At 38.3% G+C, this 72,089-nt stretch overlaps 1 protein-coding gene across 2 annotated transcripts; it reads left to right on the plus strand.

Moving 5' to 3' along the window:
* The first annotated feature begins 38,655 nt into the window (after nucleotides 1-38,655).
* On the plus strand, nucleotides 38,656-55,013 carry AADAT (aminoadipate aminotransferase). Of its 2 annotated transcripts, XM_084285713.1 has the most exons (14): nucleotides 38,656-38,717; nucleotides 39,722-39,790; nucleotides 41,420-41,588; nucleotides 42,549-42,681; nucleotides 43,282-43,356; nucleotides 44,526-44,735; nucleotides 45,239-45,304; nucleotides 46,057-46,139; nucleotides 47,340-47,436; nucleotides 48,248-48,309; nucleotides 50,629-50,693; nucleotides 52,165-52,271; nucleotides 52,962-53,063; nucleotides 54,252-55,012. In XM_084285713.1, exons 2-14 carry the CDS (start codon nucleotides 39,724-39,726, stop codon nucleotides 54,288-54,290), a joined length of 1,275 nt encoding a protein of 424 aa, XP_084141839.1. In that variant the 5' UTR covers nucleotides 38,656-38,717; nucleotides 39,722-39,723; the 3' UTR covers nucleotides 54,291-55,012. The 2 variants fall into 2 exon arrangements, with proteins under 2 accessions (XP_084141839.1, XP_084141840.1); XM_084285714.1 differs by lacking the exon at nucleotides 38,656-38,717 and having other exon boundaries at nucleotides 39,731-39,854; nucleotides 54,252-55,013.
* The last annotated feature ends 17,076 nt before the right edge of the window (nucleotides 55,014-72,089 follow it).

Here is a 72,089-nt window from a genome sequence, read left to right on the forward strand (position 1 = left end):
CTAAGAAGGGATGTTGCACAGTGAAGTCCATTTTACACAATGCTTTTCAACAAACGGTTGCAGCTTTACGGCACAGAGCTGCATTTCAAATGTAGGTCAACAGAAGGTAAGACTGCACAAAAGGATCATTGCTAAGAAATGAAAGCCAACCAGATATTATTCATTAGGATTTTTGAATTTTAGGTAACTGTAAATACAACGCAAAATTATAGAAAATGATGAAAGGAGCATTGAAAGGTTGTGGACTTTCAGCAATAGAATTGCTTATACAGGAGTGTTTCATCATGGAAATATCCACTCTAAAATGCGTAGATAGCTACTTTCTTAATCCTCCTTAATAGTCCACTGTCATTCAGACACCGTTTTTTGCTGATCTCAAAGAGCTTTATTCATCCAATTAAACAACACCAGAGAAAAGACAGTATGCTCTGCCTCTGAAATACAAAAATCTTTTCAGAAATATGAAAAATGTCCTTTTCACCAGTAAAAATTTCAAAATGAGAATTCTCATCAGCTTCACCTAAAATGCCCTGAAATGGAGCCCTGCTGAAAGAAACCCAGTGCTTCCTCACTTTCTAAGCACAGAATCTTTTTTTTTTTTTTTTTTTTTTTAAAGTATTAAAAGTTAAATGCTTGAAGGGATAGTATGTTCCATATCTCTAAAACAGTGAAATTACTCTGATATATTCCTGGATGCCCACGCATTTCACTGCTACCAAGGACACACAGCTAAGCAAACACTGCTAATGGTCAATGACTAACAACATTGGTTTATATTCAAGGATCACTTGAGGCTCACGGAGTAACTCCAAGCCTCATTATGAACCAGCTATTTATGTGTTAAAAGAAGGCCACAGTACCTTCCTCCCAGATTGTTTTGTTTGTCCAGGTGAAGCTTATAATCAAAGTACAACCTCTTATTATGTACCTACAACAGTAGAAAGTTTAAAAAGAACATGGATTTTCTACCTCTAAAGTACAAAGCAAATAAATATATTGACCAATTTAAGCATGTTCTATTATTTAACTTCTCTTCTTTGTTATATTACATCACCTATACTAATGCACTGTTAGGTATAACATAGCTAAGTCAGAACACTATTAGGTATAATGTAGCTAAGTCAGAAAATAGTATTGGCAGGGCTTTATAGGGTTGTGGCCTAGATATTCCCTATTCTAATCCAGGATCAAGAAAGCCTGAACTAATCTGAGATGTATGAAATGCATGTCTAACCTCTTTTTACATCCCTTGATTGAGGGTCCAGAACTTCCCCAGACAGTCTATCCATTTGCTTCAAGCCTAAAACCAGAAAACTCACCCTGTTGTCTAACAACGTGTCTAATTCTCCTTACTGCAGCATCAGTCACAATGAGGAAAAAGAGTGCAACATTAAATGATAAAGTGGATGAAGTTCTGAGTGCTTGGCTTAGAATTTCTCACTTAAGTCAAAATGAAAAGTCCTTTCAATGTAGTTTAAGGGCCTTTAGTCGCTGCATCCAAGTCACACACGACCGGCTTCAGCATGCAATACTGCAGCAGATTTGTAGACTGCTTATATATTTAACAGCCTGCACTTACCTGACCAAAATAAAACTGAACCAACCAAACAAAAAACAGGTCATGAAGAGAATTTACTCCTGAGAACCTATAAGAGAAATCACTACAATTGTTGAATGGTAATACAAATTCAAGGTCCGGAGAGACTTTCCTCTGAGTTGAGCTATGACCTTCAACACATCGATCAAATTGAAAATAGGTTGTGAAAAAAAATTATTCACTTTCATTTTTTTTTTTTTTTTTTTTTTTTTTTTTTTTACTGGGGAAGCTCAGAATCAGAAGGAATACACTCAGACTTCAAACACTGCTAGACAGATGCAGCAAGAGACATCTTATCAGTGTTCCTGGAAAGTAGAGTGCTGTCAACTGCAAGGGGTTTTAACTTGTGAGGAGGAAAAAACATGCAATCAAATTCAGCAGGTGTTTATTGGTTCCCTTAAGGAATAACTAAATTTAAGTCACACCATGGGCAGTGAAAACTGGCAGTCCAAAAAGAACTTGAGATACAGAATTTTAGTTAAAGAATTGAGATACAGTCAGAATTCAGATTCTGCCTTGAAAAAGTAACTAACCTTGATTTTGACAGTTCTACAACTGCTTTATACTAAAGTCAGTGAAATTCTGCTGGCAACAGACATCTGTGTACTTAGTTGTTGTACAGTTTTTAGTATGTTGTTGTTTTTTTTAAGCAGAATCAGATTTACCACCATTTCCACCTCAGTTCTTGTATGGGCTATATGACAACTGGGTTTACCAGGTGTGAAAGTAAAAATCCCACAACTGTGGATCTAGCAGCTTTAATCCACATGAAGCCAAAAATCAAATTGTAATTAGTGAAATAGCTTAAGAAATCATGTTCCCATACTATGTTTCTGATCCTGTGAAATTTCATAGCAAAGCTACCATAGACTTTAAAGCAAACAGTTAAATTTAGCATCCTCAGACCTTTTTCCAACTCATTTCTCGAGGGCTGGGTCTCAAAATGAGCAAAAAATTGATGTGTTTTTCAGCCATGTTTACTCAACTGAATGAGCTCAATATGACTGAAAAGTTCAGTTTAGGAGCTGGCTATAAAATCTAAAGCCATGATAACCGACCAATTTAAAGATATGTTATTCACATTAAGTTAATTCAACTGAGCAAACAAGATTGAAAGACACCTATTTGCTTATGAAGACATACCCTAACTATTTTAGCAGTGGCACATCATATTGATTTGCTAGCAGAAAAAGTAACAGAAACATTGCGTGCAAAGCTATGACTTATATACTGTATCCAGAAAACTAGGCTTTTATAGAGCCATACATTTTCTATCAGCATTTCACAATTCACAGCAAAATGCAAGCTGTGATAAATAGTCTATGGACTATTTATGATTTTGGTTTGAAACTGTATTCCCTGCACTTTTAAAACTACAAATACTACTTCAGTCACTAATGTTGTGGACTGTCTTTTCTATTTCCACTTTTAATCGGGAATTTGAAGGTTCAGAAAACAGTGAATAAGTAATATAATAACATACAAATAAGTAATATTGTAAAATTAGTTGTAATACACCCCAGCAGGTAACTTAGACTCAGTGTTGTTCTATTTACTTTCAAATACCCTGCAATTTTAGCAGAAAAGCTACCTGACTCAAATAAAGCAAATATAAGGGGAAAAAAAAAAAAAAAAAAAAAAAAAAAAAAAAACCACTAGGAAATATTCTGGGTAATTCAGAATGAAAAAAAAAAAAAAAAAGTGAAGAATCAAAGCATACAGAGACTTCTATCATTTGTCAGGATCTACATGTATCTTCTACCAACTGTACTTGTTCAGGGTATCTTTTTGCAAAAAGTAATCACAAATAGTTATGTTCAATTTTCTCTAGTCCACCAAGTAGTATATAAAATAGCAAGCAAAAGCTCTGGAAAGCTCTGGAGAACAGCCTGCTTTAGAAACAGAGACACTGAAGCATCAGCACTGGTCCTAGAAGCCTGAGCAGTTATACATGTATATGACACTCCATTTCCTTACTGATGTAGGAGGCAAAGTGCCTCCTACAAGAAGCTTACAACGTGGACATTCAAGTTCAAGACTGGTAAATACCTTGGGTGGGGAAAAAAAAAAAAAAAAAAAAAACCACCACCAACAACAAAAATAGACCAGTTCACTTAAAGATTTTGAACTTAAAGTTTAGGTGGAAAAGACAACACTCATGAAAAATCATAGAAAATAGTCTCTTCTTTATTTCTAAGACTGAAATTGAAGGACACATGTTTGGAAGGAAAATGTTTTAGAAAAATCTGGCTCATTAAGAAGTAAAGGGAAGCAACTCTTTTCCCTAGTGTCAAGAAACACCATGGTCAGGGCACACAGTGAGAGCTGAACCACATAAGGCTTTATCTGTGACTTTGCTCTTGACATTTGCGCACTAATGCCAAGGCACTTACTTCATCTATCAATTCTTATTTATAATTCAAACTATTCAATAATCTTGTACAGTGAAGTTTCAGGCCCTATATTACAATAAGGAACTTTCAACAGTGGAAGAGTTAGACCATGAGATAAATGTGGGTTGGTGTTTAGAGGGCACAACAAAAGACAGAAAGGAAAGCATACCTCATTCAGAAACCCGTATGTCATTCCACTGCACTCAAAACAGTGAGCAGGAGAATTATTTAAATAAGTCATTTCTGCATTAAAAAAATAAAATAATAATAAAAATTCTTTGTTCAGAATCCCAGAATGGTTGAGGTTGGCAGGAAGCTCAGGAGGCCATCTGGTCCAACCCCTGCTCAAGCAGGGCCACCCAGAGCAGGCTGCCCGGGACTGTGTCCAGGCAACTTCTGAAGATCAAGGAGGAGACCCCACAGCCTCTCTGGACAGCCCACGCAATAAATACGTGCTTCCTGATGTTTAGATGGAACCTCGTGTGTTCCAGTTTGTGCCCTCTGCCTCTTGTCCTAGCACTGACCACCACTTGAAATAGCCTGGCTACACCTTTATTATACCCTCCCTTCAGGTGTTTATAGACATTGCTGGGATCCCCTCTGGGCCTCCTCCCCAGGCTGAACGTGCCCAGCTTTCAGCCTCTCCTCACAGGAGAGCTGCTGCAGTCCCTTGATCATCTTGGTCACCTTCCCCTGCACTCTTCACAGCATGTCCATGTCTCTCTCCTTCTGGAAGACCCAGTACTGGACAAAGTACTCCAGGTGAAGCCTCACAGGTTATGAAGAGAATGGAAGGACCACCTCTCTTGACCTGCTGGTGATACTTCACCTAATGCAAGGAAGAACACAATTAGCCTTTTTAGGGGCAAGGGCACATTGATGACTCATCTTCAAATTGGTGTCTAACAGGCCTGCCTTGCTTCACAATGTATTTCTGGACTTGTCATTTTTATGTGGGCTTTTGTACAAGGATGCATTTCATTGTGTTTTGTTAGAATGACAAGACAATGCTGCAATTACTCCAGTTTTATCAGTGCTTGTTGTGTTAACTGCTCTGATATATCAGCAGATCCTACCAGACATACCTTGAGATTACTTGTTATACATCTAACAAAAAAAATGTGTCAACTCGCATACTGCCAGTACAGTCATCTCCACCTCCCTGACAAGTATTTGTTGTTTGATAAGACAAATATTTTTGGACCACTACTCACTGTAAGGAAGACAAACAGCCTTCCAAATTTCAGTGCTGTACTGGGTCTGGCTGGGATATTAACTTTCCCTGCAGCAGCCCATACAGTGCTGTGCTCTGCACTTGTAGCTGGAACAGTGGTATCACACCAGTGTTGTGTCTACTGCTGAGCAGCAGTGGCACAGCATCGGGACTTTCTCTAACCCTCCTAGGGGGTGGGCAAAATAGTGAGAAGAGAAACATCACCAGGGTAGCTGACCTAAACCAACCAATGGGATATTCCATACCATGTGGTGTCACACTCAGCAATAAAAGGTGGAAACAGGAAGAAGAGGGGAGAAGTGGGCTCTCATTGTGAAAACATCAGTCCTTCTCCCAAACACCAGCTATGTGCATTGATGCCGTGCTTCAAGGATGTGGTCAAGCATCAGTCATTTGTGGGAAATATAGAGTAATTTCTTTCCTCTGCATTTCCACATAGTCTTTGTTTTTTCTTTTTTCCCTTTCCCCCTTAGTTAAATTGTTTAGGTCTTAATAACCTTTCCTTAATAACCTTTTTCCCTTTAATTAAATTATCCTTATCTCAGCCCATGAGTTGTTCTTTACTTCTTCCCTTCCTCATCTAAGGAGGGGGAGTGAGAGAATAGTTGTGGTGTTTAGCTGCCTAGCATGGTTAAAATCACCAGAAGTGCTTCCTCACAATCCAGTCACAACTGAATGTTTTAAGGGAAACTGTTTTTACAGAAACAGTTACAGAAGTCTGATTTCAGAAAGCATCATATAGAGCCCATAACTAAAACAATAAAGTATTCTTTAATCTTTGTTACTATGAAAGTAAAAACAAGAAGATAGTTAAATTCATGCTTGTACCAGAACATGTGACACATGTGACCACTTCCAGAGAGTGGCTTTCATCAGAGTCCTCACACTACCAGCAGACATGAAAGCCTAACAGTGTTCTTTATTGCATATGTTATCACACTTCTCCACTTTATTTAGCAAGGCAGATTAAGACAGCAGGGGAGATGCAAAGCTAGGAAAACATGTACCTGTAGCAGTGTGAATGTATTATATCAGATTTTAATGTGACAGTTGCTATTGTACTGTTCCTTGAACTGCTAGTAACATTTTATAGTTCAGTCTATTCCGCATTACGTTCTTCCTACAGCATACTGTATTCTTAAGGTAAGAAGCCACTGTCCTTGAGCTTTAAATCTGTTCCTAAGTTCCATGCTTAGTGGTTCAATTCCCCTTTTGGATCTGCATCTCTTCAACAGTACTGAAAACAAGAAAGTAATTCATTTATAATCTTTTAAAGTTAAATATATTTGAGTTGAAGTAGTTAAGACTGTATGACATGCATGCTGTGTACTATGTAATTTATCAGCATGAAATGCATTTTACTTCCACAGCTTTGAAGATTGCTGAGTCCATCATCTTCTCTTCTACTGCTGGTTAAATACTCTCCAGTGCTGTATCTGTGAAAGATACAGTAGTACTGTACCAGATCAGAAAAATTTGAGATATTCCCTTCAAAATTAGCTGAAGATGCATGAGGTAAACAACTTTTCAAAATCTATAAATAGACATCAGGCTAATAGTTATTACATTCAATAATTTAGCGTGATATGCATGACAGCTTCGACCTCCAAAATAATTTAGCGCCTAGAGCTGAGACTAAATGCAGAACATTAATTTTTCCCTCTGGTTGTCAAGCCAACCAAGAGGCCCGTCAAATCCATTTAAATAAAGCCTGCATCATGTAATAATATTAAAGGGGATAAAATATTAATATGGGACTGTGATAGAACAGTGGACAAAATAGCTGCAGTAAGGCAGCTTTAATTTACTACATCAACAATCTGTCTTTGTGCTGAAAGCAGGATTTAAAGGTCCAAAGGAACACACATTTGAGTTTATATGCTCATTTGTAAAACATTACTGATTTTCAATTGCTGAGAATATTTACCATTATCATGTAGAAAAAATGATGCTTCCTAATCTCATTGAACTGATGTAGGAAAAAATATTGGACCAAAGTTTGCCCCACATAAGCAGGTGTTATTTCAGTGACAGCAGTACAGCTGTATCCGTTTAATACCAGTAATGAATTTTCTTCCTTCTGGAGCATGTGCCATGCAAAGCTTCAATTGTTCATAATAAAGAAATGGATTGAAAGGGTAGATAGACTCATGGACCAAAGGCAAGCAACTCTAAATATTAGGCTAGAGGTGCTTTACCAGAACATAGGTTCTGTTATCAGTACAGAGCTATTTAGAAAATGAAAACCAGATATCCAGAATAATTTCTGCACAGAAAGAGTGGTTAGGCATTAGAACAGGCTACCTAGGGAAGTGATGGGGCTGCCAGCCCCAGAGGTACTTCAGAGACTTGTGGATGTAGCACTGAGGGAAATGATTGAGTTATGTACAGAGTCGTATTTACATGTAGGTTGTTGGTTGGACTAGATGATCTTTCTTTTGGAAGTGCTGAAATAGCTCTGGGGTTGCTTTATATCCTGGATGATTTCCATGCATTTTGTGTTTTGCCTGTTCAGGTATGGCGCCAGGTTCATCAGTATGCACCTCCACACAGTAGTAATGTTGACATGTTGCTGTTCCCTTGCTTATAGGTAAGACAGGAGCACATCTAGAATTTCTCTTTATTTTATACTATGACTTTGGAAAAAAAAATTAGAAGAGGCAAGTTTTGTACTAGATCCTGAAGGCAGTTATATCTGCAGCTGTCCTAAACCATGTCAGCCCTAAAACACATTCACTGTCCTTTTAAAAGATTCCATGCTTTTGACAAAGTTGCACAATAGATCATGACAGTTGGATCCTACAGCAAAGAAGTGCCTCTTGGATTCGTTTCTATTAGGTTCTTTGAAGAGAAGAATCAGAATCTTGAATAAGAACTCATGTCAGAGGTACCCAAGACAGTATCTTCAGGTAAAGAGTTCACACCATTATATGGCACCAAAGGAAACAGCTACTGCAATTCAAACGGCCGAAACTTTTCTGAGCATACCTGAAAGCAGCAGCCATCATAAAGCATGACAGATTATCATTACCCTGTCTTCTATTCTTTTCTTCACTACAAAATTAAATCCTCAAAAGACCTGAAACTGGCAGAAAGCCAAGAGCAACTTCAATTGTAGTAGCTTGGAGCCACAGCACTTGGATTCATATAAGGCCAGCACAGATCATCTGTTCATCCTGTGGAGAAGATGAGCAGGAAATCAGAAAATGCCTCTATTCTTAAGGCAGAAAGTAAAACCTTTATCTGTAATTTTAATTATTATTGCCAGATGCAATAGACATGACCATCTAATTCTGCAATACATGTAACTCTAGCTACAGAAACAATACAACATATGTGAGTCACAGTCTTGTGGCCAATGTGAATGAACAATTGTGTCCTTTTTTCTTTAAATAAATTGTTACTACTTAATTAGCATAGAACATCAAATTTTACTAAATACAGTTCAGGTCAGTGGAGCAAAGTCTCTACTTTGGGGAACTAAAAGGATCTGAAGCATTGAAGAATTAGAATGGCAACAATGGATAGAAGCAGACAAGCAAAGCAAAACAGCACTCTACATGGAGATGTGTCTTCTTTTAACTAATCCTCTATTTTTCGAGTAGTAATCTAAACTGAACTTATTCAGGCTTACACGCACCTGCTGATCAGTTTCTAAACATCTCCCTTAGGCCCTGATTCATCAATTTAAATATCTGCATGACATTAATCAAGGAATTACTCCAGTAGTCATACACTTTAAATACCTTTGGAAAAGGTCAGCAACAGATATAAAATTATCCTAGATGTCAATTACATAATGCCACCAATACAAAGCTGTAGTCAGTCACTTACAATCCTCAAATGAGCGCTTTCCTCAAATACACTACAGAAAGAAATGATAGCATACGTGACAGTAGAATTTAAAGGACAGCTAACTGCCCTCTTTCCATAAAGTGGAAGAGGACATCTATGGAATACAGGGACTTTTAGAGCACTGAACCCTTTGGACATTTAAGTGAGCCAAGAAGTTCTGCCTACTTAGAAAAGCTCAGAAAAAGTCTCTTGCAATCCACTCCAACCTTCAAATACTAGGACAACATGAACCATTTCTGTAATGTCATAGTTTACTAAGTTACTACTGTAAACTTTGAGAACCCCCCTTTTTTTTGTGCTGTAACTTAAGAGTTTTTTGAACCAGTGTCCTGATCTTGAGTTTTTCAGTATTACAACTGTTGGACCAAATACACTTCCTTGAATGTTACACTTCCTGATGTTACAGGCTCTTACAGTCTAAGCAATTAACTGTTATCAGACATGCAGTCTTGGGCAGGAGATTGACATTGCTTCATGCTAATTTATTCAAGCTGAACAGCTACATTGATTAGACTGCCCTGAAGCATTAAGACTTTTGGTTCTTTTACCAAAACGTAAAAACAAAATTTGCTCTGCTTCAATAGATATTTTTTTCAGTGGAAAAAATGGTGCGCTTCCAAACTGCCCCTAGATACAAGGCTTCTCTCAGAGACATGTCACAAAGCCTTCATAAGAAGGCCTCCTTTTTGCACCTTAGGCATAGATTCAGCATTACTGTGCCCAGCAATTATGTTATCAAAATTGTATTCAGTACAACAGACTGGATATATGTGGATAATTTCGGTCATGAGGTGTTTTCCCATTGTTCACCACTTGCCAATTGAAACCACCTAATACAGATTCCACTCTACAGAGTCAGTAGACAACACTTTCAGTTTCTCAGTTTTAACTCTTCAGTTCAGTTGTAACTATTAAGTTAGGGGAAAATTATAATGCCCTGTGAATATTATGAGTCATCAGCTTGTCCCAAAACTACACAAAGATCAAAGATACTACAGAATTGTAAGCAAAAAAGCACAACCCCTAGTCCCTTCAGTCACTATATATAGATTCTGCTAGACTAATTTCATAGCCAGCAACCGCCTAAGCCATAAAAACTGACTCAATACTGTGTCCTAAATATTTTTAAAACAAAAGGAAAGCTAATAAGGAATAAGCAAACACATCCCTATGTCTTGCATGGGTTTAAGGTTCACCTGGAATGTAGGAAATACAGTGGAAGTCAGTTTCACATACTACATAGCTGTTTTTGGCCCTCAAATGACAGGATCACACATCAAATGTGGATGTTACAATCTTTACACTCCCCTATGGTTGGGCATTCAGCCAAAATATACTGAGTTCAGTAATCCAATTTCATGAAAGACCAGGCTTCAGTCTCAACTATAGTGGTACATAGCTTTGAGGCCTGAGGAGTTTAATCAGCCCTTCAGACATGACTGACTGTAGAAACAAGACCCAGCAGAGCAAGATGGCAGCTAAGCAATAGTACCTCTGTGATGGTCTCTTGATAACCAAGTACATTTGCAGATCTGGCTGTTCCAATTAATTTCAACAAGATATTCAGTCATACACGAGTCTGATTTCCATGAGATATTCAGAAGACTCCTTTCAGAAGGGACCATCCTGGAAGCTGTCTGGTTTGTGCACCCCAAAACCATTGTGCAAACCTAACCCACAACTGTGAGAATAGCCAGGAGATTCACTTCCAAAATCACTTTCTCCAAACAAAAGTGATGTTGTAAATACAACCTGCCAGATTTTGCTTTTTTTTGCACTCTCCATTACACTAATATACAAAATGTCAGTGATCATTTTTTCCAACCTATGAGGAAAGATTAAATTAATGCTTGTGAGTGGAAAACAAACTCAGAAGAGACATGGATTTTATCCATCAACATGGGGGTATTTCCTACATTCTCATACCTTATTTCATTATAAAGGAAGCTATAAGCTGCAGTACCTAATGACAAGTATGACTTTTTGTCATAACAGTTTTAATAGCTACTAAGTTATAGCTCTTCTAAGATGTGTTTTTCATTGTTGTTTTTGTTTTAAAGAGAAGCAGTCATTCTTCTCCCTAAGGAAGCCAGTCTTGACCATAAAACAAACAAATTTGAACAGAAACAAATGACACCTGTTTCTTCTGTAAATATCTCGCAGCTAATTGATGTTTTTACCTGCATTACAAGACAAGACAAAGTTTGTATAGAGAAGTAATACCTTATTAGATCAACTGACACCACTTGAAGCAGAAGAGTTTTGAGCACATAAACTTTTTAAAATTATGGAGATCTCAAAAAAGGCTTAAGTTCACTCCTTATTAGACATTGGAGAACAGAAAGAGAAAAGCATGCTTAATAGGGCATTATATTATCTGGCTTCTAACACAGCACAGTATCTAACAATCTTAGGTCATTATCACAATTCTCAAAAGGAGATTGTTAAACAGGTTTGAATTTGCACTGCAAACTATCGGTTTGCTTGGACATAAAATGTTTTCTCTACTTAGCTACCTTCTTTCATGAAATCTGAAGGCAATCATCTTCTAGCTCCTTACCCTGCTGTCAAATTTGGTTGAATCAGACAATGTAGTCAGAGTTCTGATTACGTTAGCCTGCAGGTTGAAAAATCCTATACAAACCTGAATAAACAGAAAAAAGTAGACAAGTCTGGATTCATTACCACAAATATAAATCAGAATTGTTATTCCTGAAGTCAGTTGTGTAATTAAAATCTGCACCTAAACAATTTCACATCTCATATTACCATTTAGATACTTATAAGCATACAAAAAAAAGATCTACAAGGCAATGCAATTTGTTTTTAATATTGGCAGAAAATAGTAAACTAAAATTAGTTGTAGTCTTTGGAAACAAATAATTTTATGGACAGTTGAGTCTGATTCTGTATCATTAAATTGGCAAACAAGTGTGGTTTTTTTGTCTGAATAAGGACTACAGGATACAGTTCTTTGCCACCTGAAGTGGCATTTTGAAAAATGATGTTAGTTTCATTTGCAACCTCAGCTGACATCAGGAAAATGCTAAGATGAATTGCTAACATTTCTGCATGAGCTCTGGACAGGATGATGTAATGTGCTGAAACAACCCAAACAACAAGAAATGGCACAGGTGCAAACAAAGAGCAAAAGAAGCCCCTGTAGTCCATGACTGATTAACTGCCTGCTCTGATAAAATGGTCAAACCCTTTCAGTCCCAGTAGTTATTGGCTCTAGAAATAAAATACAAAACTTAATATTCTTGAGTAGAGTAACTAATATCCTAATAATAATAAAAAACTAATAATCTCCCATCTATAAATGTAGGTGTGTCCCTAAATCACAATGCTAGATAGAGAAGCTGCAACATGATTGACCCTTCAAGAAAAAGTACGTGAAACATGTCCACGACTTCCAAAGCTACCACCTGAATCAAGCAAGCGATTCAGATAAGCAAACAGGTGGATTTCTCACCTTTTATTTATCTTTCCATGTTATAGATTTCACTACCATCAGTAGACACTCAGATAAATGCAGCAGCCTTCGTACCAAAGCACAAACAAGGAGAATGGTCTTGAAACCGAAGGGTATCAGTAGGGCATAAAACAACGCATAAAGGCAAAAATACCAGTGAACACATTTATACTTAGGACTGAAAGAAAAACGGAAGCTCTGGTACAGACCAAGTCTGCATATCCAGACTAGAGACAAGTTAGATTTACAGAGAAATAGATTGACCAGCAGAAACTTGAGAAGCTGTGAATGTGAATCCCTGGAGGTGTTCAAGGCCAGGTTGTATGGGGCTTTAAACAATCTGGTCTAGAGGGAGGTGTCCTTGCCCATGGCAGGGGGGTTGGAACTGGATCATCATTAAGGTCCTTTCCAACCTAAGCCAGTCAATGATTCTGCAAAACTAAGAAACAATCAGCTAATGTTTACCCAGTATTTTTAGTGTTCTGATCACTTCCACCTAATCCTGGTGAGTGAAAACAGTTATCCAAGTTTCTCAAACAGGACTAAAAATCTAAGGTATGATACATTGCTCCTAAAAACATTCCAAAAACAAGACCTGTTCTGAAGTGCAGTGGAACTTCTATTGTCTGCATTTTCTCAGTACTTTAACTACCCTTCAGTGAATAAAGGACTTTCATTTGCCTCACTGGTTTCACAGCAATTAAATAGACAATTCAGATTTGCTATTAGATGCTAAGCAAAATTAAAACAAGAACAAAACTATACCTTATTAATTACATGAATTATGAGCTGCAGTTCTTGGATTTATAATTCAGCTATAAAAAACAAATTGCTATAGTATTATTATACCAAGCATTCTTCTGCCACCAGATTATTTTTTTTAATGTCTCCATGTATTGCAATAGGATTAAGTTGTACCTCCAGTGGTCTCAAAAAAAAAAAAAGCATCAAAATTGTTAATTCTAGACAAGAGACCATTTAGGCCAAGAGACCTTCACTATTCAGAGTGTCACTTAAGCCTTTCTATGTTACATCTTACAGTTCAATGCAAGTGACAATGTAAAGATGCTCATCCCGCTCCCCCCCAACATGGCAAAGATAAGCAAGCAGACAGAAAAGGATGAGTGAAAATAGGTTTCTGTTCTTCCACGTTTCAGGACTAGAGATTTCATGCCACTTTTTAGTGTAACATTGAGAGTTGACAATGGCACATAAGAGAAATTAGGCCTCCTCTCCATATTGGAGATCAGCTGCATTCAAGTAGATCAGTAGACAAGTACCTCATGCTGTCATAAAATAATGTTTCAGCTGAATGAACTGGTAAATGCATACAGACCAAAGCAGCTCTGCTAAATGATGAACCAAAAGCTCTGACACATTGAGGCCTGGCTGGACCTGTATCAGTCTAAGAGCAACACATTGCTACCAGTCAGTTGTCTAAATAAAAACTAATAAGGAGCAGTGCTTCACAGTCATGGTGGTTTGACACCAATGGGCAGCTCAGCACCACCATACTGCTCTCATTCCCCTCATACAGCTGCTATGAGGCTGCCCAGCCCCATAATCACTCGGGCATTTTCAGGATACAGCTTTAGAAATCCAGTATTATTTGTGTTGCATGTGCCCAAGCATTCCCAAAGTGTCACTTATCAGTTCATTATGATGCACGACAAAGAAACGGGCTTGAAGAGAGATCCTCTTAACTAGATCCATGATAACTGAAGAATGTCAGAAGCACAAAGGATGGAATCTTCTCTGGTAAAGCTGAGGATGGGAATACTTATCTGAAGAATCTTCAGCATTAATTTTAGAAAGACACACCTAAGGACCAAGCTTGTTTAGGGGGTGGTACCTCAGCTTTGGAGAAACATGGGAGACAACCTGGAAGGAGCTTGGTTTAGCAGCCTGCAGGATGAAACAAAAGGAATATTTTTGATTTTATCCAGAGTCACAGGTAGCTTCAAGACCAAGTATTTTCTAGTGGCCTGAATCTATCCCAACACAGTGACTGTGAAGAGCTTTGCAAAGCACTACAGAATTGCAGGCAAACTCCCAAATACTTCATTCCTGAGGAAGAGCAATCTTGAGCAGGTGCTGCATTTGTAGGGTCTGGCATGCCAAGGAAGGTTGTCAGCATCATTCAGTGGCAACCCTGCACTGCAAAGACCAGAGAAAGACATGCTTCAGCATCAGGATCCAATGAACCTCAGCACAGAGTGGGAAGAGGGATTAAGGAAGAGTATTACATTGCAACATCAATAATTAAAATAAAGCCTACTTCTGCACAATCACTCTCTCCCCATTAGCAAGCTACCAACGGGACACCAGTTAAAAGCAAACTATCTATGATAGCAAAGATACAGAGTCACAAATGCAAATTCACAGAACAGTAAAGACATATCACCTCATCGGTTCTCTGCTACTACTTCACTTGAAAGGATTTATGAGGTGAAAATCTATAGCTGGTATTGAGCATCTCTGGGATCAAAAGGGGCTGAGGACAAAGTGGATTGCAGCTAGCTTCAGACATTACTGTCTCTGTAGAAAAGGCTTTAATTGATGCCAACATTGAAAACTTGTATTGTCCTGGTATAGGTTTACATTTCTGATTTTCAAGGTTGTTTTTATTTTTTTTATTTTTCCTCCTTTAAAGAACAAATCTCTCCATAATAGAGCTTCTGAGCATCAGAATGGCTTTTGCCATTTCTCAAAACTGCATGATAACAAAAGGTCGCAGGCTGGCTCCAGTTCCCTTGTATTTAACAAAATAATATGGTTCAGAACAGAAAAGCTCAACCTAAAGGTCACAACAAAATCTATTTTTTTCCACTGTATTATACAGAATATTTCCTTAGACTCCCATCCCATCCTACAGCAGAGCGAACAGGTTTCAAAACTAACCTAGGTAACACATGGTATATGCAGTTTTCTAAACACTACCAATTTTGTCGGTGGGGGGAACAATAAGGGGAATGAAGAGGAGCAACGAGGGGAATAAAGAGGAGCAATGAGGAGGGAAAATTTATCCCACTGAAGAACGTTCAAGTACCAGAACAATTAAAGATCCCCAAAGTTATGGCATATTGAATTAACACCAGCTCACATGAAAGTCAGCTGTCATGACTTTAAAAGCTTCAGCATCTGTTTCCAGACCTAAGTGGACTTTCCAGATAAATGCAAACACTACACCAGACAAAAACAACTTTTCTGGGCTTTTTGCTCACCTTCTCATTTAAGTGAACACTAGAGTATGAGGTTCAGCTTACTCTTCCTTTGGAATAAGCTCCAAGGAACAAAGAGAAAAATTACTAGAATGGTGATATTTTAAGGTGATATTTCAATTTTTTTTTTCTACTGAGTGGCAATTAACATAAGCCTTTATCACCTGGGGGAAAAAGCTTATAGAGCAATGGGGCTATCTGCGGCTACTGAGAATGGAGGCATAGGATAAATACTATTCCCACATTTATTCCCCACATTGAAACTTAAGGAACATAGGGGCTACAGATAGATTTTTAAACAAAACACATGGAGGTTTCTGAATCTTCAAATCCTCTGTTTTACAGATATCTTGTAAAGTTCACTTTTTTTTTTTTTTTTGCTTTTTACTTCTTCAGCTTCCAGATAAACTATAAAACACTAAATAAAATGAAGAAGCATATATATATATATATATAGGATGCTTGAAAGAATTTGTCATCTTCATTTGTGTGGAGGCTTCCTCCTCCTATAGCATAAATTTTTCCTGTTGGACAAAAATTGTAATTTAGTACCTTGTTCAGGGTAGGGGCAGAGCAAGTCTCAGACTACAGCAACCTTGATGCCATGTACTATCCATTGATACAAAGATCAAAGAAGAGGCACACAAAGATGACTAATAAAGCAGTGCTGTTTGGTGTGGTGTTTTTTTTTTTTTTTTTTTGGGGGGGGGGCAGGGTGTGTATGCATTTCTGTTGAAGATAAAACACCTTTCATTAAAAAAGCAATAAACTTCAAGGGCAGCCAACTTGTATGCAGAATTATTTTAGGTTATTTTTGAAGAACAGGATAACTGAAACAAGTTTACATTAAAAAGCCTGCTACACAAGGATGTAATTTTCTATCAAAAGAATCAAAAACTTTTGTGAATTATTTTTTTTTTTTATCCAAATTAAGAAAAATGTAGCTCTTGCTACAGCCATGGGACAATATAAACTCATACACCAATGTGAGTGTACCAATGCACAGAACTACTGCACATGGAAGCCTGCAAAAAGCTACATGAGCAGCCTGTAACTGGACAAGAAAGCAAGTCCGATTTTTATTCTGTATTCTGATATATCTAGATTAGCTTCTGGTATCTCAGAATAAGTGGCATAAATGAAATCAAGCTTAGCTCCATACAAGCCATTTTTATTCCCAACTTGAAGTAAATTATTACTGATGAAAACAGAAAAAGCACCTGGTATTCCTACTTTAAAGGCAAGAAAAATAAAGCTTTTCTTCCTTGAACCTTTTACAAATTATTTTTACGTGCATCAACAGTTCTTTCTCTAAAGTAAGTCTTCCAGTAGTCATATCAATTTCTAGTCAGGTTACAAATTTGGTCATGTTTGTCCCCTTTCAAGCTGAATTAGCAACCAACTACTCAAATGTACAATGAAAGCACACTTTTTCCCACCCATAAATTGTCAGAGCAATTACTATATTAGCTGATTCCCTTCCCACCCCCAATCTCTGTAGAGATGATCATTTCACCTATGAAATTAAGCTTCCAGACAACAACCAGTTTTGAAACATAAAGGAGAAATTAGTTAAAGGAAATCTGGTAACTAATGACAGAACTGTCCTTTTAAAAACTCTACCACTTAAGTGAGAGGCTATTGTCATACAGGTTTGGGTCATGCAGGTAAGGAAGAGGAATTGAAAAGCAAATATTTTTCTTCCTCCTCACACAACAGATCAGCACAAACTGAGTGGCCTCTTTACACATATGCTTTAGTACTCAGCTTTATTTAACATCATGCCATCCAGGCTTTTTTTTTTTTTTTTTTTTAAATCAGCAAACTTCATAATGCAAAAAAAATTTCTTTTAATACTAAGGCTAAATCAAGAGAAATGAGCTGGCCAGCATGTTTTTCCACATTTAGACAGCCAGATAAACTCCTACTCATCTTTACCACATGCTACTGAAGTCAAGTTTTTCCTACAGATGCTCAGTGTCTTACAAGAAAATTTGATGTAGTATTTAGGCATTATTGTATTGCTAACAGTTGGTAAGTTTCAAACTCAGCAAATATATTAAGCAGATTACCTGACCTCCTTGGATATTTATGGAGTAAGTTATTTCTGTTTGTTGTTTTTTTTTTTTTTTTTTTTTTTTAAATAACTAAACAAACCTCAGATTCAAACCATGCCTATACACCACTGAAGTCTGCAAGATCCCTTTACATCTTGTCTTGTAATCAGCATTTCTTATAAGCATTTGTGAGAGTACCTTGTAAAAGAAAGGTCTCAGTAATGTACATTTATGTAGCCAAAACCAGAGCTTCTGGTAAAGCTCTGCCAGCTTCCAAGGTAACAGCATACCTGATTGTTGCTTCCAGTTTGTTTGCATGCAAGGAGCATACTTAAAAGGCTGTATTTAAGATCTTCCTTTCCCTTCACTCTAAGATTTTTTCAGTTGCTTGTAACTTTGAACATACTTGAACTACTCAGGTTTAAGTCTGCAAAGGATGCCTTCTCTGCATCAAAAAATCAACACATGAATACCCAAGATCTCAAACGCTCCCCTGAACTGGAGGCAAGACTTGCCAAACACAGCAACGGGCTGTTCAGTATACAGATTTCACCTCCATCACTCTGCACTTTGCACAATTTCAAGACAAAGATTTGCCAGAGATTCAGTGCTACAACTTTTGCAGCTACCACTTGCATTGATCATAGTTCAGCATAGTTCAGCCAGCGAGGAATCTCTTTATAATTGTAGCTGGAAGCTGTAGTGAAGCCAAGAACCAGAACCGAGAACTTTAACATTGCATTCATAGGAATGAATTGAAATAGCACTTAAAAAATCACTTCCACACATACTCCTGCTGTGGAATAAACGTGCGAGCTTAGGATTTGCTATCTGAATAAACAAAAACATCCTCCGCTTTTTAGAAGCGTCTGAAAGGTCACAGTTTTTATGCCAAGGGAGGCGAGCACAGAATTCTGAAGCTGAGAATCCCGTCATCTGTTTTTTTTTTTTTTTTTTTTTTTTATTGAAGGAAATCTATCTTCAACAGTCGCACTTGTAAGATGTCAAGAGAAAGGCAATCACTCTCAAAGGTCATGCCCAAGTCCTTCTGCTTATATGATTGAAGACAGTTGAAAACTGCATCTTTCAGAGTCAGCAGTGTACAGCTTCGAAAAAACTGCATACTACATGGGAAAAAGCTCCCAAAGGCACTGTGTCAATTTGATATGGCCTAGATACTAACTGAAATTGGCATACCTCTATACACAATTCTTGTAGCTATGAAGCAGTTCTCTAGGAGGTACTTTCTCATTAAATTTCTGTATATGGTACACATAAGGCTTCGGTACCAGGCAAAAACACAGCCTCAGTTCCATTAACTCTTTTGACATATGTTAAAAAAAAAATTATTTCCAAACCAAATTATACTGTGATACTTTGACAATTTCTAGAGCACAACTAATGCTGTAGCAGCACTCTGCACTACAGAGCATTGAGCATTGACTTTTGAGTATTTTATATTTTCTTAGTGGTATGCAAGCTTTGCTAATATGCACATGACTTCTGAAATTGATGAAGGGGAATTCAAGATTTCTGAAAGTAAGATCTGCAGATAGACATGTGTTTTATTACAATGATGCTTCACTTTACATACCTCTTCCTCAACCAGATAAGCATCCCCTGCTCACTACAGATTTTGGTCTGTCCAAGCCAAAAACACTAGTTAGCTCAAAGACTTGCTCTGTTCCTCTTTTAGTGCTTTATTCTTTACACTTGTTGAAAAATCTGGAGATTAGTGACAAATATACCAAAACACCTATAGAAGGTAAAAGTTGCTAGCAACACACACATTGCAAAGTGTTATCAAAACAAGCTGTTAATTATTTCAAACAATGTACTTGTCATGCACTAAAAGTGCAAAGTACGCAAAGAGAATGAAATATCTTTGCTGGCTTCTTCCAATTCTGCTTGAGCTGCTGTGAGGAGTAACATGAGTGGTAAGGCTGAGAAGCTGATTTACAGGAAAGATTAAATATCTTTGCTTATTAAAGGTGAAGAGTGAGCATGAGTACCCATGAATACCTGGTAGATTTCTAAGATCTAAGATCTTCTTTTAAGATCTACCTCGTGTGACACACAAGGAATAAAAGGAAAGCAATGAATACTACAGAAGAGAAATTTGATACAAACTTCCTTACTGAGATGTTCTATCAGTAACACTAATTTTAATTTTGCAATTACACTGTAAAATCACTTCATGTTTCAGGCTATCACAGATAGGTTTTAAAGGATGCTACAGAGAACAACTTCACTCTGATGGTGTTTCAGACTAATTAGTCATTTTTACCTAACCCTGTTGATAACTCTGCTTAAGTTTGGAAGGACAAGCCAACAGCTGATGGGTCAGGGCAAGTGAGCCATTACCTATTCTGCTGTCTTCTTACCCTTCCTGTCCTAACCACCCACTCCCTACATACTTATCCAACCATCTCAGTTGTTTTCCTTGTTTACCCCCTATTTAAGTGCACAGCTGCTGCTTCTATCCTGTATATAAATGCATAAACAATGAAAACAGATGTTGGTACAGCATACGGAATTCAGTACAGAATTCATGCATTATTCTACAATACATTTCATTAAAACAGATTACCTATGGAGACTTATGAAAAACAGGTAGTTTATAAACAAGAATATCAAAAAAAGGAAAATCTCAGCATGTCAAAGGGAGAAAAAACAAAACCATTTTGAAAGTATTTGTCTGCTTCAAACTCATTAAGTTTCACACTGATACCAAACAACAGCTATGCACACAACATACAAAACACTGGAAAACCTACTGAGCCCCACTGTGTAAGCTGCTAGAGTACTATACCAATTCAGTGAAACAAAGTTACAACATATATTAGAGATATTAAAAGGGCTAGATTTTTATGTCCTGAAAAATAAATTCATGAGACTTAAAATTGCCGTAGTTCAATGAAGAGAACAACCCAGTAAAACTCAAGAAAAATGTATATGAATATGATTAGATGTCTGTAGAGACCCTCTATAAAACTCGTGCAGAGTATAACATGTTCAGCCCAAGAATAACACTGTCTACATACAGCTGAAAGAATAAAGCTATAAGAACTGAGCCAGATGCTTTAAGTCTCAGATCAAAAAAAAAATCTTATGAAATACATGCCATTTTACTTAAGAGCTGCATTATAAGGACCAGAAAAGTAAATGAATTATTACAGGTAAAGAGGCTTTCCTCAGAAGCTCCTATGGTAAGCAACTGCTAAGCACATCCCACCAGAAGAGCCCTACTCTTTTGTTTACTGCTGAGCCTACTCTTGATAATTCTTTTACACAGAACATCGAAGGTCAAAAACAGGAAGGGAAGAATATAGTGGTTTTGTTATTTTTACTTTTCCAGAAATTAAAGTGTGAAGGGGAAAGCAGGTGTCACTGGAAGACAATTCCTTGGTTTTCAACACTTTGCCATGCTGAAATTGAAATCCTGCTGGCAGGATTTCATAATGAATTCTTACTATGGGCAAATAAAAATCACGTTGAGAACCTCAGTTTCTGATTTGCCTAGGGGAAGAGAGCAAAGAATATCTCCACTTCTGCATGACTGTGACTATTTATACAGTGTGCAAATTTGCAGATGCAGGGGTCACATCAAAAAAACAGCAGTACCAAGGATGTTCTTGGATAAACCTAATGGTTAGGGAGCAGCAGGTCAGAAGGTTTAGTGAAACCTAAGACAAGTCTTGGAATCTACCTGGAATACCAAATGTAAAACTAGCATTTTACACAAGTTCATATTAAGCATGAATAGGTAAACAGCGTTATAACAGATTGAATGCAGTTTTCCAAGATTATACAGGGAAACTGACAATATTCCTCATTTCTTGGCAAAAAGATTTTTTCTTCCAAAACCCAAGTTACCAATATGTGGGATAAGCTACAAATGTGTGTACACTATCTCAATTCAAGTATTATTCAAGTACTTTCAAGTAATTATTCATTATTCAAGTATTCAGTCAACATGTGTTAACAGCATTACTCAAAAAATACCCATGAAATCACTGGTGTCAGTGTTATCACCAAAAACTTTAATCATAACAGAAACAGCACTTTAAATGTCAAATTAACTCATTTCTTTAAAAGCTCAGCTCTGTTACCTAAATTCACTGCAAGATGTTTCAGGTGAGTAGGACTTGCATGAATAAGTGTCATTGAATAGTTAGAGAATTACAATGTCAGGAACATCTTCCACTGACTGATGTGTTTTGGTTAAAATTTCTTCACAATTATCTGAGTCAAATATAACAGTGGCATATGATTTTTTCCCCACAGTCTTTAAATCCTCCTACAAGTCCAGAAAATACTGAAGTCCCTGGTAAAGAACCAAACATCTCCCACTAGAACATCAGCCAATTTTAGTTCTCAATAACTTTGCCTAACCTGTTTTACTTTGTCCTTTTCTCTTCTCACTGTAGTCACAGGTCTTACCTCTTGTAACAGGAAATAAACTGCAGATTCAACTAACATTCTCTGGACCTCTGCTGTGCTAAGAAACAAAATGAAGAAGCCAGCCAATTCTACTGCAAGTCCTTCACAAGGAGTCACGTAATGGACTTCCAGTTTAGATGCACAATGCAACTTTTGTTAGTCCTCAGAATGATTATGTAGGCAATGTCAGCTGCCTGGCAAAACTGACCAAAGTGGTACAAGACACCACAGAACTTTCATGCAATAACCTGCAACAGGTAGGTCCTTCATACAGTTCCACCATTCCAAAGAACACCATTGCTGTATAATTATGTATCATTAGAGGTCCTCTGTCTTCTCATGATGTGAAATTTGTTTTGAACAATCTCACTTTCAGGGAGGACTGCAAAAACAGATCATCAACCCTCTGCCTACTGGAAAGAACCGTGTAGGAGGAAGTGACAATGCTACCGAGGTGTTAAAGAACTGTCACATGTAAAAGCACTACCACATTTAAAAGCACTAATTTCTTCTTATGCTGTAATCAGCATGGAAAGTCTGACCTATACGGATATCTACGCAAACACATACCAAATTAATACAAAAGCCTGCCGTCTTTTGCTCCTTGAAATCCAGTGCTGGTTTAAGGTATTAGACTGCAATCTTTTTGAAAGATCATCTTCACAGCTCCTAGAAGGCAGACAGCATTACACTGACAAAGAGAATGACAAAGAATGCCCGAAGCTAGTCTCTTCCTCTCCATCACCCAAGAAAGCGTGTTTTAACAGTTGTTCCTTTAATAAAAATTGTCCTTAATTTCATTATTAAAGATAGAGACTCCCTAACATACTTCACTGGCCTGACATGCCAGCCTTCTCTGCAATGCTGTTATTGCACTAATGTAAGACAACAACAGGGTGGGAGGATGGTTTTCAAACAAAATGAATAAGCACCAATGCTCTACTCAAGCAGAGATGAACATTTCTAAATGTAGTCAATATGTTTCTATTTGTAATTAGGACCTTATTTAAAAGTACTTGAGTGACTACTGATCCTGCAAACCCATTGCTATAAACTACAAACCTCCCATTAACTTCTGCAGTGCAGTGTGAAGCTCACTGTTTAATGATTCAATTCTCTTAAGACTAAGATTTACAAGGAATAACACATAGATTCCTGCATGACTTCAAAAATATTTAAGGGAAAGCCATGTTTATGATATTTAAGTTACTTCAAATAAGTTTGATACATTTATTTTTGGAGAGTTCAAAAATTCACAAGAAGCCCATAAAACTTGCAAAATCCTTACATGAAGTCCCATTCTCATCAAGCAAGTACGATCATAATATGAACTATGTGAATAGAACTGCATGTATTATACATGCGAATAAAATTATACTAATTCAAAACTTGTTGTTTTTTTTCCTATTACCAAACACATGGTTGCTGGACCCTAGTCACATACAATTCTGTAAGCTACATGCCTGAAGAAATTTCAGGATATTCCTCAACTCTGATAAAAATTTTCAAGGAGGTGCAATCCCACAATATAAAACCACATTAAAAAAATATTTCTAAACAGAAAGGACAGATTCAAGAAACAAACTACCATTTGTAATACAAGTGGAAGAGAGCTTGGAGTATGCTGACATTTTAATTTCAAGGACAGAAGAGACTCACTTGACCATGTGACTAGCTACAAGAACTATGATCTGAGAACAAGTGCTATTATGGTTAAGACAATGGAATAGAACAGGAGAAATTTATTTTCAAGAGGAAATTGAAACTACTCCAGGGGTCAGATAGTCTGTGTTATATAGTCCATTTTAGACTTAAAAAGCTACAGTTAAACAAGTGATCAGAACAGTGACTTGCTCAACAGAGGAGAAGCAAGTAGAAACACATCCAACACAACTTTTTATCATGTTAAAAAATGTTTAACCCCTATTATGCTCTAGTTAGGTGTTCTGTCATTTAATACTGAAGCAATACTTAAATGATAAAAACAGCATATTTTACCCATGCCTTTATTCAAATATTATATACAAAATAGTCCCACTAACTCTGAATCCAGAAAGGATTTGCTACATATTGAGTAACAGATTTTCACACCTATGGGAATCTGTAGGCCCACCATTTCTTTCCTTCTGACCACAGCCTAGGGTACAACTTTGGAGTACTTCTCAATGAAACCCCACTTCACACTGCTCCTGCAATCACCATTTCACAGGAAAAGAAATGTGAGCATACAGATGAGAAGAAACAGTATGAGTCAGACAGGTCCCCAAAGGCAAGGACCAGACAGACCAGGACAGAAAAACACGTCAACAACAAACCTACCCCTCCAGCTTGCTCCAGTCAGTATAGTCGATACTAGGCCTCATACAAAGCTGCATCTTCAACACCATGATGGTTCAACAATTTCCCTCATTTTGTGGTGACTTCAACAGAAGAACACACAAAAAAAAGAGGAAAGCAAAAACACCCAGGCTCAAACCACCTGCCCACAACAGCCTGCACATGGGGTTCTCTGAACCACACAAACCAAAGCCCAGACACCTGTCCCCACAGGTGCTCCTTTTGAGATAAAAACCTACTCATAAGTGAGCCCACCAATTCATTATAACCTCTCCAAGCCTGAACCACACCTGCAACACCACAGGGTGAGGGTGGGTCAGGCTGAAATTCTCAAGGCACTCCAATGGACTATGACATACCCCTGTCTTGGCAATTTCTGCTCATTTCAGAGTGCGTTTTTCTGAGACAGTAGCCAGCCTTTCAAGCTTTCTATTTGTGTTATTTTAAACCTGTAGACACAGTTCTTCTTAAGTAGCCACTCCTTAACCATGTCCTATAAACCATACATACTGAATAGAATTGGCTCATTTGATACATTTTATTGCAATGTACACAAAGTAAGTTGATGTCAGTAGATTACACCTTCCCTTTACAGTATAAGAGTATATCTACACTTTCATGACACTACACACTGAAGATTACAAACTAACAGACCTAATAACAAGTTAGACAATGTAAAAATTTACCCAAACTTTCAGCAAAACATGCATCTTTAATGGCCTATAAAGCGTCCTGCAAACTTGTCAACTACTTTGAGTCTTCAACCTACAAAAAGACTTTGAAAAGAACATTGTAGCACATTGAAAGCATATTTCCCTAACCTTAAGTTCTTAAAATATAAATATAATTCTTACATATAAAGTTATATATAAAATACACACTAAGCAACATCTGGCACCAAAACAGTCCTCAAACCTCATGCTAAATTAAACATCATGCTCATCTTCACACTGTAGTTTGTCTTCCAGTCTAATTAGCTCGAACTTTTGAGGAAAGTTTCCATTTGATCCAAATTCAGTCCCCACACACACCCCAGCCAGCTTCCAACATTAGCAGAGCCTTAAAAGTCAATTTTTGCCCCATTCACAGTATTACTGTCATTCTCACAATTGAACCAATACTCTTCTGTGCTTGATGTCAAAGTTAGTACCCCAAGCAACAATCTGCATGAATCCCTGAAACATAAAGCTTCCAAACTTAAGGCTTCCAAAAAGGGAGCAAGAGTCTCCCTACTCTAAATTTGGAACAGAACTTCTAGATTTGGAACAGAACTTCTGATTAAGCCCTTTAAACCATTACCAGAAAGAACCAGTCTCTGCTAGTTATTGAGAATTAACAAACACTAGTCATATTAGACTTCACCTGACCAGCCCAAACCCTCCTTTCATAGGGCTTAAGGAAAAAAATAGTAGTAATCAACTCAAAAGTTACTGTTCTGTGAAACCAAAAAACAAGAACTGCTAAATCATTAATCTTCTTGTAGACCAAAGCAATACAACTGTAGCTCTGAGCAGGCCATATGCCATCCATATGCCATTTTTGTAAAATTGTGTTTATGATCCTCATAATGGTTTATTGACTTGTCCCTGACTTGTTTATTTCCATTATCTGTGGAAAATATTTTCTTATAATTTAATGGTAAAATGAGTTTTTGAATAATGAAGACTAGTGGAGAGATAAGGGTGGAAGTCATATGGAGCTGGAGGAATAATTGAAGACTCTCTTAACATCGGCATTTTTTTTCCCGAAATACTACTTGCTGAATACACAGTCTTCTGTGCTGATAAAAATAAACAAAGCCCCTCTGTGTGGTGTTATAATACTGTGACTTCTATAAGAAATAGCAGAGCAGCTGCTACCCTCATTAAATTAAATATAGTAGCAAAATGCAATGAATCCTAAATTGTACAGTGATGAGCTCTGAATAGATTGCTATTTGTCCTGCTAGATGCTGATTTTGTTTGTACCGTGATTCTTCACTGCTTCCTTAATCTCATGACAGACATGAAGCACAGGAGTCCAGGAAATTGCCACCCCAGGACACAGGGAGACAAGCTTGATAGAATCCAGGCTGCTTTACTTTTTATAGAAAGAGATGAAACATCTCCATTGTTTTCATGACTACACCACATTTACTCCTCTATAGTGCAAATTCATTTTTCCTTCAGCAACCTGCAGTATGCCTCAAATATAGCTCCCAGGAAGGGGGATATTTTTGTTGCTATTGCACATCACAAAATAGGAAAATGATCAATTTAAACATTTAGTATAATGAGACAATAGGCATCTTGGTTTTGAATGAGGGTGAAAATAGCTGTGGAAAAGGGGCATGGAGATTGGCATGCAGATAGGTCTTCCTAAATGAGATACATATTTTTCCCAAAGTAACAAATAGGATTTCACATTTAGCCCAACATATTTATTGCTAAGTCAATTCTTATTGGTTTCAGTGTGGCAGACATTTTACCACCACGGTACCTCCCTCAAAAAACATTCAAGCTACATGAAAGTGATGCTTTTATTAACAAGCAGTAGATAAGGAAAGAGACAAGATAAACAGTCATTATTTAATAGTTTTTGTAGGAATAAACTTCCTTCCCTATGCAACATGATAGTAGTGGAGTCATCAGGATTCAAAGTATAACAAGAGCATTCAGCTGCTAGCAGCCCTCATGTAAAACTCACATCAATGTCATAAGCCCTTTGCCATGCACACTTGCAGCCATCTCTAAGGAATATGATGACAATTGCACTGAGCATATCTGTGCACAGAACTGATAATGGGAAAGGGATGAAAGGCTTTGCCCTTTCAAAGTAGAAAAATGTTTAGGCTTAAGCACCACAGGTGCACCAGATCAAGTTCACTGAAATTAGGTGCTCTGGTCTTTCAAAAGGGTCCAGACACAATGTTTGGAACAGTGGTACTCAATTCTTAAGCATCTTGAAAGTGCAATAAACCCCACAAGCTCTGAGGGTTTTTTTACTCACTTAACACAAGGTAATTAAGAATATATGGGAAGAATTGACAGGTGTCCTCACACTGACCAAATCACAGAAAAAAGATAATAAACACCTTTACCCTAAACTCAACTAGCAGTGCCATTCAGATGTCTTGCTTCTGTACTGCAAAAAGGTAGCCCCCTACTTGAAATTCACAACACTTAATTGTAAACAGTGCTTTAAAATAGTTCAGAAGCTATGGCTGGGCATTGCTTTAGCTACTAAACTGCTGCAAAACAACCCAGACAGCAGACATCTACCAACTGAACCAACTTTCACACTATGACATACAAAACCCTTCAATTGAACTTCTGAACTTCTGGCAGTTCAGAAGGGAATAATGGCCTCTGTGAGCCAAAGCCTGGAATTACACATCACAGACCTACTGATCAAGGCTCCTGCTCCAGTGCATGTTTCCATATTTCACTGAACAGGGACTGAAATAACCCTCCCTCCACAAGCAATAATTATCATCCAGTCTGAACAGCAAGACACCTTGACCTAGGTATCTAACCTGGGACAGTAAATTCCAGAATGCAGCCAGGTTAAAATGAGATGCTGTCATTAGAGTTGTGACAACTCAGTCTTTTCATCAACTTTAAAGAACAAAAAAGTATTTTTCATTATTTTCCAAGTGCCCAACCACTACTAAAACAAGTCTTGTGACAATGCTTTCCTTAAAAGGACTCAGCAGTACAACTTCCCCTTTTATGGATAACTGAAGTTCAAAACCAGAAACTTTGGACTGCTTATCCCTGAGTACCTATAACAAAAGAAGTAATTTGGTGTAAGAAAGTGTTGGACAGAAACAGTAGTGTTTAATGAGATCACTATGAATGTACTTGTAAATGTTGTATAGTCCAGAAATCCCAACTGCAGTGTAACTTACCATCCCTGTCTTCAAAGCAGGGAGATGTGGTTTTTAACTAACTGCCAAGACTCAAGACAATACATGACTTGGAAATCAGACAGATTTTGCTAATCAAGTCATTGCATCAGTCTTCTATAAAGCATTAAGAGCTTTTCTCTCACTGTGAACAAGCCATTGTTTAGACAACCTTTTTAGACATGCTGAGAAGCATTTTTTAAATAGAAAGGACATTTTAATTGTGGGTGGCATGAATCAACTATCTGAAAGAACAGCTGCATCTTCAGATGACATGAAGAGAAGTGTGATCTGGATGTAAAGTATGATAAAAGAACATTTTCTTCTCCATTTGCCATTTTGTGCAAGTTCTCCTACCTCAGAAATTTAATTTTAACTGTTAACAAACTAAAATAGAAAATAAAATAGTAGGGAGGATGCTTTTATGTGCCACTAAAGCCTACGTTAATCTGTTTCAAAGATGACCTTAAAAATTGTTTTCTGGTCACTGAACCACAGTGCTTCATAGCAGTCAGGGATGAGAGAAAATGTTAAATAATTCCGATTTCATGAGTCTAATAACTGAGCCTTCTCATTTTATGTTATTTTATTGGAAGCAAACATTGGAGTCCCAACAGTTTGAAATTCAACCTTTCCAGCTTAGGCATGCTTTAATTATTCTTGTAGCATTATTACTCATGTCTCATATGAAAGACCTTACATGCAAGAAGTGACATCAAGAACTTAGAGAAAGTGAGTTATAAAGCATGACTTGGAACCCAGGAACTGACACCCACCCTCTGGCATGCTGTCATCAACACTTAGCAGTGCTTCGTACTTCAGATACCACAGCAAATTGAAAATGAGGTAAAATATGTATTCCAAATAACATTCAGTACTCTACATACTCGGTTCTAGCTACTGCAGACATCATTCACTCCTCAATAGAGAAATGACATAAGGACATAAGACCATTTCAGATCTTTGAGTTCTGAAGATTGAAGAAGCTTATAGGATTTTAGGTTTATTCTTTTGTGGACTACAGTACAATTTATAAAAGAGCTTCAAACTTGAAAATGCAGCATTTCTGGTTCAGTCTACTCTGGAAGCTGACTAATATCATGCCTATGACCACAGTACAGCCAGCAATTACCTGGTGAATGGAAGCAGTGTAAACCTAGAGGGAGGAAAAGAAATGTTACTCGCGTTGTGTTTAATTTAAACTGTCAGATGCAGTAAAGTTAGTATCAGCAAAAAAAGGAGCAAAACTGCTTTCCGACTATTCCAAAACCTTAACAGCTTCTTAGGTGACTTTCCTCAGCACCTCAGTTTATGAAAATTCAGAGTTATCTCATAAAGCTGACAAATGCAATAGAAATAGATAGCAAAGCTTTGAGAGAGTCATTATCAGGAGATGCAGTTATATCAAAATCAAAGATTCATAAAATGAACATCAGTTTTGTCAATGGCACACTGTTGAGGGGAAAAGTCTGAAATCTGAGGATAATGGGGAAGAATTTGAAACAGGAGTTATAAAAAAATATTTCAATCAAGATGAGGGTGTTTATCCTCGCCTGGAAATTTTCAAAATACTCTTATACTTCACTCAAACCTTCAAAATCTTTCATTAAATTTAATGTGTTCTCCACCTAGCAACAGACATTAACCCATAATTTTAACAATTGTATTTATTGAAAGCTTACTGGCAGTTTTACAGGAACTTGTAAAAACCAAAATTATACCTCGATAGAGAAGAATCATTTGGCCATCATGCAAATAAGCATTTCTCTGTTCAAAGCAAAGAGGCTAATATGGTTTATAAAATATGTTGGGTTATAGCTAGTCCAGCTTGTAGAGACTTTGAAGAATAGAGAAATAGAACTAAAACTGACATGGCAATAATAAAAATTCACTTTCTTGTTGCACAAGTCTTGCCTAAAATGCTCAAATTATAATCAGTTTATCAATCCACTTAACCTGATGCAAGTTCCTTCATAAATCCTTAACCAGTTTACAAGCAATTCTTATTAAGCCCAGAAATCCTTGGAACACAAGTCAACAACACCTGAGGGAACTGAGGTTGTTTGGTCAGGAGAAGGGGAGGCTCAGGGGAGACCTCATTGCTCTCTGCAGCTACCTGAAAGGAAGGTGTGGGGAGCTGGGGGTCAGCCTCTTCTCAGTCATAGTTAACTAGTGACAGGACTAGAGGAAATGGCCTCAAGTTGCACCAGAGGAGGTTCAGGTTGGAAGTGAGGAGACATTTCTTCTCAGAAAGACTAGTTAGTTATTGGAACAGGTTGCCCAGGGAGGTGGTGGAGTCACCATCCCTGGGGGCGTTCAAGGAAAGGCTGGACCTGGAGCTAAGGGACATGGTTTAGTGGGTGACATTGGTGTGGGGATGGTTGGACCAGATGATCCTGGGAGGTTTCTTCCAACTTTAATGATTCTATGAAAATATTATTCCTATGATCTGCATGCATCCTATTTAGCAACCAAAAATCTTCATGAGTTATCAGATCAAATTTTCAAAAACACTTCATGACAATTGACTTTTAAATTGCAATTTAGCTTCCAATGCTAAATCTCAGCACCCTTTTTCTATCTATGGAAACATGGAGAGTCAAGAGGCTTGATTCTGCAAATGCAATTTCTTTTGGTGGGCTAAGTGTTGTAAATGCAAATTATAGGGGTAAATGGGTAGGTAGGACCTCACCTCTCAGTATCTCACACTATGATGTTCTCTACCCTGAAACTGTTACTTGCAGTTTGGGGAAAGAAGCTTCCTCCTTTAATTAGAGGAAGACATAGGCTGCAGCCCAAATGCTGAAAGTTGTTAATAGGCCTTCATCTATGTAACATTTATTCTTCCATTTGAGTCTCACTCCTTCGACTCTCAAGGGTCACAGCTTTGTATTTATAGCATTCTTCTCCCCTTCCTCCCCCACCGAAAGTAAAGCTCAGCTACAAAACCCTACCCATAGTATTTCACAACCTCCAGGTGTTTTGGTGTCAAGATACTAATATCTTAAGTCAGAACCATCAACCTGACTGATAGCTAGAGAAGGCTAAAGCATTCAGTTTGCTGGGAAATCCTCAAAATTGTCTAACACACCTCACAAGCTATGATAGTCTTCATCAAGATAGCAGAAACAGAAACCCTGATATTTTACCAAGCATGACAAGTCTAAGGTCCAATAGCAAGTACCTGGGACAACACCTTAGTCTTTCATGAAGATGTAGACAGGAAACTGACACATGGCTCTTTTTGAACCGTGGCTTTCTTGCAGCATAAAGTGGAGATAACTTCAAAGCACCTTCAGTATCAGAGTTTAGTTTTATATTGACAATCACACATACATGTATATTAGGCTCCTTGGTAATACGCATCAGTAACACTAAAGAGTACAATACAACTCAAAGATGTGTGAGGAAATCCCAAGACCTGCATAATAAGGCAATTAGTTTTCTAAATAACATGTTTACTTATGTTTTGCCCCCCATATCTATGTATGGTAGGTGTTGTCATAAAAGCCAGAATCTGGTTAGGAATTAATAGTAGACATGGGGTAACACAAGTCTAGTTTTCTAAAAAAAATAAATTAAGGACTGCATTTTTCAGCCTGAAGTACCCACATGGGCAATATGCAGCCATCCTGAAAAGAAAATAATATTCGTTCAGCAATACTGAGAAAATTCAGACGTTCTTTATGTGAAAATAAACTGGTTCATTATGTCACCCATTGAGTTTGCCTTGTCAATACTCTTATTTTGTGTTTACTTCCATCATTCTACAGATCTTACACCAATCTCTGCCTTAGTTCTACTAATTAATTGGACTTGTATAAGAAACTTAACATCCTGAGAAATTAACTTTCACCATTTAAGTATTAAGTGCTAGAAAAACACTTTCTAAATCCATTTTAAAGGTAGGGATTTATAACATGAATGCAAACAGAGCAAAACAAAAGCAACTACAGAGCTAAGAGCTTTTGAAGAATGCTAAAATGCTGTTCATAGTCTACATGACAGAGTTTGTTATTCTGTGAATGCAATTGCATCCTTTGAATATGTTGACAGAGGTATGAACCCATAGATTGCTGGTGCTTGCAGAACTGTTTATCATTTTTTAAATTCAGTGACAGGAAAAGATACAGAAAGATAGAATGCTTTACAAATCAAGATCATAAAAATGAACTTGGCTGAAACTGTCTCTGTGAATTTTGAATGATGCCCTTGATAAACCAGAAAACAAAAGGATGAAGAACCTGCTTAGGACAAACACAAATACAAAATACATTAAGCAATGATAGCACAATTAAGATTCCAGAACAAAGTTGTTTTCACAATCAGGATTCTGGAATAAAGTTGCTTTAAGAAGGGAGAGACCAATGTGTTCAACATCAGAAAAAAATGCTATTTAAAAGTGATATAGTTATTCCTCCTATATTTTAATTTACTAAATAATAAGGAAGTTAAACTTATCTGTATTTATCATTCAGGTGCTTTCCAGCATGTACTAAATCTGTGCACCTCACAACTTTGCTTCCATCTGTCCTGCTGTTCTAACAAACATACATACTGGTCATCCTACAAAAGTTACATTGTACACTAACTACATTATTAGGCATAGCAGCAGCAAAATGGAGTTGGTCACCATCTAAGAAAAGTGCAGTTTAAAACAGATCACATTTGGTACAAAGTACTGTGTAGACAACAGAACATACTCTGGTTATAACCCAAAGAGGCTGGCAAAGGATCTCCTCTGAAACCAGACAAAGGAAATTGAATTTGCTTTAACTAGGAAGCTGTAACAAGTAATATAAAAGAGTGGTATGTAAGAAAGCAAAATGAAAATGCAGTTCAAGGAACCAAGAACAGCTATAGGTACAACAGAAAAGCAGGACAGGTAGAGAAACAAGACTGAGGAATGAACAGTTTAAAAGGGAAAAGTGAGATGTGCGAACAAGAATCTTACAGCATTACAGAGTTCAGGCAGACATGAATATACCTCATGAAAAAGGATCACCTTGACCACTTACAATGACAGAAGCCCAGAAATCTGAGCAACAGTGCACATTTTCCACTCCCATAATCGCAGGGCTCAGCATTTTTTAAAATACAAATTGTGGAGTAAAGAAAGACACCATAATTAAATCTTCCTTCAACCTGAATTAACAGATTAGCATTACCAGAACTGAGCATTTAAAAATCTCATTAGGAAGAGAGCAGCAAGATGTAGCTATTTTCCACAGAAGGGTGTCCAGTACTGTGAGCGTATTTTGACAAACAGATGTTTTCAAGTATAAAGAAAAGGAGGACAAAATAATAGATGGTCTGAGGAAAAAGCTGATAGCCTTAGATTAGACAAAGTATCCCTGAAGCTCCTATAGATGGACAGCATTCACCACCTCAGTTCTCTCCAATCCTCCGTAGTCATTTTTCCTTCTTTCTTCAAGTATGTTGAAGAACATTTAACCTTCATTGGAGATGAAGTTGACATGTAATCTATAGAAATTTATCTCAAAGGACAGACTCATCTTCTGCAGCTTCTCATCCATTTTATGTTTGAATCTTACAGGCACTGGCTAACAGAGAGGTAAATATGGTATGTTAAATGTAACACATTCCAAAAATACATAATGGTAAAATATATACATGTTGAATGTCAAATTTGGCTTGTAGAATGAAGAATAATCTGAATTATTTTCTTCTAGAAGCAAAACCCATAAGTTCAAATTGAATAGATAAACGCCCAAGATAAACATTCTTGCAAAAGGCTGAATTTTTATCAAGAATAAACAGCAATGAAAAGGTACCTTTGGCAGTCTGAAGAAGACTAGACTAAATATGTGAAAGAAGAGTACTCAGTGGTGACTAGAATAGACAAACTTCAAAACACAAATACAACACAACAGTTACTACCACACCTACAAAATATCTTTTCTCCAGGCAATGAAAAGAATGAAGCAACAATATTGCTTTTCCACATTCTCATTCCTGCCTTTAGGATCACTCCTTATTCCATGCCACTCTTGCTTCATTCAAAAGAAAACATATGATCTTAGAAAAATTTTCACTACTAAATGAAAACATGCAATAAAGGCTTAACCCAGGGAATGCCATATGTCACAAGCAATACGGAATATCTACTTTCTGGGAGATTTACACAATAGAGTTCACATCAGCAGCTGTTTCACCATAATATAGATTCAAATTGACAAGACCGAGGTTTTATGGAACAGCATTTATCTCAAGATTGTCAGGCAAAGTCATTTCATTTCTTATGATTCATTTCATTTATATTGCAATGTATTAGCTGGATGCATTATTGATTGTTGCTCTGTTCAATTTCAGTTTATACAACATGGGCAAAGTGATCTGAAAAATATCACCCGTCTTTTTTCTCCTCTTTTAAGCACAGAAGTGTCCATTGCATGCCTAGGAAAACCATTGAATTTTATTAGACATCCAATCAGAGAAATACATTCTAGAACAAGCAAGTCCTTTTGAAGACCTTACTGTGAAAGCCAGCTTCTCTAGAATCTGTACTAGAATATCTAGAACTGCCTCTAGAATGTGCTCTCTCCTCTGCTTGCCTAGAAAAAGGCAAAGATGGAAGCAACAAAAACAGCCCCAGTACAGAAAAATAGATCAGTAGTCCAAGAGTAAGACTGCTTCACATCTGGGTGCAATGACCTTTCAAGCACAGAGGGCTGCTTGAAACAGACAAGCCCCAGCTGTCAATCTGCAGAACCTTGAGTCTTACTAAGACAGTATAATTTGACAGCTGCTATGAATATTTTGAATACCATGGATGTCCTGTTACTTCCATCTGACAGCCTGTGGAGTGTAATAAGGAGCCAGCAGTTAAAAAAAAAAAAAAGAAAATATAGCAAAATGAGCACAAACAGAAAGCACACTGAGACAATAATAAAGTCCTCCTAACTGTAAGGAGGTAAACTGGCAGTAATAGCATACAGGTGAGCCTAGGCTACTGTTCAATAGCATTTGAATAGGCAGTAGGATTTATAACTAAGTCCCTTCCCATTTTTAGGATGCACTGAGTTCTCAAAACCTGGATAAAAGATACTTTAAGTTTTACAATGGGGTTGCTTCAAAAGAGAGGCAGAGGAGCAAATCACAGTGTTATACTAGAAACACAGTAGCTTCGGTTAGGTGCCAGGAAAATCAGGGTCCCACTGTATAGGCACTACATAAGGAAGAATAAAAAGGTTACTTTCTCAAGAGCTTATGGTGAAGTCCGAGAAATAGTAGGGAAATTACCCAAGTAATCTGCAAGCCAAAGGACAACATGTCACATCTCCTCCATGAGTTCCCTCCAGGCAGAGCCAGAACTCTCCCAGTAACTTTAACTTCCCACAGGAAAGAGAGGTATCCCTGATCTTTGTAATAACTGTGTCAAGAGCTGTTCGCATCCTGGATTTACTGTTGTGCACTGCTGAAGAAATCTTCCTGATCTTTTGTGCTGGTGTGAAGCTACAAGAGTAGCTACCAGGCACCTGACAGTTTTCTGTATACAGGCCTTTCTGCAATGCAGAAGCATTGCTAAAGTCAGCATTTTCCCTGTGGAAGGAAGCTTTTGGCAGTAACAATTCATTTCTGATATTTAAAATGGCTGTTCCCGCATTTCACCATTTTCTGGTCATATGTGATTTTTACACAAGCAGCTATACCAATTCATCATAGTAGAATTTTCACCTTCACTCTGTACTTTCTAATTCTATTGTGTCCATCTTGCAATAAGCATTATTGGCCAAAAATTAACCCATTAATTGAAATGCAGACAGCAAAGCTGTTCAGGTGGGACTCAATTTCGAGTGGTAGAGACCGCCCGCAGTGAAGCAATTACAATCAAATAAAATATGCCAATATGATTTTATCTGAAATTTTTATTTAGTTGGAGTTCACTATCTGGAAATGAAGTGCCTATGCGCCATCTCATGGTCAGTGGCGGTCGGTGCGAGCCCACACACCAGGGTTCCGAGGGCAACGTTTGTGTCACTGTGAACGCCAACACAGGTTTTAAAGCTTCCCGAAGCTTTATTGCTGATGAAATCTTCTGTAGGCACTATTTTTCACAGAATTTCACAGAATCATGTTCAACATATATGACGTTATCACTTCAAATAAGCCACAAACCAGAATAGAATATAAGTGCTTTAAAACTGCATGCATTTTTAAGAAGCTACAGAAACCTCAGCTTATGTTTTTTTACACTTTATAGTAAAATTGGTATGTTTGAAAAGACAGCATTTTCGCTGAATTTTGGTGTTTGTCTCAAAGCAGCTCCCTTCTTTGTCCTCTTAAAAGGAATACCATTGGTATTTAAATCCTTAGGGAAGAAATTGCAATAACATTATTTACCAAACATCCTTGTTCTCAACTCAAAATGCTTTAGGTTGTGTCCTGTCTCCCCACCTTTTTTTTTTTTTTTTTTTTTTAAAAAAAAAGTGTAACTGGACCTAGTTAAGCCTCAGCATGTAGTGATCCTGGGGAGATGCAGAGTACAGTTAGGAGGACAGGATATGTTGCCCACTAGAAACATCCATTTGGGGGCCTAACTGATGTGGAGCCAATTCCTTAAGACTTGCACCAAATAGCCATTGTTCTCTGTGTGCATGTAAGACACAAAGACAGCAAGGAAATTACTATTCTTACACAGTAGGAAAACGGAGCACTTGATCTGTGGTTGCTAAGGAATACCAACAGCAATGCAGAGATCTGCCAGATGAATTCAGAGGGGATAAGCATCCAAACATTTGTACACATAATTTTTATTTGTCTCAGTATGATGATACTGTAATTGACTAAGCAACCAAACAAAGCCCACAGAAACCAATGGAAGTCTTTATTTGGACTTCTCTGGGCTTTGGTCTGCACCATGAACTGCACCACTGACAGCCTGGAAACAGAACAACAAGATTACACAACAAGTAGCTCAGATTAAATTAGTCTTTTCACAGCCAGCTCCCCACAGAGGTCTGATGTCATTCTGTTCGGGGTTACTTAAAGTAGTAATTGATATACCCTTTCATTTTCTTACAGGTTGTCAATCTATATGTTAATTTATAGTTATATGTCCTTTTCCTTTATTTTTGTCTTTACTCTTTCATACTATTAGAAAGGAATTACCCAAATTTGAACATGAAATCTTCAGGCCATCAAAGTCAGAAATGATTTTCAGTGTGACGGCATTCACATACCAGTTAAGCAAACAACACTTCCTCACCCACATTACAGAAACTAGGAGGGAACCACATTTATATATCACTCTACTCCATCTAATTAGGAAGCCTGTCAGTTGATCCAAACACTAGGAAGTCACCCCAAAAGGAGGAAAAATGGTATCTTGCAATGGCACCTTCTTTTGGCTAGGGATATTTCACACACATCTCAGCCTCCCCTAGAGCACGTTTTGGGAGGTGCCAGCTAAAACATGTTTTAAACACAGGGCGCCTTAAGGCCTGCTGATATACTGATTTAAAGCATCAGATGCCCCAGTACTCACCTCTTTCAACATTTTTACTCTTGCCTCCAAGTTAACCAGGTAGACCTGCACATTACAAAGCATGCCTGATCTCACATATCTTTGGCATTGGTTCTTCAGACAATAATTTAGAGCTAGTTCCTTCTCTTCCATTACACGCTCAGCAGCATTAGTGCTTGCAGACCGTGCTGAAGAGCAACGCCCAAGGCTGTGACTAGATGAGGCTGTGTTTCTGAGCCTCTCTGTAGCAGTAGCTACACACGGTGCAGGATCGGTGTGCAGCACCTGTGTTGAGATCCTGCTTAACTGGAGGGGAGGGAGGAATTTACTTTTACATGTCCTGCTTCAAGTTCTGATCTGTCACCCTCCCTTTTACCAGAAGACACTTTAACATAAGTGAAATAGAGCATGAACTGGTTGGAGAAGGAAACCCTTTCTGCCGTGTTTTAACACATCGCGTTCCTTCTCGCCGTGCAGCCCCAGGAGAGGCCGCAGCGACCAGCGGGAGCAGTCTGCCCCCGGGGCTCCACGTTCACCAACACCTCCCGGCCCCAGACAGACCCCCCCGCTCCCTGCCCTCTCCCTCCTCCCCCCATGCCCCGATGCCGCCTCCGGCCCCCTCCAGCCCCGTCCCGCCCCCGGGCGGTCCCGCACATGCCCAGCACCGCGGGCAGCCGCCGGCGCCACCCGCCCGGTGCCAGCCCCGGCCCTGTCCCCGTCCCTGTCCCGCCGGTAGGTGCCTGCCCCAGCGGGGAGGGGGACGGGGGTCGACGGTGCCGCCCCCGAGCCGGGAAATGGGAGTGGGGGGGGGGGGCCGGAGCCGTGCCCCAAGCTAAGGCACAAGCGGCTGCGCAGGGAGGGTGTGCTGCTGCTGCTGGGGGTGAGGTTGGAAGCGGTGTTTGCACAAAGCGTGACTTCTTTAACCATTCTTGCCTGACGGGCCGTTTCTAATCACAAAGATGTTGTTCGGGTTGCTACAGAGTTGTTTTTCTGCGAGCTCGGTGAAAGCACGCTTTGAAATATTGTTGAAAATCACAAGATCTTTCCGCCCTTCACTCGCTTGCTATGCTTCCCTAGAAAGCCGATAGCTTACCCGCGAGAGCGGGCCATGAAGCCCCCTGCAGGAATGCTTTCTGCTATCAGCTGAATCTGGCGCCAGGAAAAGGGAGGAACACACAGGTCTGTAGCAGTCTAAAAGACATCCTGAATTACCCTTCCTGAGGACAACCACCTCCAGCTTGAGAAGTGTTGTGACTCTATGCTGGCTTGCAATCATTAAAGCACATTAAACGCAATACTGAATCCAGCTTTATTCAGCTGGATTCTCATTTTCAAAAAGCTGATGGGTGTTGAAGGTCTTGTCAACACTTCTACATTTGTAAGCTGGTCTTTAAAATACATGGAAAGTAAAGGGAGGGGAAAGACTTTCTGTTCAGTAGCCAAGCACCAAATTCCCGGATCAATGCCACAGTGCTGCTATCTGACCAGCAGCACGTGGCCTAATCTCCCTGTGCCAGCCTCACGTCACAGACTCCCAGTAACCACTGGGCATAAAGGGAAAAAAACTAATTCCAAACAGAAATCCAACACTGATTTCAACATGGATGAATTGACAATTGATTTACAAAAGGCCACAGCTATGGAGATGGCAAATTGGAGGCTTCACTTGTGGCAGATGTCCATACCAGAAGCACTTTCCTCCCAGCATTATGTCCAACTATCTGCTTTCCCCACAGATATGAATTATTCTCGGTTTATCACGACTGTGAGTGCAGCAAGAAAGGAATCTCCAATAAGACTTCTGAGTGAGTATACACCTTCTTTGTAGGGACTCTGGAAGAATATCTTTGCGTTCTGGACTTTTCTGAGGTATCGTGGCTAACAGCTTGAAACGGCTTAAGAGAATATTGTGCTATAAGCTGACAAGTATTTGCAAGGCCAGCTAACTGCTCTTTTTAAACTGGAGATGTTAGACAGGCGTAAAGAAAAGTAAATTGCCTCAAACCATTTCAGAAACCCATCTGGACAGAAGAAATAGCATTGTTCTGTCACTTAAACATGTGCCTGAAAGTCTCTGCTACTGCTTCTGAAGCAAAGCTTTTGGCACAGCTTGTTACTCAATTTACACTCATTGCCCAGGAATAAAACTGCTAATGTCTTGAAATTCAGTCCCAGCATGTCTCCACCTCACTTTCCTGTATCCTACTAATAGATTCCCCAACCCCAGCTCATTGTTACTACATTTTCCTTTTCTATGTTACACTGCTATCTTTAGGCTACCATGTTACATAGTCTTCTGGGTGACAAATAGAAAAGGTTAACTGCCTACTTGCTTACTCAGTTGAAACCTATGGGGACCTGACAGAATCAGAGCATGAGACATACATCAGTAGTTAAGCCTTCAGGGGTCAATTTCCTCTCCTGGCAAGGGGTTGGCATTTACTGCTCTGCTTAAATTATTTAATGCAGGTACAGCTAAGTCAACTAATTCACTCTAGTTACTCTCTATTCACCTTTTAAGTGATACATTGATACGCATGATAACAAATATTAAGTAGCATGGCTTGTATAAAAAGACATCAGCACTGCAGTTTTGATAAAGTAAATCTTCTTATAAAACCACAAGTCAGAGACTTGAATCATACTGCTGAACTGATAAGAATTAACTCCCCCTGCTCAAGTTTGCTAAGAAGTAGTGAAGAATAAACCCGATATCAGGAAGCTCAACACCAGATTTGGTATCCTCTTTCCCCTCATATCTGATGTAAAAGCATCAAGCCAGCATGAATGCCATACTCTGAGCTCTTAGACTGAACGCAGTCAAGTGCAATTGCCAAATGCAGTCCAGTCTTTGCTGCAAGCAGAGCATAGATTGGATCTGAATGATTGTGAAATTGACTTTAAAGCAAGAATTGTCAACATTCTCTTCATACTGCCTTATTTACACAGTGCCTCTGCCACTAAAGCTGTGCTGCCAGAACAATTCCCACTCCCTTATGGAAACACTGTCATCATAGATGTAGTACACTGGTAGCAGTGTACTGCCATGTTAACTAAAATGAGGCAGAACATAAAAGTCATTCAAAATCAGTCTAAACAGAAGGACATTAAGATTTTAAATTCCGCAAGCTTAGAGGTATCAGTCAAAAAGGTTTTCTAATAACATAAAAACAGTCTAGATGAGGCAAGAAAAAGCTATTTTTACTTTAAAGAGAATTTTGGTGTTGTTCCTCCCCCCCCCCCCCCCATCTTTTTAAACCACAGAGAAAGGCGAGGTTAAAATGAGTTACCGTCTTTCTCAATTCATGAATTGCTAAACAATGAAGTGAAAAATAGATCAAACTTCTATAGTCTGTTATTAGATACTAACTAAATTGTGTGAGCAGCTCTTGCAATAATCAGATTGTAATCAAGTTTTTTTCCTTTTACTCTAGCTGAATTGATGCAAAGGTCTCCTCCATCTCTCATCTCTCTGGCTGGAGGGGCACCAAACCCTAATGTTTTTCCATTTAAGAAGGCTACTGTTGCCATTGGACATGGAAATGCTGTTGAGATTGGGGAAGATTTGATGAAGAGGGCTCTTCAGTACTCCGCCTCAGCAGGGTATCTATGAAGGCTGCTTGCACTTAAAGATACTGGAATCAAAGGGTCATTAAATCCTTTTTTATTGTATTAATTGATCTTCACAAAAACAGCTTTAACTTTTCAGTTTTCCTCAGTATTTACATTTCAGTGGAAATTTCTGAGTAGATGAATAATTTTTTAATATTCAAAATTCATAAGCCAGAGCATTTTCTTGCTGCTGGTGTTTGAGAATCCAAATCTTAAATCACTAAAAGGACTCATTTTGCAATAAGATACTCATTAAATGATACTGCACTGCAGTGCACAGTTTCTACATCTTGAAGTGTTTGTTTTGCTCTTACTTGGTACCATGTATTAAAGAAGTCAACCCATACTTCTTGTGGTAGTTGAATTGAAGTATTTATAGTATTGACATTTTTAGTATAAACAATGCTTATATTAAGTTAGTTTAGCACTCAAACTAACAGCTAGCACCAAATTAGGTTTTTGACACTTGCAAAAATACTTATGTACCTACATAGGCACACAGGACATAGAGTAATGTGTTCACTTTAATATTAGGAAAAGTCACAACTTAAGTATGCAGACAGTTATGAACATCCTGCAGAACCCTAAGGCATTTTTGAAGAGCCCATTTCCAGGTTTCTTACTACCCACAGCCTGTTTCCAGAAGCGTTGCAAGCTTTGTCACGTTGCCACATTTGAGTATGGAAAAACCATTCCTAGGAAAAGATGCTGTTTAGCCTCCATCCATATTTCATCATTGCTAAGTCATTTCTACCAAGGTAGTTTGGTCTGTAGACCATAACCGTTCATCTCTTCTGCTCTTCCATAAAAAAGTATATTTCATCATTTGATAAAGCAAGTGATGGTTAAATCAGACTCTGAATTGTGCAAGATTTGACACTGATTTAGAGGAGCAGCCCATCTTTGGTCTATATAAGATAGTAGATGCACCTTATCTTATTCATGTTTCAGGATTCCAGAACTGTTGTCTTGGTTAAAGAACTTTCAGAGAAATCTACACAATCCACCAACAGCCAACTATAGTCCTGAGCAAGGACAAATGGAAGTGTGTGTCACAACTGGCAGCCAGGAAGGCTTGTGCAAAGTAAGACCAAAAACTCCATATGTAAGAAGTACTTTCAAAGAGATGTTTTTTCTTCTATCAGTTCAGTTATACTCAGCATTAAGTGTCAGTATATAACAACACACAGAGTAGTTTGTTAAATGCACATCTCAGCATATTATCAACACAAGATAATAGACCATAAAGAACATTGGGCAGTCTCATATCAAAAATACCTGAGTTTGGAAAAACCAAGAAGTCTGTCAGAAAATCTAGTATAACATTTCACATTACTCAAGCAGTGCAGTAATTGATGCATTATTTGCTTTGCTGTAGCTCAATTATAATTGTGTTAGACTTAAATACTTAGCCTTTTCAGTCCACTGCTGCTTAGTTGATCCTTTCTGTAACTGAAGCACCATTTCATTTGTATAGAGAACTGCTTTCATTGCAAATTGTTATTCCCTAACTGATTACCTTGCTTGATTTGGTTTCGAAAGCAGATTCTTCATCTGTTTTCTACACAGCTTAGTTAAATTGTTAGGGAATTACTGAAATGTAATCAAGATTTATAATCCCACTAAAGTTGGAACTATGAAGTACATGTAAAATCTTTCCAAAATACACTGTTTTCTTTCACAGGTATTTGAAATGCTCATTAATCCTGGAGACAACATCCTTTTGGATGCACCTACATATGCTGGGACACTAGCAGCTGTAAGTATTTAAGCAACAAAGCTATGAATTTGAACAGCAATATATTACATCTGCAGGCTTATTTGACCTGTATTTACTGCAAAAACATTTAAGAATTGAGTTTTTACTGTCAGTCTGATTAAGTTCATAAACATTAATTTATAAAAACTATTGCCAGGACAAAATATCCTTTTCTAAATCCTAGGACAAAGGTCATGTTTGAGATTGGGAAGAAAGCTGTCACAGCCTACTCAGTTGGAAACAAATTTATAAGTAGGTAATTTCAACATGTCAGCATGTTTATAACTGAAGTATTTTATAGTCTGTTTACACTGATACTGTACCTATAAGTCCCATAAGTTGGAATAGGCATGGAACATCCATGAGTTTTAAAATATTAATAACTGTACAAAAATAAGTTTACCTCTGAAAAAATAATCAGTACATAATTTAACGTCAACTAAAAATGCATAAGAACTGTAAGAGGAGTTAGGATAGATGATATACCACTCCAGTCTAGTTTCCCTTTGCGTCAACAGGAATTTTGATATTGTTGGCTATGCTAAATTTGAGAACATGTTTGGCTAATCAAAGATACTTTGGCAGCAACTTCAATTTTTACACTGAAATGCTTAGCTACATGGTACAAACTCAAATTCCACAGAGGGGAGACATCGTACTTTTTTGTTAGTATTTTTCCTATATCTTTTCATACTGCTGTCAACATGTCATTACAGTAGCATCTTTTCCCTTGTATTGCTGAATATATCTACTGAGAACAGATTCTTTGCCCTTTGTCAGTGGGGAGTAGCTTACAGTTCTGGCACTTCCACTTAAGTAGAATGCAAATTGTCAGCAGGAAATGAAGTTTCAGTACTTATTCTGTGTTGAGAGTATGAGAGCACAACTCCTGAAATACCTTTCTGCTTGCAAAATCATGACATCTCCTATAGAAGAGGACCAATTATACATTAGTTACCTGCTTTTCCTCAGGTGGCTTAACAGAGCAAATTAAGAGTTACACACCAAGTTTGACAAGCTGCACAGCAAGCTGAGGCAAGCTTTCCTTGGAATCACAAGGAAGCAGAGTTTGAGATAAAGACTGGTATTATAAAGCTTCTATGATAAAATGACAGAAGAAAGACTTAAGAATTACAGTATTATAACAGTTTTGTTCCTCCTATCAACAGCTGAGACCTTTGGGTTGTAACATTATTAATGTTCCTAGTGACCAACATGGCATTATTCCAAACGCTCTAAAAGAAATTCTATCTGCTTGGAGTCCAGAAGATATAAAAAGTCATAGTCACAGTCTCCCCAAATTCCTATATACTATTCCGAATGGCTGCAACCCAACTGGCAACTCTCTGACTGCAGAGCGCAAGAAGGAGATCTACCAGGTACATAGCTGGGGCTTTATGAAACTTGTTGGTAGAAATGGATAAATGTCAGTCTTGTTTCAGTTAAGGATACCCCATGTGTGGCATTGGGCTCATTATTGCTCTAGTAGACATTCTTCCCATAACTTGATTCAAAGTAAAATCTTTCATGACAACTCTGCAGAAGTAGACTATGCATTAGGTAATTTTTTTTTCAGTAGTAGCCCATTGCTGACTGCTACCTTTGCCATGGGCTTCAGAGTGTGTTTACTGCAAGTGTACTGTACGGTTTAAACACTACATGGAGTAGACCTTCAGTTACATACCTGTCCTTCCACTGCAGGTACTATGTCTACTGTTTAAATTGCTCCAGACTGGGCATGTAAAACCTTCTGGACCTTGTACATAGTGAATGCGTGGGATCATGGTGTGGTCCTGGTAATAGACCCACAGTATACAAATAACTGAATTTACAGTCTTGACATTTTAATCCATCGTTTCTTTGTATTAATTTATTTCTTTAGCTTGCAAGAAAATATGATTTCCTTATAATAGAAGATGATCCTTACTACTTCCTTCAGTTTGAAAAGGTAATCTGTCTTTTATACTAAGTAGCGCATTTTCTTGTCCCAAGCAGAACTAAGGTTTGAGCCATGAATCTTCCTGCATGCTCTTTTTCATGTCCTTCCAAATTAGTTGCAGGCCTAGCAGTCTATTACTAGTTTGATTATTTGTCCCCTTTATGGTATTTTATTGCATCAGCCAGTTAATCATGGTGGTTTAAATTCCTTAAGCTTTAAAAAGGACAGAATTTCTTTCACTATTAAGAAAGTGGCAAAGACTTTTCCCGCAGAGCAGAACAAATATGCCACTGAGGCAGCCTTGTAAAAATAGCAGCCTCTTAATGTTCCTTTCAGCCCAGTCACTTCTCCATTCAATGGAAGACCACCTACTTCCAATCTAGTGCAGCTAATTTCTACCCCTTTGCCTTTTAGAGACTCCAAGGGAGATTTCCCAAAACACCTTGTCAGAGAATCCATTATTTATCTCCCCTACTTATGGCACCATACCAAAACTTGAACTGAACACTTGTATGCAGAGCAATGGGCTAAGCATCAAGTGACAACATTGATTCTTGATGACTTTCTATGAAAGTCATCACATCTCAGACAGCTCATCTAAACAATCATTTGCAAGCAAGTTACTGCATTTTGTCCTTTGAATATCCATCTAAAATATTTGCTAGCAAAATTTTTAAGAAATAATTATGTCTTCTTAGCAAAGAAAGTAATTCTTCCATAATTCATACTAGCAACTTCAATATTTTTTTTTTTCTTCCAAGCCATGGGCTCCAACTTTCCTCTCAATGGATTTGGATGGCCGAGTTATCAGGACTGACTCTTTCTCTAAAATTCTCTCATCTGGGTAAGGCCAGCTCCAGACCGCTCAGCATTGTGTGTTAAGTCCTAATACTAATACTACCTCTGACATGATCAGACATGTCAATTTTTTTATCTAGTACTTTTTTCTCGAAAGTACTTTTCTTCAGCTTGCTCGCTTTTCTTGTAATCTCTTCACAGTTATTTTACTTCAAATTCAGTTTCCCTCCTGATACTGATAGGCCATTTGACCCAGGCAGCCCAGTCTTCCAGGCACCATACAGGCAGAAAGACCAAGATGCTGGGCTACAGCTCTGTTCCTGCAACTCCTAAGAAATTTTTTCCATTTCTTCTCTTACCATTCCTGCAGACTCCCTGCGCTTCCAATATAAAAGAGAAATGATGGCATCATTCTTAACAAGCATAGCATTATACTGATCTCTTCAGTTCTTACCGATTGTCTCCATCTGAAAAATTAGGCTGGCTGTTTTTAATTACACAGATTGACTTGTTTGATTTTTAACTCACTTCTGCTTACTATTCTGATAGACATGAAATAATGTGAATTCTGCACTGGCAGCTAGTGGATTGTAACTCCATCCCCAAGGAAGCGGGAAGACAACATGATGCTAAGTGTGATTACACTTTGAGAAGTGAAACTACAAAAAGGCATGATGCAATCTTATCTTTGTCAACAACACATCTGAGCTTACTGATTCTATTTTTCTTCAAATAACTGCTCCAGACAATCTGAGTAAAGATGGGTCATAAGCCTTGAAATGAATAAGAGGCTAGTTTATCAGTGTAGATTCTGTTTATTCTGCAGTGCTGAAAGCAAGCAAAAAGAGAAAGCCTGTTTGTTAGTTCCTATCTGTTTTTCCATAAAACATGAGCATTCGTGATTTCAGTTATGTGAATAATCCACCTTTCCTTCCCTTTAATTCATGTAATCCTTATGGTTGCAGAGAAAATCCTACAAATTTGGGATAGGTCCTGAAGTCCCAGAACCAGGAAGCAACTATAAGCATTAAAAGCCATTTTTATTTATTTTTTCTCATGACCAATACTTAGCTCACAAGTTGGTTAAAGCTGGGACTTACAGCAGTATGAAGATATAAATGCATAAAAGATCCTTACAGTGTAAGTGAAATGGTTACAGGTTTTCCAGTTATAAGTTAAACAATAACTTACACAAAGATTAGCATATTGCATTTCCTGTAGTAATTTTTTTTTTTCTTTCTTCTAGGTTGAGAATAGGTTTTCTAACAGGTCCTAAGCCTCTTATCGACAGAGTTATTCTACACATTCAGGTTTCAACAATGCACACCAGCACTTTCACACAGGCAAGTACTAAACTGCTAACTGAATTGTATTGAGAAAAGATAACATACTTCATGGTACAGGAAACAAGAACAAACATTTTATAGCTGCTCTGCACTTGTCAGTTTTAATTATAAAAACCTGCATTGTCATTTTTGCCAAAGAAGAGAGACCACCAAAGAAATTACAACCAGGCCTTGAGGGTATCTTAGTGCATGGAAAGCACCACTGCTTCAGCTAACATGCCCTTAGCCATCAGATTTCAAGAACCAAGATTTAAATTTTCTCTTGACAGTAGGTTCACTTGAAAAACCTCAACATAAAGCATACATTGGAAGTACTCCCCCCTCCATTTTTCATTAGTCAGTAGCTAAAAGACTACTGGCAGCACACAGGCATCACAACACAGTCAGCCATCTACAGCCCTTTTATAATTAGTAATAAGTAAAGGAGAGAGACATCAAGCACATCTAGATATGACCTTCATCTTCTAGCTCTGCTAATTCATCGTAGAGGCAGTATTGAAGCAGAGAGACTGATGGGGTGGAAGAAACTCCTGTAAAGCAACACACATTGCCTTCCTTTAGCTCTCCACTTGACTTTCTTCCTCCTGCCCCAGCATCTAAATACTTAAGAAACCTTGGAGACAGATGTAACATGGAATAAAACTGTCTGTTGCTGCTGCTACCTCTGTCTGTAAAGGACTCCAAGAGACCACGCATGCAATTGCTTGCCCATGTGGAATTCTGAATAAGATATGGCTACATGTCTTTTGATGATTGTGGAAAAGTCCTGTTTAAAATACGGTATTGATGGTGTGCTTTATTTCTTTAGATTATGATATCACAGCTTCTTCAGCAATGGGGAGAAAAGGGCTTTTTGGAGCATATAGACAGGTAGGATCATGTCACGTGCTGAATCCCATCATCTGTCATGCTGCTTCTTGTTACCTACACAAAATACTCCTTACAGCGAACAGGCCAGAGGAGATGTATCAGTTTGAGGCAAACAGATGAGCAGTCCTAGGCCAATGGGGTAAGCTAGGTCAGCAAGACTGGCAGTATTCCTATGAAAGTGCTGAAGGAACTCTGTGAAACTGCAGAAATGCAGGTCAAGGCATACAAACTACCACTACAGGCTGGAAATCTGTTGGTCCCCTAGCATAGCAACTATGCAACTCCAATCTGAAAAGAACTGAAGAGGATCCTGGGAGCTACAGGGCAGTAAATGAAGATATCATCACTGCTAGATAGGGTCTATAACAGAGACTAAGATCACTAAGATAGTCTTACACAGGAGTCAGCATGGCTTCTATATGGGAATTCTTCCCTCCCTAGCTCAGTGATTCATCCTCTAACAGCCTTAATCCAATTATTGGGGATGCTGGAGAAATAAGAACAGAAAGCACTACAGAAAACATCAAGGTTCACCTAGACTCACTAAACATTTCCTCTATCACCATATTTGGTGACAGAGGGTTCAGGGTCTAACTCAGTGAGGCATTTCTTACAGTGACCAACAAGCATTTATTTTTCAGTTGTTTTCCTGGGAGTATCCATACTTCATTTCAAATGTCATACTTAAATACCTTTAGAACTCCAGGTTTCTGCATCAAGGGGTAGTATGTTATGCATCTTAAAGCCTTGTAACTGGAATGTGAGAAAAGCATGAAAAAGTTTCTTATGTCTGACTGCAACAGCCACTTCTGTGCCCTGAGCATCTAACTGTTAACTATACTGTAACTACCACTAGCTAAAAAGAAAAAAAAGAAAAAAAAAAAAACAGCCCTAGCTTTGCCTTGTTTTAGGTTCCATGGGATATGTATAAGAAATAAGAACATACTGATAGATTTTGTAGGGAAACTTGGGCCATGCTTCAGCTCTACTTTCAGTAACTAGAAGATACATCTTAAACATCTTTTCACTTACCTTCTTCCCAACAGTGAGGCAACCTTATTCAACCCAGAAAGCTGTTCTTCCTCTTGACCTAATGAAAGTAGTGCTATAGTAGGCTAGCTACAGCCCTTTATAACCTTCTAGACCCCACTGTCAGGTGACTTATTGATTAGGCCCAACAACTGAGTACAATTTCCTTGTGATTTCATTGGGGTCAGTTGACTTGTCAGATCATGTTCCTGACTAGTAGCTAGGCTGTGGTTTGAAGCAGTTAAATTTCTATGGAAGTCTTGTCTCATGCTTATAATTTCATTCCAATATGAAAGTGAAAGAACATCACAAAAAGGTAGAGAAGTTACGACAGAATTTATGATGCAGTAAAAATTGCAGAAGATTTACCATTTCTTGCAGAATGTAGCAATTGATATAATCCGTGTCCTTGAGATACATGTTGTTTGTCTATCAGGTTCAATAAAATACATGCAGAAATCAAAGCTCCGGGTTCAAAGAGTATCAAAAATGTACATATAAAATTACTAAGTACAGTTTATCCCCAGGGAAGGAAACCCCTTTACACCAGATTTATGAAATCTGTATCAAACATTTTTCGTGTCTACCATTGCAGAATCACAGCTCTCTAATTTTATGCCAACAGAAGTAGTAACTCTACAAGACTTGTCCCTATTGGAACTTAGGTTCAGGTCATTTTCCCAAGTAAGACGTTGAATTATTTGGAAGTTTTAGTTAAAGTGTGAAGGCAATAGCTTCAAAGGGGAAGCTGTCAGATAGTCATGACAAGTTTATCATGTGATTTGCTTTTTACTTTATGAAATATCGTTTCCTTGTGTACCTATTACAGAAATTCAACCCAAATGCACCAATATAAAGTATGTGCCTTTACAGATGTACACGTCTTTCATTTTCTTCTATATGCTTCTTTTGTGCGATTACCGTTGCTAACACGGCTTGTATCCACTGATATGATAGAATGGATATCATGTATTGTTTAGTACTGAATTTTCCCTGACCTGTAAATATTAAGAAGCAACTACAAAGGCACATCCTTTATCCGATTGATCTGTGCTTTGCTGGAGAGACACTGAAGCATTCAAGACCTTTCTGATACATATACAAAGTTTCATATACACATTATTGTATTGTATTGTATTGTATTGTATTGTATTATCTAGGATATACTCATATTTCCACCAAGTGTGCATTTTATTTGTTAAAGTAGAAAAGCCTTGTTTCTGCTTTTGGAAACAAATAGACTCTGAAGCACTATGGGATCATGACTTGGAATTGATAATTTACTTTCAGAGTTGTGGAGTTCTACAAGACCCAGCGGGATGCAATGCTTGTTGCTGCTGACAAGTGGTTAAAAGGTCAGTGAGTGCAACACAGCTAATTACTTAGACTTTTTCTCTAGCTATTTATCATCTTCGTGTTCAAGAAAAATCAGTAAAGGTCATCTCTTGACTGAAGTGATAGGTAAGCACTATAAGCAAATCAATGACATTAAATATTAAGCTTGGGACAAATTATCTAAAGCTGCTGTTTTCATGCTTTTCTGGTGGGGGACGAGATGAAGATGAGTAAAAAGCTCACTGCATTACTGTATAAAGCAGTTTTACAAAAAGCATGTATTTCACTCCACTGTATTTTTATACTAGTGTTTAAAATTTCTGTCTTTAAAATCTCCATTTGAAATACCCAGATTCAGTGGCCTAAATTTAAAAGAAGATACAAACAACTGATACAGTACTAGTGATGGTCCTTCTTTCAGAAATGAATTTTAGATGTCCACTTCTGTGGTTGATCAGAGCACAGAAAGAAACTTATCAACACCAATGCAATTACCTTTAGTGACTTACCGCGTTTAGTCAGTCTGAAGTAGAAACAGCAATAATTATTTAAGAACTGCCCACTTAGCTGAGACACTTCCGTGGGACCTAGGTACTTGAATACCATATGGTCACTAATGTACTTACTCTTGCTAATTCATGTTTTTTAGATAAGTATTTCCTCTTTTTCTACGTGGATCTGTATGATCATGGGTTATTGAATTTGGACCCCCTTTGTCCCAGTTTCCCAAATATCAAAACAGTATGATAGCACCGTGTTCTCTTATGGTGTGTTGTGAAAATATACTCATATGTAAGATTATAGGGTCTTCACATTTTTTTAGAAACAGGAGCCGTATTATTACAGAAAACAGACCTTTATTTTGTAGATATGTAATGGTTAAATACATCAAGGAAGAAATGAAGATGATAAGTCAAATAAATATTTTTTTCAAAAAACACATCCTAAAACAGGTAAAGAATTGTTACTAGGTAAACAAAGGTACACAATAAGTCTGCATATACGATTTAAAACATAAATCCTCTCTAAGCCCTCTCATCCTCCTCATAATTCCTAGACTCCCATTTTCTTTGGGCAAAAATCTATAACCAATTTAAAGGAAAACATTTTTCTGCTTTGCTACACTTAAATTACATTGATAGTCAATGTAGTACTAGAATAAACTGCACCAGAAAAAATATTTTATATTGCTTGGAGAGGGTGTTTACTTGATCTCAATGTAATCAAGAAATTTAATTTCTTAATAGTTGGGTTTTTCAAAATTCAAAGTAATCTCTTTCGCAAAAAGTTCTGAAAATACCAGCATGAGTGCAGTAAGCGCACACAGATTTCATTATTATCATACATTTAGCAAGTGGCATTCTGGATCTGTGGCCAAATTCCCTTTGAGTTCATTGGAGCAACAGATCCGCATCCCTGAATCTATAATGTATTTATTACAGGTGGAGCAGAAGTTTCTTTTTTTGATTCAGTTCTTTTTTCTTTCTCTAGGCTTGGCAGAATGGTATCCTCCTGCTGCTGGCATGTTCTTATGGATCAAAATTAAGGGAGTTTCTGATACAGAGCAGTTGATCATGGAAAAAGCCTTGCAGAAAGAAGTATGATTTATGGCTTAATGGTTTATGATGTTAAATGAGGAAAGGATAAAATAAATTTACCATATCTATCTGCACATATGCACACACATAAAAGTAAAGGAACTTGAGTGCCCAATCATCACTGTCTCTGAGTCACAACTGTCAAATAATGTAGTGACTCAATAAAGTATTTTCTTGTCTGTATTCAAATATTTATATTTAATCAGCTTAAATTTAAATCATATATAACATTATATATAATATATATGATATATATATAATACTAACATAGTGAGCAGCCATCATTAATACAGAAATATATCTTCTTAATAAGAGAAATTAAGTGTGATTTTGTTTCTACAATCACACCGTGCACTGAGTAAACTAGATCTCACCACACTGGTACATCTAAACATGATAACAAGACAGACCTTGTTACCAACCAGCCTAAGAGCTCTCTGTTTTTTTTTTTGTTTGTTTTGTTTTGTTTTGTTTTGTTTTTGTTTTTGTTTTGTTTTTGTTTTTTTTTTCTTTTAAGAAAGTCTGATGCCAGTTTCCATATTTTTAGCTTCCTGTTTTGAAGAGGCAGAATATATTTAGCCACGTTCTGATATCAGTGTTTCAACAGTGAGCCTTCTAAAATTTAATATAATATACTGTTTTAAAACCATACAAGTGGTTGTACCTAGGTGTCTAATCACTTTTACTTAGGTGTTACTTGTTCCTGGAAGAGCATTCAATATCAATAGTTCAGAGCCTAGTTCTTATGTCAGAGCTTCCTTCTCTCTATCTTCTCCAGCCCAGATGGATCTGGTAAGTGAGAGGATTTTTATTTTTTTTTACTTTCTTTTCAAGAACAGTTTCTCACATTAACGATGTTCCCTTATTTTTAAATACTTACTTCTTATGCATATTCTTATTTGCCTAATGTAGTTGTTTTAGTACTTATACAGTAAGCCAGTACTTCTAAAGCAGTATCTTTCTTATGCAAGATACTTATATGGAAATTGCCTGAAAGGTACTAAATTTTTACGACCACTTGATTTTTTTCTGTGTATCTTATACATGCAGATTCTCACACTTAATCAACCCAGATATTATTCAGAAAGGCTTTAATGAAGTCAGAGTAAGTTTTGCTGTTTGTCTTAGCACTAGGAAGCATCATGTTTCTTTATTTTCCAGGTTGTCCATTCTTGAGACTGAATTACCTTTTTTGTATATGTTGTCAGTCCTTCACACGAAATAATATTGTTTTTCTTTTCTACAATTCACATACATGTTGCATTTCATTTCTCAGGAATCTATGTATTTTACAAATGTTTTGGATGTTATTTGGCTGTATCTGTAAAATCAGTGGAGAGAAAGACTAGGATATATTTATTTGTGCAGATTTAATACTCCTTTGATTCAGGTGCTTGCAAGTTCAGTATTTGGAGTTTCATTTTCATTCAGTTACAAACACTTGTAACAGAAGGGTGTTTCTATTTTCCTTTTCTTTCTTCTTCTGTATTTATTCCTTCTTCTTGATGAAAGTAATTCATAACCATACTACTGACAGTCAGATTGTATCTTGCTGACATTGTACTGCATGTTTCCCCACTAAACTGTTCTTTTTCTCTTACCTTTGGAGCCTCTAGGCTCTTATACTGCCTTAAAAGAGATACACTTCTAAGGATCACTAGTTATATTAAAAGTACAACTCATTAGCTGCAGGTGAACTCTGCATAATCATTGAATATCACTATACATAGTCTTTTTTTTTTTTTTTTCAGAAAGCCCTACCTTTTATTTTCTAGCAGATTAGTAGAAGCTTTATCTAGTCACAATATGATTCAAGGCCCATATGCATTGTTAAAAAAGTAAAACAGAATATCAGCAGAATTTGGCAGTATAAAACTGTGAGTTCATATATTGTTAGGGTAGTTTTAGTAGCTTTACAGATTTACTGTTTATTTAAGTAATGCTGGAATATGAATGAGAACTATCTTTGTATCATTGCAGGCTTTCAGGAGACTGGCTGACCTTATAAAAGAAGCTTGATGGAAAAGCTGAACAGAGCTCATACAGCAATCAAAAATATCTCCAGAAAATACTTGTTAACACTTGTATTTCATCAGAATACTTTAAAAACAAGTACAACACTGTGGTTGTTTCCTTTGGATTGCTTTTCATTCTTTCATTTTTATTTCTATTTTTTAGCTGAAATAATTTGCCTTTTTTTGACAGGACATTACATTACTAACTTTATTCCAATTCAAAAGCATTTTATATAGTTAAGAACAAAATGTTCTGTTTTTTTTTTTTTTTTTTCCTGTCAAATCCATAGTACTGTTAGATTTTATTTGTTGGTTTTTTGTTTGTTTGTTTTTTCGCTTTTGTTTTCTGTTTGGGTTGGGAAGCAGGGAAATCAGTTACTTAGGAAGTTACACCTGAGGTGGTCTTAAGCATTATTTCTTAATCCTAGCTGATACATTCCTGCAACACCTTAAGTTGGAATTGTTTTTGTGTGCCACTTTCCTTCTTGGCTCACTGTACAGTATCTGGTTTTGAAGATTTGAAGATCAATATTTACTTTTACTAAAGTTTTGTCAGATAAAAATGATGTAAGGATGTTTTAAATTTGAAACTGACAAAATCAAGGTGTAAGTAAAACAACTTTTCTTAATGACTCTGCAGCCCAACCCACATCTCTAGGTTTCCCTCTGATCCTCGCTGCAAGCTGGTGCTATGGCTAAAGCCAGCCCTAGCACAGAGTCACTTGGGGTGGCACAGCACCGGGGGGAGTCTGCAGTCCCGAAGCTGCTCCTAGGGCACCAACACTATCTTTGAAGTTGCAAATCTTTCAAGACGAATCTCTGCATTTTTACACTTTTGATGGTGCTAATGGAAGTCCAAACTAACAGTGTCCTCTCTATACTGCTGCTTAACAGCGAGTTTTCAGCTTCAACTCAGTTTCATAACCACGTGTAGGGATTTTGAAAGCTCAGACTTTTCTATCATCAATAAAACAATTTTTATCTCACGTTCAATTTAGAAAATAATTTTATACAATAGAATGAGATAAATATCTATTTAATTAAAATAATATAGCTGTTGTATTTTACAGAGGAATAAATGGGAATGTCATTTAAGACTGATTAGAGCTCTCAGGCAAATACTACTGCCATTGTTAAGCCAGACCCGAATTAGAAAAATGTAATCAAAATATCATTATTAAGCAAGCCTTACATTTGTGATGTGTTGAATAATACTCTTCACCTTTCAGAGCTCTGAATGATTATCTAGTTGAATGTAAGGAAAATGCAGTCCCATTTGCTGCACATCAGATGTTTTTACTATCAGCTAATTTAATTTGGAGAGAGCTTGGTTTTCTTTCCCTGACTGTGGTGAACCATCTAAAATTAAATTAATATCCTGAACAATGCAAAGTGAACAATGGTAGTGAAATCTTATATGCACATGCTGTTTAACTGAACCTCATAGTACAGTTTCTGGTCTCCTGGGACACAGGATTCACTGTGATTAAATGCTCCTGGAGGAAGGCATTTAGATACAAAAGGAAAATGCCAGGCAGCAGATTCACATGGAAATGATCAGGTAATGAAGGTTTTGTTAGTGCTCTTTTTCCCTTTATATTTCAGCCCTCCAAAAGCAAATAGCCACTTTTATTCATTGCTGGATTTGGAGATCTGATGCAAGTAGCACAATCTACTGTTGGGGAAGAGAGGATACGGGGAAGGAGAGGGCTCCATTTTGTAAGCACATCTCTGGTGCTACCAAGGTAGGGGCAGCAACGGCTGTGGGAGGGTTTGCAGCAATGCTACAGAGAGCAGCCTGAGGTGCTCAGCTCCGAGCAGGCTGGGGCTCCAGACACTTTGCTGAGTGGAACATTGTTTGCACTTGCTGTCATACCTACACCTCTGTTCCGTCGCATTTTCAGACCTTTGGTAGACAATAAATGCCTAGAAATTCTGGACAACTAGCCCCCCTATACATGACCCCAATGATTGTACAAGGATTGTGAATTTCAGCACATTCTATACATACCACTTGTGCACATGTTGTGGCACACATATAGACTCACTGTGTGGCGTGTCACACTTCTGCTTTGGGAGTTGTACAGGTGTAGCAAGGGGGTGCAGTTTTTCCCAGCAAGGATGGAAATACTAACTTTGATAACTCCAACATAATTCCCAAATTTCTGCATAAATTGTATGTGCAAATTTTACGTCCACACAGGTCATTGATGAGAAGGAAAATACACGCCTCTACTTCAAAATGAGAGCCTCCCAGCATAAGTCTGATTAATGAATAATTGGGGGACCTATGGGGAATTCATTAGAAGAGAGAATGTATGTCCATATACAGTTATGACAATTCTTATGCTAAACTGTGTGCACACAGAGAATTATTTCATCCAACCAAATGCGTCCATGAGTATCAGCGGTGGTATGCAGGAATTTACAGAGGACGTGTTGTGGAAAACATTTGGCTTATTTTTGGGGGATTGTCCCATAATTTCTGAACATAAATTTCATTTTAAACTTTATTCTTCAATAATGGTTTGCTCTGTGTAGAACCTTGTCTTTTAGAACCTTGTGGCCTATAGATCCGCAGTACTTTCAGTTCTGCCTGTGCAGTCCATATTCTGATACACTGGAGTAAATATTTAAAAGAGCTCTACTGCACTGTTCATGTCCTAATCTGCCCTGTTTGCTTTATTATTTAATAGCAGTTTTCAAGCAGCCCACTGTAGGCTATGTCTTAGGTGGGAAGAGAATGATTGCAGCGCTTGAACTGTAATCATTCTGAGTGAAAAGCACTCTGTAAATACAAAGAAATATCCATTTTCATTCTTCTAACATTGCTATTAGGAATGCCAGTACCTCACTTTTCTCATAACAGCAGCTGGGGAGGCTTTCGTGTCACCCTGCAAAGCTCATATATCGCTATATGAGGAAGGATAAGGATCTTGCTGATTCTTTTTGAGCATTAGTATCCCAGAGATGTGTTAGCAAATCTGACTGGTGCTAAAAGATTCTCTGCTAGCTATACAGAATTTAGAAAATACATTCAATATTGTATTTTGTTTTACTTTCAAATTAAATAATATCTGGATTGATATAGCAAATGAATATGCCATGATGTGACCTGGAACAAAATAACATGAAGGTATTTCAGTTTTGTGACTTACATAGAACTTTGAACTTTATCTTTCACTGTATTTGGCTAATACTGAACTTTGAACATAAAAGGCTTAAGAGAAGATTTTCCTGCACTTTCCTCCAAAAAATCAGGCACTAACAGATGTAGAATACCATTGACCTGGCCCAGGATTTTCGTTCCTGGATATTGAATGCTGCAATTTGTATCCACATTCAGCTTGAGATGCCAGCCCAAAAAACTTTCTAGTGCCCAGGTACATTAGCAGATAGGAAATGTGATCTTTTCAGTGCATATCACCACTCCTGTAGCCACTAAGGACTTGATGGAGCAACTTTGTGCTCCATAGTTCTGGAATATCCACCAGAAGGTGCATCAGCACTTGACAGAGCATCAGCAGAGTCACTGAAGCACAATGCTTGACATTTGTGGGTCCTCTCATATGTGTCTCCTGAAAACATCTCCCTGATTTGTGCCATTTTAAGAACTGGTTCTGTACTGTTTTCATGTCAAGTTTTTTTGAAGCACAGGGCAAGAAATGGGGAAAACAAACAAACGAACAAACAAAAACAATACATTAACAGTAATTATGAAGGAAAATTATGTTATTAATATTTACAAACTTTTTAAACTGGCTTACTTCCTAGATGTTGCTCTGGGAATCCATCTGTACTAATGTCAGTTTATAAAGGCAACAATGTACATATCTGCATCTGAATTATTCACATCAGTCAATGAGAATCATCATTTTTATAGCTGAGTTTTAAAACTGGTCAGATGAATTTCTAAGGTTCCTTTTTCCTTCTATTGATCATAAAGGGAGCTTACAGCGACTCACTTCATTACAGAGGTATATATTTTAGCTATCAAAAACTCTGTGCAAAGAACCACATCTTCCATTGCTCTTTTCATGATATCAAATTTTTGCCGTTCTTACACAGGGGATCTTCTGTTAGAGCTGTGTATTACTGACAGCCTAACGGAAGTTTTTGGAAATTATTATTTTCTTTGTTTCCTTGGCTAATGAAAGCAGATAAAAAGTAGTGGATTTGGTGGTAATACAACTAACTCACCAACATTTATGTTAGCAGAAGCTGACATACTGATATATGTCTGTTAGTTTTCTGTCTGGCTAAATGCTGCTCCAGAATAGTGGCCAAGAAATACTCTACAATATGCAGATAGCTGTGGTTCTCAGCACTGTGTGTTTTCTTCTCCCGGCTATAGCTCTATTCCAGTCACACTGTTAAGCCCATACATGCAGTCATCTTTGCAATTAAAGGTACCTTTTTGTAGCAGGCCTAAAGAGTTCTCTTTTTTCTTTAGTTGAGATTTTTTAAAAATATAATTGGGCCTTTATAACTGACTGCAGAACTTTTATTATCAGCACAGTTCTACAAATAGAGATCTCAGAGACATTTGGAGATTTTCACATAGATGTGTACCCATGCACAAACAAGAATGAAACGTTTCCTTTTTATCCATGCCAACTCTGCTTTTTTTGCACGAGGTTAAACAGGAGCAGGGTTACAGAGCTGTCAGAACAGAAGGACCTGCAGAAAGAACACTATGCCAGTAAAAGAAAATTTTAAAGGAACATAGCTTTTTCTGTCAAGTCTTACACTATTAAGGACATGGTCCATAACGCCTCTGTTAAAAGAGCATGAATATGTAGAGCCTTGGGGTTCACATTAAAGGACAAAATGTGCTGGAAAGCAATGAGTGCTTTCAAACTGAAGTGTTGTTTACTACTCTGACAAAGAAGCAGAAGGATAAATCATTTTAGTTAGTCTCCAGGAGATAATATTTAGATAGAGCTTAATCCACAAAACTGCAGTTCTACCACTCAAAATGTGGACAAGATCACTAACTGGAAAGGCAGCACTCACGTTATTAAGCAGAAATAATGATATTTCTTTCTTGGGTATTATCATAACAACTTCTTCACACATGGAAATGAGATTTCCTTAAGCTTGTAGCTAAGTGATCTGTTTGCACTGCTATATAACATGCTTCATTTCCATTGCTGAAATTGTCATTAGTTAGATACAAGACAAAGTAACAGCAAGCACGAACTTCATCTTCCCAAAGGGGAGGTCTCCAAGCATCTGCCACCTGGAACATTACCTGTCAGACCAAGAAGGGAAGGAAGAGCTAACAAAGCTTCTGTAACTTACTTACAAACTCAGCAACATCTTCCTGAGGTCCATCTCCCAACAATACCAAAGTCCATGGAAGTGCAAACCAAATGGAGCAAAGTAGCAAGTGCTATTTTCATAAACTATGCTCAGCTCAGAAACATTTAAACCAATATCATTTTTCCAAAAGTCTTAGCATCCTCTACTAGACAGATAATTTACTTACGAGCACACTGTTTGACCATTAATAGCAACTGTATGACTTTAACTTGCACTACCCTGCTGCATCTTTTGAGCTGTGAAGTGTGCACAAGATTTTAGCATTCTGGTTTCAGCCAGCCTGTAAGCTGACCTGACACCATGTTTGAGAAGCAAAGTGGAAAACTGAAGTGTTGCATTTTGGGGGTTTCCACGAAGTTTTGGCATTTCAGAACAAGGAAAACAGCAGTATTTTAATTTTGTTTGGGAGCAGTGTCTTTCCCTGAGAGTTCCACCAAGTATCCTACCACCCAAGCATTAAAAAGTGTAAGCATACATGTCAAGGGCTTTGTGATCTCTTCATCATTTCAAATGATACACAATGAGTTAATCCAATTGAATATGTGCAAGTATTCTTAGTAATGGCCAAGAGACTGGGAGAAAGAAATGTTAACATAGGCATGCTGACAGAAAAAAAAATCATAAAATAAAATGATGAGATATAGCACAACAAACAAGTTATACTTACAGTTTATTTCACAAACTGGAGCTAATGCCATACTATTGAAAAAGAAATAAAATTTATATAAGGAGATTATCAGAAATGTTTGTACTTGAGTAGAATTATTTCAAGTCATTTCCACCAGTCTGCTAAAACTGTGATGTGATATCCCTAGTATTCCACAGGCCTTTCTATGTACATCCATTTGATGCAATGGAGTGCTTTAAAAAGGAAAAGAGATTGTAAATTGCTTGACACTATTTCTAAGAAACTGTTTTGTTGTTGTCTCACGTCTTTAATTACAGTCTCAAAATTTCCCTTGTCTTGAATCCCAGCAAAATCACAGATACAGAATTCTGCTTTTGTTTGGTTTTTGTTTGGTTCCTGACTGTGGAAAAAGAAAACTCATGTTTTCAGAAAGTGTCTGATCTGTAGAGGTATTGGAAGGAACAGTAGCTAAGGAGAAATAATTCTATGTATTTAAGCTATAACATAAATGGAAAGTCAAAGAACAATATACATTGATTCCTGTAAAATTATTTTTATAGCTCAAAAGTTATTTTTATAACACATTTTATAGAGCCAATTATCTCAAATTAATGTACATCTTTAAGGAAGCCATTGCAGTATGTTAATCCTGAAGTACTTCGTTCTCTAGTCATGCATTTAATGGTAGCACAGATCCTATTTATTCCATATAATCTTTCTTCAGCATGCAACTCTGGGCCAGATGGACCAAGGCATAGTGCTGCAGAACACGAATAGCCGTGGATGAACAGATGCATCTGATAATGCTGTTCATCAAAAGGTGTTTGTAATGTATTCTGGGGCCTTATTTTTCTCTCAATCTCATCTGAAAATATAATATTTTATTTTCTCCGCGGGACAGTGTCAAAGCAGATTTGTTTTGCTTTGTTTTGAGGTGGTAAACAGGTCAATTTCTGCAACAGCTATAACTTGAGGAAGGTGGTTTTGCACTTGTATATTAATTGCTTTTATTATTCACTGAAGCTATGTGTACTCCTATTTGAGAGACCACCTTACTTCAAGGGCTTTTCAAGTGAATTTATGAGCAGGTGGCACCTTTAATTCTTGTCCTCCTCAGCTTTTTGTTGCCAAGGTCCGGCAAGTATCATCTGTTAATACCAAACAGCACAGGTTTTAACTAGAATGCATTTCGGGACCCAGGTTCAACATTTACAAAACAAGTGCTCCCTTAACAACAGCTAACACTGTTGCCAGCCCAAGGATTACACTGCGTCACTATCTAGTTTATACAGACAGATTAAGCAGACCAAAAAAAAAATAAAAATAAAAAATAATATATATATATATATCAATATAAGGGTGAATATAATTAGGGAAAGAGAAAACATAATTACATGCTTTACAGGAAAGGTTCCAAAAAACATGGAGTGGAAAGCTAGCATCTGATGCAGTATTGCAGTATTTCTACAGCAGAAACGCAGGTGCAGCTTTTGAAAAAAAAGGAGTTATCATCCTATTAACAAGAGAAAGAAAAAGATCAGGAACGACCAGGAGTTAAACACAGAGAGCACAGAGCATCCAGATGATGGGAAGCATCAGGGAGCTGGAGCTAACTCGGTGCAGACCGAAGCGCGGCAGCGCAGGGTCTGTCCCGTCACACTGTTCCAAGTGAGCAGGTGTGCCCCCTGCAGGCTGTGCGACCTGCGAATAGGATTTCTTCAGTTTACATTCAGATTCTCATTCTCCAAAATATTTCCGGGAAGTAGAGCAAATGCCTTCATGAAGCAAAGGACTGGGCTCACAGTGAGGTAATGAAACTTACTGCCTTTCCCTAAACAAAAACGTTGCAGGGTTATCCTCTTTCTGTTTTGGCTATTCAGGATTATCAAAGAATTTCCATAAAGAGACAAAACAAATATCTTTGGTAAGCAAATTGAGTTTTCAGAGAAACAATGTATGGACATAAAATTATTGTATATTTCTTGTACTTCAGAGTTTGCAGTCCTTCCAAGACAGGCAAATATAAAGAATCCACCCTGCTCCATAGGAAACAGTAGATAACCCGGGAGTAAGACCTGAGGCAAACAGAAACTGCACCTGAGATTTTGGGGCAGGCAAGGAACTGGAGGAAAACAGTATTGCAGCCACTACCTGAGCAAACCCAGGGAACCAGGAGTAGCATGCACCCCAGGGCAAAGCGAGGTGCAAAACTTCAGATCTTTTCAAAGTACACAGGTGATTGGGGTGAAAGGGTGTGTATGAAATAATCTGTTACCACTGAATTTCCTTTTGACACATAGAGATAAAAAGGCCCTCCTAGATTGTGAATATAATTCACAAATTAAATAATTATTTATGAAAACAAGCTTTTTATGAAGCATGCATTCCCCCTCTGTCTTTCCTTCTGCCTCATTCCTGCTGGCTTGTTTTCTATTGAAGCTGTTTTTGAGTTGCTCATCCCATGTTTTATTAACATGGTTGCAAAAAGAGATATAGCAGTTCCTCTGAGTTGATAGTTCTGCTTATGTGCTCTTTTGTAAACCAAGGCACACGATCAAATCCCAAGATGTTGTTTGGTAGCTGTGATTCTTTGCTGAAATTTTCCCTTGATAACTGTGTTGGGTGACGTGAGATCTTTTCTAAACTCCCAGTTGTTTGCTTAACGGAGTGAGTTTTTCTAATCTGTACAAAATGTAACTTTGTCTGTCTTGTGGCAAAAAACATTTCTAATGTCTACTATCCTGTCTTGGTCAAAATTATTTTTTGGTCTTTTTTTTTTTTTTTTTTTCTGTCATTTTTCTGGAATGATCCTTTATCCACCTGTTTTCTTTGCAAAAAGGAAGATGCTTTTCTGCCTATGTATATATTCTCTGTAGGAACATCTAATTCAGCAGTGAAATTTTAAAGGAATAAAGCTGGCACAGAAGAGACAGGTCTCTGGAGCACTGAAATGGCAGAGCTGCCCACGTGAGTCCCCACAGCTGGCACTGAAACTTGCATACAGCTGTAGAGCAGTGCTAATCCATGCCAGAGGATGGGAGGACAGAGAGGACATGGGAAAGGAGGAACCTCTCCACTTGGCTGCATATTACATTGCCACGTAGACAACTAGCAGGCAGAGTGCTTTGCGATGGGACCGCCGGAGAGGTTGGTGCTGCATTCTGAAATGAACATTATACATTCATAAAGCAAGCAAGGAATTAAAATATGGCCAAATTATACTTCTTATGATTAAAAATTAATAATAATCTATCAGGTAATCGTTTTCTGGAAATCTTTTTTTTCAAAGGCAGACGTGCAAGAAAACCATGCCCTTCCAGCTGGAAAGTAACACACAGGATGCCCAGAAAAATAAAGCAGATTTCTGTCCTTTGAAGCTTTTTCTTCTTCTCCCAACAGCCAGGATAATTATCCCTTGTCAAAGTTCTTAAGGAGAACTGTTGCTTTGCACTTCTTGGTAAGACAAGACTGAGTCTTTTTATAATGTATAATGTAGTTTAAATTGTACCATGTTAGGAGACTACAATTCAAAATTACATGAAACTCCACCCTTTTCCTCGTGCACAAGAGGAAGTTAGATACAAACCACAGAGAGGACTCAGCTACTGAGCAGAGAGAGGAGACAGCTGCTGACACTGCTGAATACAGAACTTTCTCCAGCAAGGTCACGGCCACGTCGGTAAATTTTGCTGCTACAAATTTTATTGACTTTCAGTTTCTGATAACACTAAGTGAAAGCACACCAAACTCTGGCATTGTGCCACAAGACACTATTTTATTCTGACAGCCAAAACCCTCAGTTTGCTGAGTCACTGAAAACTTGCAGCGATAAGTCTGTGCAAATGAAAGGCACCTTTAATCAATGACAAAGTTGTAATACAACTTTGACCAGGCTAAAGTTTCTTTTCTGTGCTTCCTAGGAGGACCTAGACTCCATCACCTGCACAGCTCCAAGGGCAGCAAACGGCCTCCTCAGCGTTCAGGAATTAGCCCCAGATGTGCAGAAGAGGATCCTATTGCAGAGGAAACCAGCATCTCATCAGCCCCATGCACCTTTGTAAACTCAGAAATCACCAGAGGAAATACACCGGAGCTGAAAAGTGGAATAAAGAGGTCAAAAGTGTCAAGCTTCAGTGCACCACTTCAGCTGTAGTGGTCTACTTTTGCTGCTAGGTCTCCCCAGAATGTGTTCAGAGGTCTTCCATTTTTCTCGGTCGGTGTATGTGGTTGCACACACAAGACAAACACTCAGTTATAACAGTTCTATTCAGCATGCTTCAAAAATGTGTCAGGCTCGAACTAAAGACTGAAATGGTTTCCTTTCCAAAGACAATGATAAATTCTCTTCAGGCATTAACCAGAAGATACACAGAAAGTGAAGTTCCCCTATACCACTCAAAATGGTAGCAAAGCACTGGAGTTTCATGGAGTACTGACCATAAAAAAGAGATACACCAGGTGCCAAATGGGAAAATCACAGCAGAGCTTTCACCCAGAAAAAGGACTCGTGAGATGAAACATAAAATAATTTATAGAGCCAGAATATAACTCAGAGAGAAAAATATTGATTCTGCACATGCAGGTGTTAGAAGGCACTCCGTTCCCTCCAGCCCATAACCATTCCTCAATTTCAGTCATGACTGTATGCTGAGAGGAAAAAAAAAAGAGCTCCAGGAGCAATAAAATTTAATTGCACTGGTTCTTGTTCCACTGTCACTGATCACACTGCCTCTTCTCTTTGGTGATACGAAAAAAAAAATATATAGAAAATAGGTCCTTTTTAAAAATGGCTTTCTTTTTGCTTGCAAGCCTTCAATTTCCTTACAGTAGGAGACAACCCATTTTACATATTACATATTACATCAGTAAGAATACAAAAGTACTTGCTTGTGGTTTTTACTATTCCTGTCACATTTTTCCTTTCACAAGAAGCAGTGCATTTTCTTCTGTCCCAGCTAACACACGTAACTAGTCAAACATATGGGAAGAATCCTCTGCTTTAAAAAAAAAATAGGAGAGGGGTGTCAAGCCTCTCAGGCTGCCTTGACAATTCTGCCGGTTACCAAAATATTCATCCCGAGTGCTTCCTGCAGCCCAGGCAGCACACTTGATAGCGAGGGGTTACACGCACTGTAAAGGATGCTGATTTCATGCTCTTTTTCTTAAGGATCCCAGCAGGTAGACTTCACCAAGCTGGCTGGAGAAATTTCATCGACTCATCACTGAAGTTGCCTTAAAATTCAGCTTTCCTGGATCTCTGCTCCCATAGACAACTCAGCACAGTGAGTTTCTTCTGAAATTTATCTTCACAGAGATACAAAGGCTTGTATCTCTGTGTAAAGGCAGAGATACATTGCTGCCTTATTAGCCCAGAAAGGCCAGACACAATTTTGTTACCAATTCAACTTTCTTAATTAAAGGGAAGGAATATATTTTTTCTTTACATTTTGTTCCATCCAGGCTATTTTAAAACAAATATTAAGAGCTTAAGATAACATCTTGTCTTTCCGTAGCATTGATGGTCAAGTAGTTAAGATTAATTCTTTTTCGAAAATCACCTCTGCGGGGTAAGCTTCAGAAAGTTTTCTCATGTTACAAACTTCTAGAACATGTTCGTGATTTCTGTACTAGTCAACTGAATGACAGGCCTCAACTCATCAATATCCTTTGCTGAAAAAAATCTTTGCATGCCAAAAGGTCATGCACTGCATAAAACAACCCTCTAGTTACGTAGGTGAGATCAGTGGAGGACTAGCGCCTCATTACACAGGTCTAAAAACATCGTCCTGTTTTCCCTGGTGCCACACACCTGAGCTGTATGTCCTCTGCAGCGCTTCACAGTCATATGGCTGGTTTTGACAGCCCTCCTCCCTGACAAGTCCTTGAGGAATCAACCACTGATCTTTCTAGATTCAACTATGAGTCACTACTGAGTGGCCTCTTACTGATTATATTTTAAAAAAACAAATGTGTAGATGTGTGGTTCCTCTGGGGTTTATCCTTGGCAAGCAGGCTTTGTGCTACTTAGCAAAGGCAAAGAACCAAAGAGGCATCACCCCTCAGTCCATCGACAAAACCTTATGCTCTGTGGACATGATGATTCCTTCTGTATTTAATTTTTACTTGTCATGATTGATGATAAAGCAAATGAAGGCAGAGTTACTTCACATACTGTGCAAAGTGCAGATGACATAATAGAAGACAACAATTTAACAAAGATCATTACAAATGCAGTGACTCATCAGGTTTCCAAAATGTGATGAAACGCATGAGCAGATTCTAACAAAGCAAAACCACCGTCTAATATAAACTGCCGTAGACTATGTATGTATTTGTTTTGATGTTTTTATTTTCAGTAGGTTGAGACAAAACTTTATTAATAGGGCTCAAGTTAACAGAGGCACATGCAAGCTTTGTCTATGCACACCAACACATTCACATGGGTGAGTACTAGCGTGTAATCACAATGACTTTTTAAAAACAAACAAACAAACAAACAAAGCTTTTGTCTCAACCTGCTTGCCCAAAGTTTCTGAGGATGCCTGTGGCAGAGGTGGAAACCTAGACATTTTGACTTTCAGGTTCTCTGATTCAGCCACAAGACCTTCCTCACTGTTATCAGTGGTGCGTTATAGACCAAAGATTACTAGTGGTCTATAGACAATTACAGAGCACATGTAAAAAACAACAGAACTTGGCCCTGCCTTTTAGTTTACTTTTAGATCGTACTATGAGAACCAGCTATCCTCCAAGGATTGCCCACTGGATGTGGTCAGGCTGGACAGTTAGCCAGGATGATTTTCCAATGATTAGGCAAGGGTTATTCCAGCCTTTTTTTTTTTTTTTTTTTTTTTTTTGCCAGGTCATGTCCTTCCAAAGCCAGGCATTCAACTAACCCATCAGCTGCCACTGTTTTCCAACCAACTTTGTTTTTTTATTACAGCTTTCATGAAGAAACTTCAAAGAAAATGGGAAAAAATAGAGTCAGAAGAAGCTCCCTCTAAGATAGCACTTAGGATTGATTTCCAATGAAATTATGGCTGAACACAACAGGGAGGGTACTCAAGAATGACGTCTCTGTGACTGACTCATGTCTTTGCTGCTCTTTGAAATCAAGAGCATTGATTTTTTTATACTTCTACCTGGGTTTGCCTCCAGCGTCCTGGGATGCTCCAGGGCCCAGAAGGATACAGCGCGTGACACAGCAGGCAAACAGCTGAAAGGTCAGTGCATGCAGGGTGTGTCCGTAGCATCTCTGCTGCTGCTGCGTCTGCCAAGATCCAAGCAAATTCAAAGGAAACAATTTTTGAGTAGTGCTTACCTGTGGTCCTAGCTCAGCCTCATGAAAAATCCTAATCAGCATTAATTTACATTTACACATTCATATGGGGCGAGCTGCAGCATCTGAGTTTCTCCACGCTTTCTTCAGCAAGCTCACTGGAAGCAAACACTCGGTTTCTCCCTGCTCTGGTGGCTCCACCCAGTCCCACCTGTACCCACGTTGCAGTGACACAAACTGGCACTGACACCCAGCACAGCCTGGCCACCTCTGTGTAACCAACTTGTCAGCAAGTCTTCACGGCATTAGCAGAAGCAAATCCTACCTCGTACCCCAGCCTTAACACCAGCCTTTTCCCCAGCTTTGTCATTTAAGCCCCAAAGCAAAAGGTGGCCCAGAAACTGAATTTAGCATCATTTCTCGAGTCAGTCTGAAATAAATCAGTGCCTTAAACTTTTTTTTTTTTTTTTTTTTATCTCATCCTCAACACCCTACCTACATCCCAGTCTCACCTCCATCTTTCACAGAGGAATTTCCTAGCCCCACTGGTGAGCTTCCAGCCGACACACAGGACAGAGGCTCTGTTTTCCCTTGCACAAACTCCTCTTCACCCTGGAGCCCCATCAGCTTGACTCCTCACCCTAACCCCAGCCTTCACATCCCCGTTCCTTCTCTCCAACATCTCTCCAACTGAGATGATGCAGTTTCATCTCACACTTCTTCTAGGCCAGCTAGATATTAGAACTAGGATTATGGTACAGTTTAGGATTGGTTTTCAGGTTTGCATAAACCATGGTTTTACTTGGTCTGACCTCTGACCTTCCTGCCAGACAAAGCTAATCATAGCCTAAAAACTGCGTTAGGCTCCCATTGTAAACACGGCTCAGTGCTTTATGCCTGAAATTTGAAATCTAAAAGGCTTCCCTGATAACCTGCCATGAATTCAAGCTTTACTTTTCTTCTTTTATCTCTGGAGGCCGAGCCCTACCTTACCCTTGTTTGCTATCCAGTGACCCAACCTCCTATCTCAGAGCCCATCTCCCAGTGACACTGGGTTATGCCACCTCGCAGTTTATTTTAGCAGGCCCTGTTAATTACAGTTAATTATTACACAGGTTTCTACATTAACATGAGCAACCTTTAACTTTATGCAAAATATGTTTACTTCCCTCAGGATGCTTAAACCTTAATTTAGGAAGAAATGTACTGTCAGGAGTACCAGCCTTTCTGATCTGCCTATCTCGCACAAAAGTGTGTCTTTTATTAAGGCAGAAGCACTGCCAAGAGAACTTTGCACAAATTAAAATGCTCAAAGCTTGACAAGAATCAGAGTTTCTCTGAGTTTAGATGAAAATTAACTTATTTTTCTTGCAGTAGGGATAGAGTGATGTTTTAGAGATGAGACAATGTCTGCTGTGCCCATGCGCTGTCTCATATTACTCTGGATTTCACGCTTCCATTTATATTATAGCATCAGAGCACATTATTGCCTAGCTGCAAGGTAATTACTGGAAAGGTTTCTTGAGGTAAGACTATTATGATCTGATAAGAAACTCTTTTTGTTTTGTTTTCTGCCTACATCACAGCAAGCGTCTAACAAGACTGAATTATAACTGAGAGCAGCTGGTAATAGTTGCAAATGTAATCAGTTAGCAGAAGCCCTGAGCCACAAAATCAAATGAAGGGAAGAGGTGAAGCAGCAATCTGCCCACCCTCGGAAGTGAGAGTCTGCATATGTACACTTACGCATGCAACCGAACTGCATAGAGAAGGTCTAGCATACTCCTTTCTGGCTCTAAACGTACAGGTCACACTCCCTGTAACACCTCACCACGCTGCAGGAAATGAGCCCAGCAGAGAAGCACTTCTTCACCCGCAGCACAAAGTCACCTCTGCACCGAACCCTGGGGCCACCTCCCCTGGAAGAGGCAGATGCTAAGGACTGCACCTGGACAATTTTCACAGCTTTCTGAACATGAGAGTTAGGGAGATTTCAGCCAGGAGCCAATCCTGGAAGGGACACCTTACCACGCATCTTCAGTGAGCATCTAGCACAAAAAAAAAAAAAAAAAAAAAAAAAAAAAAAAAAAAAGGATAGACAGAGGCAAAAAGCAGGGAGCCTATCTCTCCCAGAACATCACAGATTTTAACGGATACCTGCAGTGTTACCCAAAGCTACCAGCGAGCAAGGTGCAGGCAGGAAGGAGTTAGGGACTGAAGCCCATCAGATCGCAGTGTCCACCAAGTGGGCGACTCGTCTGCTGCAGCAACGTCACGGGGCTCCAAAGACAAAGCATCCTTGGCTCTGCCAGGGGCTGTCCTGCTGTCTGTCAAAGGCCAGCAACTGGAAGCAGTGCCAGTGAAATCTTGTGCCTAGTGGGGATATAAAAATATTCTGAGCACTGCTGAGAGCTGAAGCTTCACAGAGAGGGAAGCAGCTGAAGGCACCTAGCTTTGGAGCATCACGCCAAAGATGGGAAGCGACTGCACTCCACTGCGTGCCCAACACCCATCTCTCTGTTGGTAAGTCATAACTTTTCCAGTCAGAGCATAAAACATAAGCTAATTAGATTGTTTTCGTTTGTTTTTAATCCAAGTTACTGCTCTTGGCAGAGAACTGAGGAGGTGGAAATGGCCAGTACCCCACAGGCCATCCTCAGAACAGGAGAGCTGTGAGCCTGTCCTATTACCGTGGGTGGCATGAACTGCTTGCCTCGAGGATGGTTTGCATGATAAGAAGTGTCTGAAATGCACTGCTAAGGCAACTGAACACTGGTTTGCAGGCTGTGAGCTCGTTCACAGACTGTGCAGGACAGGGTACAACAAATTCATTTCCTTCAGAGAGATATTTATGATATGAGCATCTATCCCTACAGCTTAAACAGGTGAAAAAATAAGTTATGCAAGGCATGTCTCACTGAACCTGCTGGAATCTCCTTTTCAAAAATTGACATAAATATTAAAGCTAATTAGAAAGCTTTCTGGCTGCATCAAACGGCCCTGCGGTGTGGGCCTACATTCAGAGCAAAGGTTTACTCACAGGTCATTACTTGAGATGTATATGTTCCCAGAAGTTGTTTTGTGATGCTGTCTGTCTTATTTTAAAAACAATTGCTGTGCAAAATTGACCTGGTGATCTGGACCTTCCTCAAAACACTGTTTAGCTTCTTTGGCAATGAGCAGAAAATGGACAGGAATGAAATAAACCCTCTGAGGGAATAATTATTATTCAAACAGCTGCAAATGCTGATAATCTGAGGCATTACCTATATAAACTTGCTAGGAAGAATAATCTGAGGCCTGAAATTCTCCCTTGAATGTTTTTGGCCTACGTTTGCTTTGGCTCTGTCAATGAGCCTACAGCCCACCACTGAAACAATTCTTTGGTGTAAATGCAGAAAGCAAGGAGTGAAGTTAGCAGGCCTTTAACTGAAAGGTGCCAGTCACAGGCAGGCTGTCTGGAAAGAGGATGCACAGTTTTAAAGTTACAGCTTTCATGGAAAAAAATATGTAGTAACCTGGCACCATGACTTACGGCAAATAAGCAGTTGAGCAGCAGCCATTGACTGCAAAGTCAAATGATGGGAAGAGGTGAGGTACTGAGCTGCCAGGCTCTAAACAGGAGTCTAGAGGGTCTACGCATGTACACATGTATGCTGAACAGAAAAGGATCAAAGTAGTGTGACTGTTCCCAGTGCAAGTTTATACAGCATTTCTGCATTTCTCTACCTTTTGTTTCAGTATGCATCTGGTAGTAATGGAGCATAAATATGTTTTTTATTATTATTATTTTTTAAAGCATTTAATATAAAACAAGCATTGATTAAGTCATTCTGAATGGCACACATTGCTGATTTGCAATGATCATTGATGGACAGAGGGAAACCTAACCCCGGCTGAAGGAAAAGAGAGAATCGCTCGGTCATCACACAAAACATGGCCACAAAAAACGTGTAGTAAATTACAATACTGGAGATGAAACCTTGCCCATCCTGAAGCTACTTTCAGTATGGCAGTGTTGGAGAGTGCAGGATCAATAAAACATCATTTGTATCTTTTTTTTTGCCAGGCTTGGCAGTGTAGAGTCATCCTTCCACTGGAATGGTTTTGTGGATTACATTTAAGGAAATCTCCAAAACACAACAGCTGATCATGGAGGAAGCCATGGAGAGAGGAGTAAGTGAAATTACTGAAGGAAAGATGTTTTCTTTTTCTGCACCATGTTTACTCATATTGTGATTTTTTCTTGTTCTGAGTATGCTGCGAGTCATGTGGTATTTTCTTTCACAGGACAATAAAATTGCAAGGAGTAGGAAGGGGGAATCATATGAGCATTATAAGGATTTGGATCTATCATTTGCATACCTTTTCCTTTGGGAATGTAATACAGTAAGGCTGCACTAAATGAGACGGACACAGATGTCCACAAAGAAGAATACTTGGCTCCCTGTCTGTGTACAAAAGCCAGCATTGGTGGATCTTTGTACCAATATGTACCTGAAATGGTTCTACCAATTCTTTTACCTGCTCCTCTACAGATGTTACATGATGAGCAAAGAGAAAGTGATATC

Source organism: Netta rufina (assembly GCF_964035555.1).
Source record: "Netta rufina genome assembly, chromosome: 4".
Lineage (NCBI taxonomy): Eukaryota > Metazoa > Chordata > Aves > Anseriformes > Anatidae > Netta > Netta rufina.

Excerpts from the sequence above, each read along its gene's own strand:
- AADAT (XM_084285713.1), top strand. The coding sequence starts at position 39,724 with ATGAATTATTCTCGGTTTATCACGACTGTGAGTGCAGCAAGAAAGGAA. Across the intron at positions 41,589-42,548 it reads CAGTACTCCGCCTCAGCAGG|GATTCCAGAACTGTTGTCTT; the intron begins GTATCTATGAAG and ends TTCATGTTTCAG. Across the intron at positions 53,064-54,251 it reads CTCCAGCCCAGATGGATCTG|GCTTTCAGGAGACTGGCTGA; the intron begins GTAAGTGAGAGG and ends GTATCATTGCAG.